At 40.9% G+C, this 63504-nt stretch overlaps 1 long non-coding RNA gene across 1 annotated transcript; it reads right to left on the bottom strand.

Moving 5' to 3' along the window:
* Positions 1-40676: 40676 nt before the first annotated feature.
* Positions 40677-60239, bottom strand: LOC108448291. Its single transcript, XR_001864141.1, has 5 exons — positions 58408-60239; positions 50902-50994; positions 47948-48073; positions 44773-44822; positions 40677-41490 (listed from the first exon to the last, which is right to left on the bottom strand). It is a non-coding gene; the product is annotated as an uncharacterized LOC108448291 (long non-coding RNA).
* Between the last annotated feature and the right edge of the window lie 3265 nt (positions 60240-63504).

The raw sequence follows: 63504 nt of genomic DNA, 5'->3' as shown, positions 1-63504 counted from the left end.
AGGAGGGCAGGGAAGGCGGCTTTTGGGACCCCGGCGTTGTTTCCAGCAAAAAGAAAAACGGCCGAAAAAAGGAACCAGCAGCTCCTTTCTCTCCAGCTTCTCTCTCCGGACGCTCCGAGCGAACTGCACCCACACCCAGGTGAAACAAAAGAGTGGCCAGGCCCTTTTGTCTTCTCTTAAGCACCCAGCGATTTATCGTCTTAGTAACAGAATGGGGGAAAATTCCTTTAACAGAAAAAAACCTAGATCTCTTAAAACCCCAACAAGTATATGTTTATAATGGAAAAGACAACATATAAAAGATAGTTCAGAAAATTCATTTGATTCTGTATTAATAATGTCATTCCTCAATTCTGTGGGAGTTCTATTTTTATAAAGGGGCATGCCTGCAAGGGACAACACCAGTTTTTCACAAAAGATTTCCATATTTGGGTACAATTATCTCCTGAAGGCCATACAAATAAGGTTCCAAACATTAAGTAGTATTACTAATATACCTGGAACTTTTCACTTTAAATTGACATCCTAAACTAATATCTGTACCTGTGTGACCAGCCTGGGAAACCAGCAACTCACACGGGATAATGGCAGATCATGTGAGATGTGATTCATGCTGCGATTTTGATTGCAGCCCTGCAGCAGCAGTAACATCCAGAAAACACACAAGGATAAACTCTTAGCAGCCTTGCCATTTTGGGACAGTGTTTGGAGTAATTCAGTGAGGTTGTTGTCGTTGTGGTACTGGAAGTGATATTTCCATCTGGGGTGAGGGGAGATAGGGCCATGAGAAGCAATGGCTCCTAAATTACAGTGACATTTCTCTATCCCCAAAATCAGGTGATTATTACCATTTAAAAGCCAATTTACAGGTCAGCATTCCATAGCAATGCTTCAGGTACATGAAGAAGTGAGACATGGGTGTGTTTTCCTTTGTTCTATTAATAAACACTGAATAGCTTTGAATTATACATTTCCTCATACTGTGAAGAAGCTCTGCTGCTGGCCAACCCTATACATCAAAGTGAAGGTGTCTTACCTTAATTAGCAGGTAAAACAGACAGCAGGTGACGAGATGCTGCCTGCTTTGAAGATAATGATTGAAAATCATAGCTCTTTGTGTCAAGCCAACACCCTTCACTTTACCTCCTCATGAATCTGGTTGAGATGACAAAAGGGAAGGGTAGGAGCATTCTGCTCTGACATCTAATGCAAAGAACATCCCATCCTTCTGCCTCAGGAAGATGAGGAGGATGCTCTGTGGTTAGAATAGAAACTACATTGAGGCAAGTTCACCTGTCCTGCCCTGGGCTTTGGATTGCTCTAAAGGCATAAAATGTTTGTTTACCCAAGGAGGAAAAACACTGAATACTTTTATGTTTCATGACAGGAGGTTATTCTGTACTTTCTTATGAATACAGAGCTTAACTGAGAGGCAGCTTTGATCAATTATACCCACAGGGAGAGATTTTAAAAATAGCTGAACAAAGTAGACCCTCTATATGCAATTTTCAAAAAAAATTAGCTATGATAATGAGTCATGAACATCGTTGTCAGAATTAGCCATTGATTGCAAAAGAAATAATTATTGATACAAAGTGAGTTAACCCTGGAAATCCCATGCCCCTATTTATTCTGGATTTAATTTATTTCACAGCCAAAAAATGCAATAAAAATTCTTCCTACTCTTTGCAGCTTTCTGTAAGACTCTTATGACCAGCAGGTAGAAAATGCACCTTTGGGGTAAGCTCACACACAGCTGAACTATCATAATTCCTAAGGTGAACACAGTTTGATGATTAGTAGAAGTTATCTTCAAAGGGTAAACAAGGAAAAGGATTGTCTTGAGGCACTGAACAGCATTTTCATTGGAGCTGGGCTTGACTGTCCAAAATTTCTTTGAAAAACAACCCTTTATAATTTTTTAGATTCTAGCTATACTTTGCAGAATAAATAAAAACAAAGGTCTTAAGATTTGTGTTTTCAGGTGTAGTTTGTTCCATACGATGCAGTGTTATTAGAACAAGTTATTGTGCAGAAAATTTGTCTGGGTATGGTAACCCCTTCCAGTTGCACACAAGGCCTGTTAAGGATCTGATTCTGTTGTGAGGACAGGACAAACCCTTGCATTAACACCAGTTCAAGTGAACTGTCTTACACTTTGTTCATATATTGTCAATGTAAGAACTAGGTAAACATGTGAGAAAGTATTGTTTTTATAGAGCGTTTAACACAGGAGAGGTACCTATGTCTGTTTTAAAAACAGGTCCTACAGACAACATATGGTGAACTCCTGAATATATTTTCTGATCTTCACCTGCACAGACCCTCAGATCACACGTGCAGGCTTCTCATGGTAATGTTTCCATGAGTGCTGGTGTTGAGGTCAGGTTTCGAATGCATATTGTTAATTTACTTCCACAGTCTCTGCAGTACAGCTAAAGCTGCATCAGGGCCTGAAATGGCAGATGTAAGTGATCACAGTGTATCAAATTCTGTTGGGAAATCTAAACAAACATTTTCTAAGATGACAAATGTATATTTATTTTGCTTTTTACTTTCCATTACAAATTTGTAATGATTTGTTAATGCTGTTTATTTTAACTGCTGACTGAGTCTGTGAGACTGAAATATTCTTTGCAAGCCTGGAATAGTGAGAGCAGCAGTACAAACCTAAATCCTGACAACGTGCAATAGTTTATTTGATTTATACAAGCTCTGTGAAATTTACAGCATAGGTGCAAAGACAAAGCTTGCCCGGTGGTAACCTAAAGATGCTTTTGACTTATAGTGGATCTATATGATCAGGCTAGAGGTGGTTGCATAAAAGGTTATTGTGTAACTCCTAACAAAGCAAACCAGAGATTAATGTTTCTAATGCATGAGGAAAAGTTAGAGATGATTAAGAAATTTAATGTCCATGTAATTACAGTTCTTACCATACTAAGATATCCTAAAAGACAATCTTCACTGGTACTTTGCTACTCACTTGATGGATTATTATAACTAAAAAGAAAAAAAAAAAAAGGAGAATAATAATAAAGCAGACTTAGCGGTTCTTTCAATAAATCAGGTCTACACAAGAACTTGCTCTGTCTGCTACCACCAACCTACCTGAAAGTGAGAATGTCTGCCTGTCACCTTCATACAGGAGGTTTGGTTTCAGTTTCTGTGAAATATTTCTTAAGGTTTCTTCTACAAAGCTAGCCCAGGAGAGTTACATATGGGTGCTGTACCTGATGGCAGTCCTCCAGGGACCCTTTTACTATTAGATAGATTTTCAAATTAACCCAAACAAAGAAATAAGGCAATTCGCTGCTACTCTGCGAGGCCTTTTTGAAATAAATGGAACAGATGCCACCTTAGGGTCTGAGTTTTATTAATTGCTTTATAAAACATGCTCTTCTTTTAAAAATACACTCTGATTTGGCCTGCTAACCCTGGGAATTCAAACCTTATTACTCCAGTTTAAACACTTGCCAGTGTATAGACAGTTAACAAAGCTAAAGCTTCTCCCAGCTGAACACCAGGATCCCCGGGGAATTCAATCAGGCTACTTTATTCTGGTTTTTTTAAAAGTCAGGTCAAATAGCTATTTGAAGTGTAATGATCTCCACATGAATTCTGGTTTTGATAGCAAATGCTGGTACCTCTTCACTTCCAGACAGGTTTATTAATTGCATATCTTCTGCCATATGCAGTGTGATGCTGCTGCTGCTGTGCTGATGGGTTTTACTCACATCCAAACTTTTAATTGTGTAAATAGGATAATAAGACAGCCATGAGCCCTGCTATCTTGAGATACCAATTGATATCCAGTCTTCTGCTACACTTAATAGATATATTAAGAGTTGTGGCAGGATAAGTTGTTAAAAGGTACTATATATGTCTATATCCACATCCTGATTCTGGAACAGGTCAGTGGGAGTGGGAAGGACCAAGACATTGTGTTATTCGATACCATCTTACATCATTGCCAGGAGCAGGGAAAGGGACTCTTTCTCTCGCTTCCAAGAAGAAAGGGTGCTCCTTTATGGTCAGGGGGAAAGGAGGCAGAGCATCTGTCCACTATTGCTTCATTGTCCTGGGCTTGGTGACCATTTTGCATGTAAATCACCCTCTCTTTGTACCCTTTTGTTATTTAGTATTGTTGCTGTTACTGTTTCTTATCTCATTGCTGCTTCTGGTAAATTGTCCTCAGCTCAACACATGATCTTTGCCTTTTGTGCTTCCATCTAGAGTGGTGTAGCGGGTTGGGGTTGTAACCGGGCGGAAGCACCAATTTAGTGTAGTGGTTTGGTCCAAGATACTCATTACTGTTTTTCTTCTGTGAGATAAGAATTAGGAGAAATGCAAAGCAGGCACCAAACTTGAAAGAATATAAAGAAGTTTATTAACAGACCTAAAAGAAGAAGAAGAAAAAAATCATAGCACACCTGAACTCTCCTCCTCCCCCCACCTTCCTCCCTTCTCCCACTGACAATGTTCAAAGACAACCCTTGAGATGTTCAGTCTGTTTACCACTTCCATAATAACCTTGTTCAGTCCATTTAGAAAGAGAAGTCTCTTCTTGCTCATGCTATGAAAACATTATCACAACGAGACAGCCGCCCACTTCCAAATATTGTTCAGTCCATTTAGGAAGAGGAGTCTCTCTGCCTGCGTGTGAGTCCTTTCCCCCGACTTGCAGCTTTTCCCGCAACTGCTTTCGAGGGTCCACTCTTGAAGTTTTTTGGGGTACAATTTTAAGGTTGAGCCGTTCAGAAACAAAAACAGAGGCCCTTCTCCTTCCCTGGGAGCAAAGGGTCTTCATCATCTTCATCGTTAGGACTATCTCTGGGAGCATCTCTAGGAACTGAGGTTTTCTCCTTTCCCATTTGGAGCAAAAGTCCTCATCTGGTTCATCTCTAGGGACTGAGGTTTTCTCCTTTCCCGTTTGGAGCAAAAGTCCTCATCTGGTTCATCTCTCGGGAAAAGGAAAATAATGCTAAATAATAAAATCTCTCGCTGTGGAGAAAAAAACCTGGGAAAAAGTGTTAGAGTCCTCCCTTTGGTCTCCTCGGAGCTGGGGCTTGGCCCAGGGTCAGGCCCTCTGTGCCCGATGGAAAGTCCTCCTGATGTGCTCTGAGGTTGAAGCAGTCCAGCAAAAAAGGGAGAAAATCCGAAATTCCAGGGAAAGAAAAGCAAAGTCCAACTCTCAGTCTCTCTCGAGAGAAAAAAGAAACTGAAACAACTGGCCAAAAGCTGACTGGAAAGCAGCAAGCCGGGTGCTTCCTCGCTTCCCTGCCGCAGATGAAAAAAAAATCCCAATCTCTATGTGACCTTGAACAAGCTGCAAACTGCTTTGAGAAAGTTTTGCTCAGTTTACCTTCCCCCTCTCAGTCTCAGTTTAAAGGCATAGAAAGGCACAAGAATTAATTTCTGGGCTTTGAGCAGCGATATGGGATACACATCACAAAGTCACCCCAAGACAAGGGGGAGGAGAAGTGAGTGCCAGCGCAGTTTCACTGGGAGCACTAAATTGGGGAATACCATTCCTAAACCACAACAATCCAGAAAACTGCAGTTTGGAAAGATTCAGAAGGACTTCTTGAATAATTTCATCTGCATTTCCCCTAGGCATGGTGTTAAGAATGATGTTGCAGAAGGATCCCAATATGGCTATAGAAATCCTTAAGAGTTTCTCAGCAGACCGAATGTGTGAGAAAGCATTTCATTTTTTTGTTTGTTTTAATTATTTGATTTTTTTATACCACTTTTATCCACCCAGCAAATGATAGAAGATAAACAGCAAGCAGACATTCAGAGGCTGACAGTTTTCACTCACTAGGTCAACCTTACAGCCTTGAAAACAGCAGTAATCTATTTAAATCACTATGGCTATTCCCATTCCCAGCAAGGTTAAATTTTGTTCACTTTTTAAAAATTATCTAGCTGTCTATCACAGTCTTTCCTTTAGCAGTTGTCACCATAGCAATGTTCTGCTAGATTGGAGTCTAATCTCCCTCATTCAAGGACAACATGCCTTTTTTATTCAAAAACTCTGGAAATTAACTACCTTTCAGACATATAATTATATAATTTCTTTTTGAATGGTAGAAATAGATATACTTTTCTCTTTTTGATTTTTCATTGAACTTTGTCTATTTTTTTCTGGAATAATTATTCTGATACTTCTTCAAAGAAGTACTTTCACTAGGTCTATTTTGCCTGAGTTTTACCCCAAATCTTTAAAAACAACAGCAGTACGTCCTTGTTTTAATTAAGTGGTTGCTTATATGTTTTGTTGAACCAGATTCTAAATGAGATTGATCATGGGTAAAATCCTACTGAAGGAAAAGACTGGGTCTGAACTGTAGGAACCCAGAGTGCAGAGAATTTTTCTCTGCCTCTTTTGAAGGGTTCTACCCCCCTGGGCAACACTGGTTCTGACCTTTGTCCTTGGAGAAAATTGCCTACCCTCTGGGAAGTATTAGAGTCTACACTGGTGGGAATTAGGTGATAGAATATTATGTAAGATTATCACAGGGTGAAAAATTTAGAGGATTTGGGTTTGTTAATGTAATAAATAGATAAAAACAAAAAATGTCAAAATGGAGGATTGTTGTTCTCCAGATCTTCTTCTGCTTCTTCTACTACTTCATATTCTGCAGTAGAAGTAGTTTGGGATGACTGGATAAAGAATTCTGCAGTTCCTGTCTACGTGACTAGATTATTTATTATACATTGGTGGAAAAGTAAAAATAATGTACACTTTTAGTGACCATTGGTTAATTTATCTTTAAAAAGGCTGTGTAATCTTGATAATTGGGCATTCTCCTGCATTCTCTGCTCTGTGCTATGTCTGGGTCACATTCAGTGGCTCTATTTCTCTGATAAGACTTAATAAACAACTACCTTAAAGTAGAGAAGGCTGATAGCCCCATTCGTCTCTCGGACTCCTGGAAAAGACTCTAAAATTCTCCCCCATCAGGGGAGGCATAATTATGGCACAGATAGGGTCATGAACTTTCCGTCAGGTGGATTCTGTAGTACAGCACACTAAGACAGCTGTGTATCCCAAAGGGACCAGTTCTCATCAGAAACTGGCACCTAAAGATTTAGGTATTGGTCCTCACTGTGCAGGAGACATTTATGCTAATGGAGTTTCTGCTGCATTTTCCTGCTTGTTAGGAAGGATCCAGAGCATTCAGTGGTTACCTAAGACAGCTGTCCCCAGTTGCATACCACAGCTAGAAAAGAACTAGCTTTACTCATAATGAAATGCCTCATTTGAGGAACAGTGTTACCATTTTCCTTGATGTTCCAGAGAAAACCTCTAGACAAGGACATAAAGACTTACACGGAGACCATTGAGAATGTTGATAATAAATTTATCTTGGAATGCATATGCTGTGTGTTTTCCTAACTCACTGTGCTGCTATACCTTACTTGGAGTGAATTCAGTGTAAATCAAGAAATGTGGAGACAGAGGGCAAAATATATTGTAATGCTCTGTTGTTTCATTTACAGTGATCTCATACATGTTTAATCTGCTGAAAGGCCATAAAAACAAAAGTCCCATACGGAAGCATATCTTGAAGGGCTTTCTAAGCCTGAGCCAGTGTCTGTTAAATGTTATTTCTGCCATTGGGTTACATCAACACTGGCACTGGAAGGACTCAAGTGCTAGAGTCCCACTTCCTGGGGCAGTGCACTCATACCCAACAGAGCCTGTGGTAGTCAGCAGGCACTGGTTGATGCCTGACCATTCCTTCAGCTGACACATATACACCTCCCCTTTCAGCCCTGGTACTGGCAGACCATTGTATTCAAAAAGCTCAGAGGTCCCTGATTCCCTGTAATAAGTGACCTAAGTATAGAGAGGTTCATAATCTCAGGTTTCCGGCTGTGTCCATTGCACACTCTGCACACCCCTGTTTCCACCTACCAAAGACCTGTAGCTCAGGATTCACTGTAGGGGGAGTGTGGTGTGTCCTGCCACCCATCTGTGACACAATCTGTGCTTTGTTTCTTCCAGGGTTTTACACAAATATTTTACTTGTGATACCGTGAAAAAGAAAAAGAGGAAGGAAGAGACAAAGGAAAAGAGAGAAAGAGGAAAGAGAAAGAGAAAGAGAAAAAGAGAAAGAAAGAGAAAGAGAAAGAGAAAGAGAGAAAGAGAAGGAGAAAGAGAAAGAGGGAAAGAAAAAAAGAAAAAGGAAAATGAAAAGAAAAAAGAAAAAAAAAAGAAAGAAAAAGAAAAAAGAAAAAACATCAGGGAGAATTAAATAGTCCTCTGTGTTATAACCAGTGTATAAATGAATTTTTGGCTTTCAAGTCCTCCAGTTTGGGAGCAGTAGGATAGTCTGAACAGTAATTTTAGCAGTCATGGATTTCTACTTGAAGATTTTGTTCAAATTAAAGTGACTCACTCCTCACCCAACTGTCTGTGCTAAATAATAGTGGCAGATGGGGAGAGGAAAATCTGGATTTTTTTGCTTTCAAGGAACCACAAAAGTTAATGAGGTAATGTTAATTGTTCTGCAGCTATAACAGAAGGAGGTCTCTGCACAGCACGTACGTTGCTTCCTCTTTCTCTTGTGAGTGAATAGAGCAGTGTATGAAAGAAATGTAGCCGAGTCATTATGTTAGGGTGTGATAAAGCAGATGTGAAAAATTATATAGTCGGGTAGGAGGTAAGGGAAAATTTTACTTTAGGAGTAGCATTGAAAGTGTTTCAGTGTAAGTGTTGAATTCCAAAAAATGGCTCTAGTTCCATGAAAAAAATGAGTTTTTAGATGTTTAGAGTACATTTTAGGTATTTTAAAAAGTATTTAAGACATCATCTCATCGTATCAGTGACATAAAATCCAGTTCTCTGCTCACTTATCACTCGGAGCAATTTATCTGTGCAGTACTCTAGCCAAACACAGCACTTTTCTTTTTTGACAGAAATCCTCACTTAAATAACTGCTTTGCTGTCACTGCTTTTCACCATGGGTCTGTGAGCTGCAGGTCTTAACATTCTCTAAAGATCCGACGAAGTTTCTGCTACGGTAAATAATTAAGACTGATGGTTATGGTCAAAGTAATATTTCCTTATACATTTCGTCATTTTCTCATCTCTCTGGAGGCATGGTGTTTTCAAACGGATGAAGCGTCCACCATTAATAAGCATTTTCTCTGTTGTTTCCTAAAGAGCCATTCAGCAGAGTAACAAAACAACAGTTAGGAGCCAATAAAGGTCCTTTCAGCTCGACTTGAGAGGAGGACGTGTTAATGCCCCCAGGCAAAATGCCAATGAAACCACAATGTCAGGACTGGTCACAAAGACTTTGACCTGTAATTGCGTCCAGAGAATTCAAAGGCGTGAGAGTTTCGAGGGGAGGAGAAGGGAGCAGTTTTGCCAGACCATTCACTGCCTGCAATTAGGGATGGACTTTTAACAGAGCGAGCAGGCCCCCACCAGTTCCTGACTGCTCTCCGTGGGAGCTTCTGGAAAGCCTCCCTCCAAACGCTTTGGTGAGGAAAGTCTGAAGGCAAATTTTGGACACCTGAGGCGAGAGTGCCATTCTCACCTGTGTCTGCAGTGCCCCCCTCCCAGCTCCCCGGGGGATACCGGCAAACCAAATTAAGGATGAGAATAGAGGACTTTCCCTTCTGTGCAACCGCAAAGAATAATGGCCCAATGTGTTTTGATTTCCTCAGTGCTAAAGGTTGTACAGCATTTCTTATCACCTGGGGATTTTAACCCTGAGGGTTAAGAGCAACGGTTCCCACGGAATAAGCATTAAGTGGGATTTGCATCCAGAATTCAAACCAAATTGAACATTAGTAACATTTTAGCACACATTAGGCTATTGATCCTGCAGTTATTTTCTAGATAAAATACTTTAATCATGAAAGTACAGCCAATTCCAGCATAAAATATGGCAGTACAGCAATATCACAGGTGATGTCAGAAACAACAGGAGGGTTGAGAGAGAAACTGGTGTTCAGTTACAGTTTAGTCTGAACACTTCTACTTGCACTGCAGGTACCCTTCAAAATGACTAAAAGTAAATAGAACCTTTTTGCTTCTTTTTGTGAAAGCTGACGTAGCCAAAAGCTGTCTTCACTAGCCCCATGCAGAGATAATGGTCCAATATAAACCTCAAGAAGAGACACCTATTAAAGGACCTCCTGCAATAGGAAACTTAATCCAACCAGGTCTGTATTTGCCACTGTTTCTTTCAAGAGCTAATTAATTTTCTAAGGCTCTGTGTCCTTTATCCCTCTTTAAAATTACAATTGGTACAGTCACATTAAACTTCATTTCTCCTAATTGTATTTTCTTTATCTTTCTACCTGGACTTGTGCTACTTTTGTTGAAGGAGAATTGAGTTGTTAAAACTCCAGATATTCTTCTTGTATATTTTGCAGCACTGAAAAAATATCTTGTGGATGGTGTCTCATTGTGCTGCTTGCTGTCATCAAGCTTGTCATGGTTTAATCTAGCCTCCCAGCAGCCACACCTGGTTGGGATACATTTTTGTCCCATTTCTGTGGGTTTTTTATGGTATGCAAGGCTGGAGCAATTGCAGTGCATCCCAACAGCCGTTTAGTAGAGGAAGAGACATCACAAATAGAAATCATCGTTTGTGGGATTCCCCATCTCATGTAATGGTGCCAAGACATGCTCTGGAGAACACCGTTGTCTCTTGGACTGACAGGTACGGCAGGCAAGCACAGGCAGCCACTTTCTCATTGGCTTTCAAGACTTTGGACAGTGTGCCTATTCTTCATTCACAGATTTGTTGATGAGAGTGAGTTGTCTCTCAGTAGCTACAGCTGGGTATTTAGAATTACAGTCTACATCTCCACAGTCTGCTAGAAAGAGTGATAGAAATGAACGATGTATGTATGAATACGAGAAAGTTAGACATTCCTGAGTGCAGGGTATTACAAAATTGCATCAGAGACAGTTCAAGGATTTGCATTTAACCAAACACGCCCTAGTTTGTAACAAAATTCATTATGTGGCTGTGAATTCTGGGGAAATAAAATGTTGAATCTTGGTGATGATATGCGCTGAAAAGTCATAAATAAGAAGTAGTCTTGTATTTTCCAGTTCTGGCTTGGGAAGTGGTAAACCTGGTTGTGCTCCAGCATGCTGCAGCACAGTCCATATGCAGAAGTCCCTACAATGAAAATGTTTGCATAAAGCTTCATATTCATAAATATTCCCAGAGCTAACCCAAACTTGGATGCAGGTTTCATTTTCCCTTTAGATTCCTTCCAATCTGAAATGCTTTGGAAATTTTTAACCCCATCTTAACCCCCACCAGTCCCTGCCTCTGACACACACAAACGACTTGCCTAGAATTTGCCAATAACTAAAACAGAGCATATTTTCTGCAGCATGCCAGATGGTGCTGGTGAAGACCAGACACGCAGGAGGTTCCTAATTAAAGCTTTAAACCTAGGGATGAGAAATGGCAGGTGCAGTCTGGTGGGTGCTCAGATAGTGGACACACAGGCGAGCTGCCTAACGACGTTTTAGAGAACACCCTCACACCCATCCTCAGGGAACTCATAATGACAAGAGGCAGTTAATTTAAAGCTAATTGAGAAATCTCTATCCAGTCTTCACACAATAAAACAAGGTGCCAGACCTCAGCTGGCATTTCCACCCTGACAGGAAGAAAATGGCCAGTGTCGGGCTGCAAAAGATGCCACCTCATTCTCACCCGGGGCACACAAAGCAACTGAACCCTTGAACCTTTATAGTTTCAGCAGCATTTCAGCCCATAAATAAGAACTGCTGAGAGGGAGCACATATGTCTAGGAATAGAAATGAATCCTGTAGCTTCATAAAGGCTGTTTCTTCAGCAGTAAGAGCTCACAGAGTTGAGGAGTAAATGCAGGGCCCTGCATGGGTGCCCACCAGGACAGGCTATTGCTAGCCCTGCCTTAAGCAGGAGGGACCTCTGGAGTCATTCTCTAGGGTACTACAATTCCTTCTTCTGCTGAAAGTCTTGGGTTTTATCCAGGCCCCACTGCCCTCTGACACCTCTCCTAGCTCTTCTATGACACAGAGTGATGCATCAAGTACTTCTGCTTCCACTGTTTTATGTTTGAAGGCAGTAGACAAGGAGGAGAACTTGCACTATCTTATAATACATAACTAGCATTTAATCCCACAAACCCAAAGTCAGTGTCTCTGATGCAAAGCCAGTTCCTACACTGGACATAACCACAAGTGGCTGTAGGACATGAGATGCCAGCAGAAAGCACAGTGTCTGTATAGCCATAAGCACTTGGCTGGTTTCAGCTGCCCAGACATTCTTCACATCTGCTGATTTGCCCAGATGCAGAGCAGGTAGACAGCTGTTGACAGCAGGTCTTGACCTGCGTCACTGACACATGAGGCAACTCTTAGGACAATGAATAAGCTGGTCTTTTTCTTCTGCAGCACTGCATTCTCAAGGGCCAGAAGGACCTTCCACCCTCAATCTCCCACTAGGGTCCAGTTTACCTCTTCAGTTTGTACCAGTTGAGCCACTGGAAGTCCAAGTTCTCCATGGAAGCTCAGCTGGGACAAAATCAAAGGGCAAACAGCTCAGAGACTGGTGCCAAACCCTCACCAAAATAGAGTGTGACATTGTGCTCCAGAGTAACTCATTGAGAAGGTTGTTTAGAGGCATCACAGTGCTGGTATCACAGTGTAGCTGAGGATCCCAAATAAACACAGTATGTCCTTTCCATGTCTCTGGTCTGCCAGAGAGTTTCTTTCCTTGTTGGCCTCACCTCAGTTCTGCCAAAAGTCACATTCCTTGCCACTGTTTTGAACAACCTCTCAGATTTGTCTGAATAAAGTGTTCTTAACAGATAGTAAGCATACTGAAAGAATTTCTGTATTGCAATAAATCACTAGTTTCTCAGTCACATACCCAAATACCAATTTGCCTAAATACCTCAACTTTCAAAAAGGTGCGTCCCATTGATTCCCAAACACATGGGTAAAATGTGAGGGGATTTTTCTCACACTTTTGGAAGGGATGGCAAAATCTGAGCTATTATCTGAGCCTCATGTTGTGGACCAGTCACAGCTGCTGGACCATGAATGTGGTTGAGCTAAATCATCAGCACTTACTGTAACAGAGAAATGGCTTTCTATAAGGGTTTCAAGAGATTCCCACCTTTTCCTGCCTCTGGCAGCTCATTCTAATCCCAAATAACATTTAATCTTATGCCCTGCTGGGCCAATCATACAGTGATATGTGGGACTACAATCAATGCCAGCTCATGGATTCAGGCTGAACCCCACAGCCTTCTTTTTGTTTGTTTGTTTTGGAAAACACAATACAGAGCAACACTTTTTCTCTTTTTGACTCATAATCTAGTCCCAGCTACTGCACACAGATAAAAGAACTGGAATTGGCTAGAGCTCCATCTGCTTTTATTGGCTACAAAACCGACCCTCTGCTCCCACTAAGTTATGGTCTGTACACCAAGTGTTTTATGAACTGTAAGGAGTATCCAAGAAGTGGGTGAATCCCATCTCATTTTCCCCACACTGATTCTTTGGCTAATGCTTGTAGAATTATGGGTGTCCTATAAATACTTATTACTGCGCATAAGCTCACCATAAACTATGCTATAGCAAATGGTAATATTTATGAAATTGAGTGAGAGAAAGAATCTTCATTCCTTTCTAAGAGTTTCATTTCTTAGAAGTTTGGAAATCCTTAAGAACATGATGGAGAGGATTTGCAATGTGAGTAGATTCATAAAGTTCCTATTCTAACAGAGTAAATTAGCCATGAAAGCAATATCAAAGAACTGAAAAAGCCTTTCTCATCAGAGAGCTGGAGAAGTGAACAGCAAACTAATCTGCAGGGTGCACAAAGTGTGAGATTAGTTTGGCAGAACAGGAAGATTTAATTAAAGACATATACAAACCAAATTGTCAAGCATGTATTATTCTGCTTTTGAAGCGCTTGGGAAAGACAGCCATGAGCAAATGGTGGGAAAGAATGCATGAGAGCTGGAGAATAGCAAGGATTGTCAGTCACTGGCAATGCTGAAGGCTGATTGCTCCTTCAGGGAACACTGAGACAGGGTAGAGTCAGTTTAGGGTAGAAAAGGGCAACTGAGGTAAAGGAGCCTGAAAGAAGCTTGTCAAATTCTTACCTGAATTTGACACTTATCACTGTCCCTATAGGGCCAGAGAAAAGAACCCACAGGGGCAAGTCGCAGAAGGAAGCAGAATAGCACTTGGCTCCAAGCAGAAAAAAGGTCAAGGGTCGTATTTCTTAGTTATAGAAATGCAAGCTCATTGGTTTCAACCCAGTTAAGAGCAGTATTTTCACTCAACAATCAAAGGAACTGATATGTGCATTTTGATAACACAAAAATTAGCTGCTAAATTATCCTGGTCTATAGGATCTCATTGTACAGTGGTTTGCAATCATGATTTTCTGGACACTAATATTATGACTGCTGTGATAGCATTTCAATACCATCCATATATGGAATATGCAGAAGGATCAGTGCTTCATTTTGTGTAGTTTTACTAGTATTAATTTAAATGCTAAATTCAGCAGACCTCCTTCAGTATTACAAGCTCAGGTGTTTCCTGAAAGTAAACAACCATTCAAGCTATAGGACCCTGCCATTGAATGTTCCTTCAAATTTCCAATGGCTAGAGGTGCAAGCATGTGCCAGCTGAGCCTCATTTCTGTGTGCAGCCTCTCTTGACCCTGACAGCTTCACTGCTTGCTTAGGAGAAGCAATGGCCCATAGGTTACCACAATTGTGTCCCTTCCAGAGAGCCGATGGGACCTTGGTGAAGAACACTGCTTTAAGTTCTTGCATAGTAAGCAGCATGAGGATGAGCATGTGGGGAGCTTGCTTGTGCAAACTTTTCCTCACTTTGCATTAAGTCACTAGCTAAGATTACTAATTCAGCTCAAGTAGTCCTCCTGATGTCATTCTCTGTCAGGAAGAAAAGAACTATGCAGTTTCTTTATTAGACAAGAAGGAAAACCTTGGTGTTTGCCAAGAAATCTTTATGAAGTGGAAAGAGATTTGTCATTCTAGAAACAAAATCTTACAGCTATTTGAGCTGTAAAGAACAACCCACCCAGAACAGAAAGCAGAGCATGTAAACGCAGTATCAAGAAAACAATGGCTACAGAAAATCAAATAGAAAATACCTGAGTCAAATTCCTCAGTGTGAGCAAAGGACTGAAGATCATACTGATGGGGAAGTTAGCTGTTTGTGTGGTGTGTTGGTGGTTCGTTTTCGGGTTTGTTTTTTTTTTCTCCCCTTCTGCTCAGGAAGGCAAATTGGATTTCTGCACCTTTTAATTTTCCAAGTATGTTGATCCCAAGTAATCTTAGCTTGTCCAAAGTGTAAAAGATTTTGTTTCCATACTGTTGTGTTACCCTGCAGTTACTGATTTCAGTTGAATAGATCTTACTAACTTAAACCTGGCAGATCATCATGGGCTATATTTTGTCTGTCCGACAGAGTTCACTTTAAGCTGATGTTAATAGTGGTTGTAAAACTGATGAGTCTGTGTGTACGTGCATGAATGCAAATGAGATCAGGAATAATAAATATACAACTAGGTAAAAAAGATGCAGGCTTTTTTTAAAACATCTCAGAGAATTTGTACAGTTGATTTACAGTTTGAGGAGATAGTGCACCATGTGTCAAGCAGAGGAAACGTGGAAAGGGAATAAAATGACAGTGTCAGTCTCTGTAAAAAGCTGGCACATATTGGAAAGGGAATCCAAGCCAGCCTTATGAGCATGGTCTGCCCCGAAGGGCATGAGGAAATGCTGATTTCCTGCGGGGCAAGTCCCAGCTACTCTATTTAGGATTGGCATCCTGCCCAAGGGCAAACGGCTTCTGCAAGGTTGCAAGCGGAGTAGTGAGTCTTCAGGCTGGGCATGGACATACCCACCATACACACACAGAAAAACACGTGTTTTGGTGCTCTATTCATCCTCACCCCCCTCCTCCTGCTCCTGCTCTTTCATTCATTTGACACAGTCACTTCCAGCCTCAGGCTCATCTCACACACATCAAAACAAAGTCCTGCCCTGACTGAGTTCAGTTTCAGCAGCTTGTTGGCTTATGTGCTTGAAGATATTTGAATTTCCTGTCAGTGTGGGTGCTGCCAGAAATTTTCTTAGGCTTTTTTCTAGACTTGTAATTACAAGACAGCACAGTGGTTCTTTGTAAAAAGTCTGCTTTCAAGATTCTCATCAGGCGAACAATAGAAATGGTACAGATGGTGCCCTGCAGATTTCTCTTCTTGCAGTATCTAGGAATTCAAGACTATGTGCTGTCTATATTTGGATAATTTCTATTTCTTTTTAAAAGTTACATACAAGCAACAAGTTATAATCCTTAAAAGTCCAGATATAGCCTTTTTTAAAAAAATTTTCTAACAGTGTGAAATGCTTTTTCAATTCTGTTGTTTCCTTTTTTTCCCCATATACATTGGAGGTCAGAACTGAGTCCTTTCTGACAAGAAGACCTCAACTGAGATATCATACCTTGTGCTACTTCTTTTTCTACCATCAGGTAAGGAGGTTATTAAGAAGGCCAGCATGACACAAAAATGTCATTAAAAAATCAGTGACTTTTCATCATCAATAAGAAAAAAGAAAAAAAATACATGGTGCTACTATTACAATGAGAAAAGAAAACCTGTCTGAGGTTTCACAGCAAAACAGGTTCAGACAGTATTCTGAAATGGCTGAAATAGATGGTTAAAGAGAAAAATAAGAGCACTGATGAGTATCACAGTAGTATCCAATCTATGAGATTGGATGGAGTAATGTGCTAAAATAGGACTGAAAAGATCAGACTGTGTAGAGCTGATGTAGTTTAGAGTTCACATCTGAACTGAGACTAGGGCCTAATCCTGTAAAAATTTCAGAATCTGTATGGTTAGATTTCATCCCAAAATAAAAGCATCATGGAAATTGTCAGGTTTGTGAGACTCCTGCCATCTTGAGAAGCAGAAAATCCCTTACACCTCTTTCTGTTTTGGTCTATATCTGAAAGAAAGGCATGCAAAAAGATTAAACTGAAGCCGTAAGTTCAGGAATTTCTGACCCTGACCCAGGCATATTGTTGTGTATGTAAAGAGCATTAAAAACCTGCTATTTTGTGTTTGCTTGCTGAAGGAAACAGTGACAGCTGTGAAGTCCAGAACTACATCTGGATTTTATCCAAATAAAACTTTTCTGGCTGGTGTAGATCAAAACATTCTTTGAGGTTAAAAGAGCTGTTTATTTCACAAAATACTATATGGGTACAAAAATGTGTATGTTTATTCCTAATTAGGCATATAAAGAAATAATAACAGACATGCAGACATCAACGACATTTTGTACAGAATATTAATTTCAGCTATAATTATTAGAAAAATCAAGCCTATTTTTTACACTTATAAAATATCACACTTCCTTATGAAGCAGTTTAAAAAAATGTTAACTCCTAGCTCAGGGATAGACTTGTAACAGTGAACCAGTCACGAGTCACTAGAGAAGAAGGTCTCAAAAAATTGAAACCAAGCTTCACATGGCCACACAAGTACAAGCATTGAGCTGTGATACACACAGCCTGTATTGCTGCTTATAAAGAAACTCTGTTGTTTTTACATTTTATTTCTCTCAACTTTTGATGTAGGCAGAACAATAACCTCCACACAGCTAGATAATTGCTTTCTCCAAAATCTCTGAGCACGTCATCCCTTAATGACACTCCACCACAAGTTCATAGATGTTATCATAAAATTAATTGTTTCCTGTGAGAGCCATTAATGGTGATTTTGATGTCTGTCTTATTGATTGGCTATTGAACTCCTCATTGTGCTGTTTTGACAAGGCCCTGGCCTGACTGCACACCAAGCTTTTACCCTGGGCTAGCTGTCAATCTCCACAAGGCAGCTTGAAAAGGTCAGTGCTACCAAAGGCTGGGCGAAGGTGTACTGCATTTAACTCAACTGAAAGAGGATTTAATTAGGAGAGAAATAATACATTTGTTGAATTTCTTTTCATGAGGCAGCTATCTAGCTGATGATGAGTAAATTCAGGAGATAGGCTGTCTGTTCTTATCCCTCGTAGGGATTAACACTGAAATGTCATGGCTTGACAAGAAAAACCCCACAACTCACACTGGCAAGCCAGGGAAGGAGAGGAGTGCTGGCAGAGGTGGTGAAGGCCGAAAGTGGGTTTCCAGTCACTGGGCCCTGTAATAAGACCTCCCCAAGGAGCAACTCCCTTTTTCTTCAATAGCAAGTGGCTCTGAAATAGAAAGGAAACCACAGGAACGTGATTTTCAGCATCAGGCACAGAGTTCAACTGCACTGTGAAATGGAGAATGGTAGGACTGGTGCTGGGAAAACAGAGGCATCAGGGAAAGCATAGAGTGAGCACAGGGTAGCATGGCATGCTGCACGCTTGGCTGTGCTGAGCTGGTGCTCACTTGCTCTATTAGTCCAGAGTTCAGAAGATAAGCCCTAATTTTTGCAAGGCTTTATCCGTTTGGGACACGGCCTAACAGCCTCCTCACCTGAGCTGCTGTTGAAGCAAGAGCTCCACCTTTTCTGATGCAGGCATCCACCCATGCTCCCAGGTATGAAAGGACGGCTTCGGTGGATTGATGCCGCGTTTATTCCACAGGGTCCCTTGTGGAGACGCTTAGGCAGCTCTCTGCCAGCACCCATGGGTGCACAGGATCTCACCTTCGCAGGCAGTCGTGAGCAGCCACTCACACACACAGTCTAAGCACGAACTGGAGACGAACAGGTGAGAGAGGTTCTCTGCCTGCGATTCCAAGGCATTTAACGAAACCAACACACTCAAAGGAAGGAGGGACAAAGAACCACGAACGAAATGCATGTGTTGTTTTATCCCAAAGAGTCCTGGGATGGGCAAAGCATCAGAAGCCAATGGTCTGAGGGCTAGGGGGCAGAGGCAAGGGTGAGTGACATAACAGGAGCCAGTGGGAGAAGGGATGGGAGGGGGAGAGGGTCAGTAACCAGTGGAATCTTGGTAAAGGGAGAACTTTCTAGCACAGAGGTTTATGGAGAGACCACTTGCAAAGCAGCGTGGAGGGTGTAAAGTGGACTTTGCCACTGCAACACCCAGGCACAGCCTGGCCTCAGTCTCCCAGTGCCTGGCCTCTGCCTCCATGCTAGAAAGCACTGGCTTTCAGTGCCTCAGCAGGCAGTGCCATGGTGTCACCTCTTGGGAATACTTTTACCTCAACCACACTGAATATCGATAGTCGAGGACAGATAGCAGAGCATAATGACCAAATGTTTTTGGCTTCAGGACATCACACTACACAAGACTAAGTTGTCAGTTAAAAGCTATTCTATGCTTTATATCTCAGCATTGTATAGTACCTGGGATGTTTTCCACATTCTAATTTCAACTGTTGGCACAAAATTCACATTCTAGACATATCCTATCATGAGTTTGTTTCACAGAAAACTCCTTACGACCTTTTTACTGTTAAAGCAGGGAAAATGTCTGTTACTTTGTACCTAGGCCCTCAACACTCTTATTTTCCATTAGCCCTGTGTGTTGGCTTTCACAGCCTACTGGAAGTTCTTCAACAAGCAGAAGACCACAATCAACCTGAAAGCCAAGCAGAAGCAGAAACCTACTTGATTATACATGCTAATGACTGTCAGTAGCCACTTTTCCATGGATTTAGCTATTTAGCTAAGGTGAATTGCTGGGCTGTTTGGGCCAGAAGAGTAGATGCAGAAGGCGCCTGAGTAGAGGCTGCAGGAGAGGTGATGGGGCCTGCCCTAGCAGGGGAGGGTGAATCACTCCAGGCAGAGGGGATGTGGCAGAAGAAGATTTGCTCTGTGCCAGGAAGGAAACAGGGAGTGGGGTGTGTGTGTGTGTGTGTGTGTGTGTGTGTGTGTGTGTGTGGGTGGGTGCAGGGGTGGAAGGGAGCATGTCACACATATCCCGTGCCAGGAAGTAATTTCATCCCTTTCCTGGAGCAGCAAAATTCAATTTTTGTGCATGGTACAGAGACACTTGAGCCCTCTCTGCTAGAGTAATATAATTGAGTGACAGCGGGCTGAGAGTGAGGTCTAGCTATGAGAGCAGGACAGCCAGCCAAGTGTCAACTTTGTTGGTGCTACCAGCATGTTGAAGAAATCCATGATAGCCTTTCGTCTCATTTGTAGGAAGGTGAGATGAGAGACAGTTAGAAAGTTATTTTTGTAGCAATCTAAGCACAAGGGAAGGAAAAGGATATCTCCTGCTTGGTTGCTCTTCCCTCATATGCAGTGGTCATAATGAGCAGCATGGGGTTTTTATTCATCCCTGCATTTCTGAACATTGACCTTCATCTCATTCTGTATGGAGAGATTTGTAGCTCATTTCTCTCTTCGCTGTTGTGCCCTTTTTCCCCCCACTGAAATTATAATATTAATTGAAATCTGAAATTAATATCTGATTGCAATCTAAATTGAATAGAGAGCCACAATTTTCCAGTTTTCTGCAATCATAAAATGACATGGCTGAGAGAGCTAAATCTAATTGTGTGGGGATTTTTTAAAAAAAATCTCTTCCTGCTTCTGCACTTGCTTTTGTATTCTAATAAGCCCAAACATAGAAGGCATTTCTAATCAAATAGCTAGAATTTCATGTCTGATTATGGATGCATATTTGTAAGAAGAAATAACCTGGGAAACAAGTGGGATTGGAGAAGCATTTCTAAATGATATATATCTGGTTTCTTCCAGCTGATAACATTTTCAGCATTTCTTGGGTCTATTAGTTTTTAATTCAGTGCAAAGCTTAAAACTAGTGGCACAAGAGAATGTGTTGCTAATCTTGCAGCAGAGCAGTGAAAATGTCAGCAGCAGATTTGATATTCAGTACTACAAACAGTGCTCCATGTAGAAGCTCCAGTGAACTGGGACTGGGTTTGTTCCAGACAGCGATTCGGTAAATCCTGCCTGTTTTTAAACACACATGTATTCCTATTAGTTTTATGGAAAAAGTGTGCTGGAGAAAATCCATAGGAAGGCTCTCGGTAGTGCAGGCAGGAGGACTCCTTTTTAAGCAGCTGCTGCATTTTTAAGGTGTGAAAGAAAGTCATTTTACAATGACTCCCTTATGTGTGTTCTCAGTTTTGTAGCCGGAACTGGACAGTATGGTGTTGGTGACAAAGCTCCTCTTGATTTCATTGGTAGTAGATGAGTGTAGGTTCCTTGTCTTGTAGGTCTGTATTGTGCTTGAGTGTAGGTCTCGGAAGAAGCATTTGTTGGCTTCAGTGGGTAGAATAAGACTGATGCCTCTTTGCTTCAGTCATTTAACTGAGGGGCCTATTTTGGGAGTCTGGTGACTTGATCCTTTCTTTGAGCAACATCAGTTGTGATATGGGCACCTCTGGAGGCTGCCTGAACATGCAGCTGAGATAAATCATCTTCCAGCAATGCCTGCTTCTTTTGTTTGGGATGGCTGGGCCATATGTGTGCCTCATTCAGGAGTCTTGGTTTATGGGTAGGGCTTGAGGCTGACTGTGGTCTTGTGACAAGTACTTCCTTTAGTTGGTATGGGGTCAGTGAGAGCCCAGAGACTCTGGCACTTCCTAAGGGATGTACAGAGTCCTCCTGGAAGAAGCGATGCTTGATTTCTGAAGGGGGTATAATGAGGATTACTAAAACAGGTTCTTCCTTAATTTTTCAGCTGTAAGGTTGGGAAAAAAAAATCATTGATTAGTGGCACACACACACACTTTGATATCCTAGTATCAAAGAAAATTGTTAGTTTCTTGTCATCTGTATGCAGAACTGCTGTACTCTTATTTTGCAACATTATAAACTAATTATTAAATTTGATCTGAATAAATATTCTTGGGATGCTGTCTGTATCAGATCAGAGCCTCATTTCATGCCGATTAGAAAGACACAGAACTACATGCCACTGGAGGTGTAAAGAAAGTACTGTCAGAGTAATTTCTTTGCTGAGCAAATGCGCTGGTGGTCACAGACTCTGTCCTGCCCTAGTTGTGGGTTCCATAGAACTCTAAATTGGCTTTTTTAGGCAAAGGTCACATTGTGGTATCAATTACTGGCTACTACCTGGAAAATTTAATTTCATGCCCTGCAGTTGGTCTGCTTTCTTCTCTTCTATGATTGGCAACTGTTTCCCTGCTGGTAACCAGAATAGTCATTTATTTTAAGTAATTAAAATCCAGAAGCTAACTGATTTGGAAGGGCAGCTTTGGGATGCTAGCATAACCCAGAGAGCTCTTGCACAAATGCATTTGGATGAATAGAACAAAAGCTACTTCTTGCCCTTTACAAGGCCTCTGAAGAAATTGTACTGTTTGTGATTTGTGTCATGTCAATCTGTTCCTTCTCCAGTTGATATTTAGTAGATGCACTTACAAAAACCAGAGGAAATTAGTGAGCTAAGAAGTGCCTGATTCTAGGTAGTAAGATACCGTTAATATTACTTATTGTCTTGTTTATCTTACTTATTTTTTAACCTAAAAACTTTTGCTTGGAAATCAATTGTCAAATCTTTTCTGTCTTTTAGAAGCTTCTGAGGAGCTTCTAAAATGCCTAGTTTGCATTTTAATAGCTCTTAGTGCTATTTCTACGATCCAGAAAGCTGGGTCTTCATTTACATTATATCATTTACTTTGAGGTGGAACTAGTAATCAAAATAAAGGGAGATTTCTGCTTTGAAATTTCTTATGTAGTATAGGAAGTGACAGGTTGAGTGGGGCCCTGGGCAACCTGGTCTAGTAGAATGTGTCCCCACCCATGGCAGAGGGTTTGAAATGAGATGGTCTTTATGGTCCCTTCCAACACAAACTGTTCCATGATTTTATGAATCTGATCCTTCTCATGTGTCTTGAAGAATGCAGTTCATCTTTTTACTTACGTGTTTACTCAGGATAAGAGGACCGCTTCAGCTTCATGAAGAACAAGGATTTGAAAGAAAATATCTGTGAGGAATACAAGGAATTCTTAACTGTTATTTAGGTGAAGAAAGGCTTATTGTTTTTGTTACTGTGACAATAGAGTTTGGACAGACCAAGTACTCCAGGGCTTTCAGATTTAAAACAGTTCAAACAATTATTGCTTGGTGACTGGAATGACGTCTGTCAGCCTGCAAATACATTGCAGAGGCCTTTCTCAATGGACATTTTGGCATAATATGAAACAACTCAACATTATTTGAAAATTATTTATACCAGGTTCAAACATACATGTGGTGGAGCAGGATCAGAAGATTTGAGAAGGCAGCAAGTTGGAATTTGGCTAGCTAAAGGACACAGGGCACCGAGTTCTAGGACCCAGTGTTTCTTTACTAGCAGCCAAGAGATTCTTCTTTTCTTTGAATTCAGATCGAATTGTCTAATCACTTCCCATGTATTTTTTAGCCCTTTTTTTGCCTACAGTACAGTTGGAATTGTCAATTTTTCACTACAGGTAAAGTTTACTAAGTAAGGGATATATCCCTAGCCCAGGAACTGGACAATACAGAGGTCTGCTCATCACTAAAACTCTTTGAGAAGGCTTACAAGACACAAATTAAAATTTATTTTATAATAATTTTCAATACAAAGTACTACAAACATAGCAATATCTCTATACATTATTTCTTTTCTTAGGAGTGTGTTGCTCCCAAGGGTAATCCAGTTGCTAGCCCCAGATCCTAAAGTTATCCACTGGCATGTTGGAGGCCAGTGATGATCACCTTCCTTTTCATAAGACTTGACCACAGTCAGTTTCCAGAGGAAGCAGTGACACCTAGGTCTGCACAGTCCTTTGGATATTTGTTTTGATGCCTATCCATACAGGGCTTAGCTTGGGACTTCAAGTTTTGTAAGCCTGGCCCAGAATCACCACACTCAGGAGGAGCCATGAAGCAGCTCCAAGGCAAGGAATGAACTGAACTGATCAAGTTTTCTATTTCCTTCTCTGCCCAGGTGCACTGACCAGGTAGACTCCACACTGGCCATTTCCCAGCAAAGCTAGGCTCTGCCTGTGTCCCTTTCCAGCCTTGTTCCCAGAGGCAGGGGATCCACGCATTCATGCAGTCAGTCTTCACACAGCAAAAGTTACGGAGTTTACTGTTCAGGATCTCTGCAAGGCAGAAGATTCTAGGGCAGATGGTCAAGCATTTTTACAACAGTTGAGACAAAACCCAACAACTGTAAGTCAAGTGGTACTCTAAATGCTAATACGAAGAACATATGTTTTTCCTTTGAAAATTTTTTCCTTTGAAAGTGATGAGATTTTCTCGTTTGAAAGGATGTATGCATGTATGTACTTTGTCAGAAGACAGACAAAATCCACTTTTTGCCTTATTTTGCTTTTTAACTTCTTAATGAAATTCCAAATATGTCAGGCACACGCCTGTTATAAATAATTTTACTTGGGAGAATAAGTTAATATTGGCTACTAAAGCACCGAATTGCCAGACCCAGGCTCTGCTGGTAGAAATGTAATGAGTTGCTAGTGGTTTGGCATTGCAGTATCATAGACAGACTGGAAGAAATTTGCAGGTCAGAGAGAAATACCATAGCTCCGGCCTCTAGAAGGTGAGGCAATTAACTCTCCTCATTCCTTTTAGAGAGGCCCTCCGTTCTTTGACTTCCAGGAGTTATTCAGTAATGCTTGCCATTTATTGTTACTTTCCAGTCAGCATACAGATAGAAAGTATCTGCTCTGGCAAAACCAGAGCACTACCACTCACCAATAATTTGACAATTTCACTACTGATGATGGCTCTCTTCCAAACTGCACAGCACACCTAGAACTACCTAAACTTCACACTGCCAGTGTGCAGTGACCGAGATACACTCACTGCCTCAAAAAATAACAGAGTGAATATTGGTATCATTTAAGTACAATGCATTAAACTGCAATTATTTGGTGTAGATGGTAAAAAAGCAGAAATATAAAGCTGATCTCAAAGTGCATTCAGCTTTTAAATCCTTGGTGCAGCATGTGCCACATCTCATTACAGATGTAAAGAAACAGACACTTTTTGTTTCGTCTGTAGGATGAAATGACGTTGACTTCTTGCAATGTGTGAACAGATACTTTAGGAATACTCAGTTTCTCTAGCATTTTATATGTATCACCAAATCAAATGCCAGCACTTGGCATGGGCAAACACATGGGCACCTGCCAATCAATCCTTGATTTTTATCCTGTTTTAACTTTTGTGCTGATTGATAAAGAAACCTCCAACCAAGTCCTAGCAAGTGAGGTTTTTTGAAAGAATCCGAATTTAAACTATAAATTCAATACTTTGCCTTTGTTGAGAATTTCTAGTATCATAAATTCAACTTCACATTCTTCAGAGTTCTTTGGTTATTTATCTAAGGAGGGATCTCCATTGGCACAGAGGGGATTTAAGCACTGGGTAGGAAGTAAGTACCTAATTCCCTTTTGTGTTTTTGTAAAGGTTTCACACTGATGCCTATGATGAAAAGAACTGAAATAGCAGGCCTTACTGCATGCAGTCTGTAAGGATATTCTAGGCACTCCCCATATTTTTTAACATCCATAAAAGCATTTAAGTTTTTCATGTGGAAAAGGAATTCCTGAATCATGAATCCTAAATATTAAGAGGAGATCAAGGATTGTATTAATTTCCAGGGGGAGGCAATACAATATTTAAAAATTTTCTTTCAATTCTAGTATCTTATTTTTCCCAGTTCTACTTTCACCCTGTCTTTTTGCCCCTTCTTTCCAGCTGAAAGTCAAGGCCCACAGCTGGAGGAAATAAAATGGCTATATTGCAGTGCTTTAAAATTAGCATGGTTCAATTTCAGCTCAGAACTAATAGACCTCTCTGCAGAAGGCATTGAACCTCTTGCTTTTTGCATCTGTGTCTTGTATAATGAAAAGAACATAAGCAGCTGCCCTATTGAAAAAAAAAATCAGAAAAATCCACCACTTGCCTTTTCCCTGCACTCTGGAGCTAGTGGTCATTCTAACATGGTAACGAAAGGCAATTCCATCCCCTCAGCATACATTATCAAGTAGCTTCAGTTTGTCTTTAATCACCTTACTACTTTTCTCTTTCAAAGTTTAGGCTAAATGATTTAACAATGCCCATGTGATTTCCCCATAAAGACTGTGGAATTGGTAGCCATGTGCTGTAGGTTAGGACACACCAGAACAGGAAAGGTGAACATACTCGTTCCACTGCAGCAATAACAGCAACCTTCCTTCCCTCCCTGCTTTCCCCTGCCCTTCGCCAAACCCTCTTCTCCCAGACCACATAACCATATGGTCAAGGTTATAAAACATCAAGGCCTCTGTCACTATAGCAATCCCAATAAAAAAGCCAAGGTAGAAGCCTTCACAAGGCTTAACCTTCATTTACGTCTGATCCCTGGAGAGTTTAGCTCTGCAGTTTTTAAACACTGCTAATATCCCCCATAAAAAATGTTTCCTATTTAAATAGTAAAAGATTTACTACATGAACATCCTTCTTTCACTCTGCTGGATTACACCTCTCCAGGGACAAAACACCAACCGGGCAGGGTAAAACACCTGCCTTATTAATACCGTTAATCAAGACACAATGATGAGGAGCCTGACATGCAAAAACCTGGCCCCTCTTTGAAGTCGCAAGAGTCTCTGCTGGGCCAAACAGACTTCAGCTAGGAGTAACAGGTGCCTCTCCCCATAAATGGTGCTGTTCTGCCTTAGGATAGCACAAGAATCCAGAGACCTGCACTGCTCAAAGAGCCGGTGTCCCTTCTCTGCTATCACCAGCTCTGAGGAGGTCCCAAGAGCTCTTTCTGATGGAGCAATATGGGCTCATCCTCCCAGCCCAGGCAGCCTGAATTAAGGAGACTCCTTAGCATCCCCCAATCCCCCGTCCTCTACTCAGGCAAGGCAGCAGCCTTCCTTGGGCAGGCCAGAGTGGCACTGCTGGCTTCCTCTGTTAAGGCCAGACCATATGTCTGGTCTGCACTAAACCCATCTAATCATGTGCTGTGTCTGCAGTCGGGAGTATTTGGGGCCAGCTAGCATTTTCCTCTGCCGCAGGCTCTCCCTGTTTCTGGTACATGACGGCGTTAAATATTACAGTGCCTGGGATGCCCAGATGGCTTATATGGCACAAAACTTTGCCCCAGGATGTCTGCAGAGAAAAGCAGATAATTGTATTTCCAAGGTGGGCTGACTTGGGCGAGAATATCCTTAGCACTACTGGAAGTGAAAATTAGACCCTTGTGTATCTGAAGGAGCTAAGGTGCTGTGGAGAGCATTTGCAGCACCTTTACTTTAATCCAGGTCTAAGCACAAAGAGGAACTTCCAAAACTATCAGGGGGACTGGAGAAAATCTATGGTTTCAGAGGGTGGCATGAAATTTTGTCCCTACTGAGGCTTACTTACTACTGCTTTAAAAGACTAGTTTTCCACTAAAAATAGATTTTAATGATCCAGTACATTTTTACTTTGTATCAATAATCATATTGTTGAGTCTTTAAAATCCTCTGGGTGTCTGACATGATTCAGTAAAACTCTAGCTGTATTTGCAGACCTGTTTTGGAAACTCAGCATTGAAGCTCACCAGTACATCTATAATCTTCCCCCTCATTCTCATTCCCCCTCTTCCTGTAGTCAGCTTCTGCTATTTCTGTACTGCAGTAGCATTTGCTGACATTTCCATGGGGATGTCATATATTAGGTAGCACTCCAGGCTTTGGTTAGCAATACATGGTACATCTTGAAGCAGTTAAATTCCTCATGCCATTTTGAAGTTAAAACCCTGTTTCATTTAAAAGCTGGACTCCTGGCTGGTAACTCGTCTGGAATAGTGGGTGGCAGGTCAGTGCAATTTGAAATGGCTAGGACAGAGAAGGAAACCATGAAAAATGGAGCAATTACACTGCAGGTCAAGGTTTGTTATTGGGTGGCATGGTTTCAATTTGGCACTGAAGCATGGCAACAAGTCTACTAGGCATGTTCATGCGTTTTTGTTATCTGCCATTTGTAAGCAATATTTGAGGAGGGGGAAGGGGGAGCATTTAGGAGTCCAATGCAGCTATCTTGAAGGCTTTGCCTCTTTGCCTCCAACAGAGGCCTTTTTTTGTCTTTTTTTTTTTTTTTTTTTTTTTTGGAAACTACTGTTAACCTAAAGTTTGGAATAAAAGCATCCACATGAAACTTTGAAAACTGTGAGCTGTTTGCCAAGTTCTAGATCAAAGGTGCTTGAAAAGATTGATACAATTTTTTTTAATAAAACATGCACATCTGGCCTGAGAATTGGTCTGCCAAGTTTCAGCCTAACGAGCTTTGAAATCGGTCTCCTACTAGCAATTCTCTAGACCCAGGTTTCTAGTAGAGTAGCTGGACAGTTTTTATAGCCAGAAGGTACTCATATAATGACTATGTTCTCTGCTGGCAGCTAATTGACAGACTCCTGATACAGTGTTGTTTCGAGCAAACAGAATTGGTTTCAATTTGTCCCCCATCATTTATCAGCTAGCACATGAAGCCTGGATGTTAAACTTTTGTTGCGTCAGAACAAGTTAAAATAGCCTTAAGTCCAGCAGTGGAATGCACATCAACAACAAACTGTTTACACAGCACAGCTCTTCACATCTTGTACCATTCCTTTTGCTTTATTATGCAGACTGAAAGTTGGTTGGAAACTTAAAAGCTTTTGCTGAAGCTGGTGTTTGTTGGAAACACCCTTTTGTTCTCCACTATCCTGATTGCCAGATGGGAGGAACTCTTGACAGTTTAAAAGTAACAAAAGATCCTTGCTTATGCTCAGCCCAGAGTCATAGCCCACAGAGCCAGAAGCTCATGCAGAAAGAAGTGTTTCCTGCCATAACTACAGTGAAAAGCATATTTTTCCCAAATAAACCCATTTTAAAAATTCTTAACCATTTGAATCTCCTCTTGAAACTAGATTTCATTATAATGACAAAAGGTTTAAAAACTGAAAGCGCTAGCTTTGCAAGCTGACCCTTGCAAAAGCCAAATCAGAAAGGGAGCATTTAAGTGCACAAAACTTCTTTGCTCCCAGGCAGGTGAATATGTATATCTAAAATAATCCTTACAGCAAATGCCCCTTATGTGGACCAGCAAAGCTCTTTCGTAAATGCTTTTATCTCAAATCCACTTATCTGAACTCCGGCAAATTTCAAGTGAGAAGGTAATTAAGCCTCAGCACAATTTATTTGGGCTCAGAAGAGTGATAGCATACAGAGAAACTCTATTATTATTTTTCTTATTGCTTCTCCACCATTATTAAGGCTAGAAATGTCTTCCTCGTGGCTCATTTGATACTAAAATTCCATATACTCCTAGCAAGTCATATTTCTGAATTTAGAGAAGTTGAAATTATCCTGATTCAGTTTAGAGACACTGCTCAAGACAAGATGACAAGCACTTATGACTCCACTGATTGTACTTTCCAGATTTCTACTGATTCTAAAGACAAGCACCCCTCAGTCAGACCCCCCAGTGGATCCCAGCTGCAGATCTCTGTTCCTGGAGACATCAGTACAAAGTGGACCAAGAGATTCCCACCTAATGTCACTGGTTCCTTCCCACAGTACATGGTCCTTGTGTTGATGGGTAGGATCCACCTTGGACTGATTCCTTGAGTATATCCACCCTTCTCAGAGTTACAACACTGTAGTAGCTCTCTGAGCTCTCTGAGTAGCCCTCTGAGATTTCCACCTTATGCACTGTTGGTAGACCTTATGTCTTAGACGGAACAATTGGGGAATGAGATAATCCTGTGTTCTCTTAGAAGCATGGTGCATTGAGTTCACGCACTTTGTTTCTGCAAACTATTAAGAGCTTTTTGATGCTGAGTATATGCAAGAAAGAAGCTGGGAAGAAGTAGTGTACAGGAAAATAAAGTATTGCATCTTGGTATGTGAAAGGCAAGCACATCATCCACATTTTACAGCCACAGGCTTTGCAGAAAGCTGAGTATCGAAATGGGTAATAGACTCTTACCCTGGCACTGCAGAACATTCTGGCTAGAGGCATCCCTCTTTTGCAGTGTAGACACTGAAAAAAATGACTCAGTGATACTGTTCCTGCCCTTTTCTTTTTTTTTTTTTTAACGCCAAAGGAGAAAGGAAGATAAAAGGAGGGCTTGGAAAGGTTTCCAAAACATGTTATGGCTATACTGTCCTGACTACAGTAAAGAATCTATGATAGTGATTTCCACACTTCAAAAGGTTTCAACAGAACTGGTTCAATTAAACAGATACTGTAACTTAACATTCTTGTACAAATCACTTTTGTTAATAGATTTTTTCTTCTCTGAAATTCTGTTGTTGCCCTGATTGAGGATTTGAACACCCCAGTGCTAACATCCACATTTTAAAATTTTGTTCTTGCACAACAATGCAACAGCAGGCTATGGTCAGAGTAATTCAAGTCCTTTACTTCCCTCTCCAGACAGTTATTAAAAATAAAAACCTTTTCTCAAAGTTATAAAGTTGTGTGGGCACCAGATGAGCAGACACATGTGATAAGGAAAAAAAATTAAAAGTTCTTTGAAAGAGAGAAAAAATATAGTATTGCTGCAGGCCTGTCCAACTGAAAAGAGCTAACCTATTAGTGTCAGACAGTAGCATCTCCTCCTTTATATATTGGTGCTCGCTGTGCTTAATGGTGAACTGTACTTTGCTGTCACTTTGAGTATTGCTAACTGCAAGACATTCCTGGGCTCACATCAGGTATAAAATCTTCCTTGTTCTAACAGACATATGAGAATGTCCTTTCAGCATCACTCACTCAATAGATTTTACATTTAGATTACAGAGATATACCTATAGATATTGCAGTAAAAATCACAGGAATCTGAAGGACCATATCTTTCTGTGTATTGAAGAGTATAACCTTTAGTGTCAGTTGAGTCTGCATGTCTGCATCCCATTGTGCTCCCAGGTGTACCAAGTATCTGTGGAATTTCCTCAAAGAACTTACTGTTGACAACAGTTAAGAGAGGCACATCCTCTGTGGGTGCAGACTACAGAGAAATAGAGCAATGATAATCTGAAAATCTGCCTACATGATTTTTCTCAGCATTATGGAAGAGAATGATAGCAAAATGAGGGCTGGCAAGAGTGGTTATCATTTTGGAAACACTTATGAACAGCTGTAGCAAGCAGCAATAACATAGTCATCAAGGGAAAACTGATCCTATCTTTCAATGAATGTTATATCTGAATGCACTGAAATCCAGCATCTGCAACAACTGTGACAATCATTTTCCAGCTAGAGCTGGACTAGTTCATGTCCACAGAGCACTGTCCTGCTTAAAATCTCTTCATTTAAACAGCTAGTCAAAATGACTCCTGAGAATGGAAACAACCAGTGTATGCAAAAAAGGCCTCGAGTGATCTCTCACTCTTCTAGTGCTCACCTTCCCAGCCCTCACTTACAACTGGGTTATTACCGTCTCTTGCTGTGTTATGTCCAATCCAGACTGGAAGGCACAGGCCTGACCTTTTAAAAAAATTATTTGTAAAGCAACACGCACGCTTCTGGCTTTTATTAAGAACAATTAGATAATTACATAAACTGACCATTTAGCCTTTTAAAGAATAGCAAAAGATTTACAGTTCCAAGTAGACCATTTGCATGTAGGCAGTCTCTTACCTGCACTGGCTGCCAATATAAACCTTAGTATTTACACTGACACTGTCTGACAGCAGAAGACAACTATCAATGCTTTCCAGGTCTTTATAAGGAATTGTACCAGCCGACCTTGGAGACACAAACCTGCCTTATCCAAAGCATTGAGGCTCTGGACTTCCCAGCCTCAGAGTTGACTCTACACAGGTATTGTCCACCCCCTGCTAGCAAGAAACACTGTTTCCTGGTGTGGAGAGGAAGGAAATAGACTTTCACTACCTTCCTGGGACAAATAGCACATCTCAGCTTTCTCTTCTCTAACCCACAGAGTTGAATGTCACTCTTCCATGTTTCAGATGTCTTTGAAAAAGCTGGTGGGACAGAAGTGTTTTGCTACTCTGCAAGGATACACATAGCACTGACCATACCTGCTTCAGAAAATTCCACCTTTGTCTATAAAATGAGCATCTCCCAAGATGAACTCCCAATAAATATCTGGAAAATGTCACCATCAACATATAGTTAAGTCAAGACATAAACTTTGGCTGACCTAGTTGTGTAGTTCTCTCTAATTCCTCACTTCCTCACAAAACTGGGTGAATGGTCTGAGAAACCCACGGACCTCTTGATAAATCATAAATCTACAGGGTTTTTAGTTTGGAGGATTTGAGGAACGGATTTCAGGAAGTAGTGAGGAATAATGATGCTCCGGGGTGTTTTATCATTTTCCATTCCAAGAGTTTATACATGTTGTCTGTGACTTCCCCAGTGGATTTGAAGGAAGGAACTGAACTATCTCAGTATTTAATTTTTGAGTGATATTAATCAAATATGTATTTTAAATGATAGTGCTCCATAATGTAAGAATTGCCATATATCCAGTGAAGAAATAAGCTATTCATACAAATAAAGTCAGACCTGATTTAGGTATAGTCCAGTAGAAATGTATTCTTGACTGCAGCATTATTATACTATTTCATTTTGTCTTCTGGTGTAGAATTTTCTATACTTTCAAGATGCAAATGACTGGCCTGATTCAGAGTGTGTGGGAAATTCAGAAGGATGTACAAGGGTGGACATGCTGTGACATTGTCAGAAATGTTCATACATTTAGCTCATGGTTTTCTGCTCTTTGCTACTGTCCCAGGGCTCCAGGGACTCTGGCTGTTAAAGTACTCAACTAAAGAGCTTTGAAGGCTTGTTAATGTGCTGTGGCACTTTTGGGCATGTATTTGATGAGAACAGATCAAACAAAGAGAGTGTGAGACCATGTCTTTTGAAAAGTTATTTAGACAAGAAGAGAGGGACAGTGCAGTGAGTCCGAGGTACCTTCAGATTAGCTGGTTTGAAGCTGATAATAACCTTGTCAAGGCAGCTCAGAGCTCGGTGCACATTCATGTACTCCGCTAAACAGAGATGCAAATTAGTAATCTGAAATTGTATTCACTTTCCAAAAGTATCTCTGAATTATTTGCATCTGATTCAGTATGATTTTTTCATCTGACACCTTCCAGATAGCAGGGTCCTTCAGTGCAATGGCAACACCATGGAAGGACTTCTTCCTTCAGAATTCACAGCTAATCAGAAAGGATCTGCTGCAGTGTTTCATCCCAGTGTCAGGGCAGGATTATTTCTGAGGAACAGCAACTGAGATGTCCTGCCAAAATTGCACATCTGTGGATCTAAAATTGTCTGGGATTTCCTCGAGAGCTCAAGAGAGGGTTACACATACGACAAATGATGTGGAGAATAACAGATAGATGACAACTGACTAGAGAAACACAAAGGGATGTGCTAAAGGACTATCTGTCATGCTTGTCATTTTATAAGGTTATAACAAGAAGTGATAGATTTAAGATTCAGTTGGGAAAATCTGTCATTATTATTGGCCAGCATCTACAAATCTCAATGGCTAGTGCTAAGCTCCTAAATCTACTTTCAGGTATTTAAAGAAAAATTGTTCAGGTTTTCAGAGGTGGTGAAAAGTTGCCTTCCCAGTCCTCCTTTCCTACTGCAAAAAGCTTGAATCCCCCTAATGAGAAAACTTTCAAACCCATGAAAATATTAATCTCCTACAGACATTTCTCCCCTTTACGCTGGTAATGTGCTTCTTGTTCTGTCAACGCTGTCTCATTAAAGGAATTGGAGTCCTTTTTAAACACACTGGCCAAATCATTTCTTGGATGCCTCTCACTTTTTGTTTCTGCAGTGCTCTCTGAAGCAGGAGCATCGGCACACAGTGACATGACCATCTCTGCTCTGCTGTTAAATTGCAGTGTGAGACACACTAAAACTGAGGGCTGTTAAATTCCCTGCTTTATAAAGTCATATCCTACAACCATGTGTATACGATTAGTGTGTGCTGCCAGATTGTTAGGAACACTAAGTAAATGCAGAAGAAAGTTGGATTCTGGACCCAGCTAGGAGGTGAGTAAGATCTACGGGTGTATGAATTAAAAGGAAATTATGAGGTTAAAAAAACCCCACAAAAGTATATCTGGTGTTTTTGTCTGATGTAAACACTACTGGATAGCCTTGGCCCAGATTATATTGAGCTGAGAGGCCTGTGAATAAAGAGATGCTCTTTTTTTGCAAAAAGTGAATAAATCTTCTCCTCAGGCTGCATCCTGCCGACGCAGATGACACAGCAACCTGTTGGGTATGTCCTTGGACATGAGGTAAAACCACTTCTTTATTGAAAGACCCCTCTTGTTCCATCAATACACAGACTGAATCTAGATGATGTCTGAAGAATTTTGTACCACCATCTGGTAAAAGTGATGAGGTTTATTTGTAGCAGAGGCTATAATGGAGAGTTACTCACAGAGCTGGTAAGCGAGAGGGCACAGCTTTCTTCTGCTGGGGTGGACAGTCCCACTCCAACAAGTAACACTTCTGCCCTTTCAGCCTCTGCTACCTGTCAGAAAGGCACCACTTCTGTCTGACGGCCTTTGGGTGCAGTGCCAAGGATTCTTGTGCTGCTCCCTTTCCTTTGCTTGCATTTTTCTGCCTGTACCTGAGAGGTCACAACCCTCGTTCAAGTCCCTGGTGATACTTAGGAAATGGCAAAGACAATTTGCTGTTGCCACCCTGAGACTGAACTCCACACCCTGTGGCTCACCTCTGCCTGGGATGCAGGCTGCCCTGGGGTGTGGGGGAACAGCTCTTGGGAAGGCTTTGTGGCATGGGGGATGGCCACTGTTGGGGTCTCAGGCAAAAACTCAAGACGGGACCTAGCTTGCACAGTCACGGTGCTCACTGGAAAACCAGCCTAAAGAAAACCCTGACAAACACCTCTCTTCTCCAGTGTAAATCCAGCTGCTTTCAACTTTTCCAGATGCCTGCACTTGGTTCCTGTCCTTCCTTCATGCTATTTTAAATATTGTTCTCCACAGCCACTGGGCTGCTGAGATCAGAGATGAAGCACCGCTGCCCAAATGCAGTAGGAGCTGGGGGTCCTGGGGAGGTGACATTTACTCTCCTCCCTGGATCTCTCATTTGCACTTCTTCTCAACAGTGTGTGCATCACCTTGCTGCCTCTGCTCTTCCTTTTGGAGAGGACCTGCAAGAGAGTGCACCCTGTGCCCTGAGCCGCACCTTGCTGGCAGTGTTTGTATGTGCAGAAAATGCTGGATTTGGGAACTCATGAAATTGGGGTTAAAATCCTTGTTCTGCTTCCCACAGGATTCTGGATAGTAACAGTCTGAAGGCTTTTATGAGCTTGAAGATACTCATCTATGGTGAGAAAAACGCCTGGCTAAAGACTTCTGGATCACCAGGAAACTATCAGCCACTGCAGGGACTGCAATGCCTTTTTAAATGCCAGTCTTCAAGTCTGTGCTTCACCTCCTCTTACCAGCACAATTGCAGCAATGGCTGTAAAATGCTCAGATGCTCTGTAATGACAGCTACATAAATGGAGAAGCCCAGCCTTTTTCAGGAAGCTTTCTTAAAAAAATTTCAACAAGCTGAGTTTCCTTGCTTTTAAAGGGCCAGTTTGCATGAAGAGTTACACCAAACAGAGCTTGAGGGAGGCCCCAGATCCCAAACTTGCCATGCTTCTGCAGATCCCTTGCCCAAAACAAGTGAACCAAACAATGGACAAGATGTGTTGTCCCCAGCCATCCGACCATCCATTACCTCTCCCAGAACCAGACACAGAAGTGAGGCACTACTGTCCCAAGGGATTTCCTACCTCACCTGTTGGGATTTACTCCATAATCTGCTGGCAAAACCCCCTCTGTCCATGAAGAGTGCAATAGTCTGTGTCTGTTGGCAGCTGCTGCCAGAAGCCAAGGATGATGATCAAAGCAATCAGTGTGACCTCAAACACTACATACCTGTCCATGAAAAAGCTGCACGTACTGGCTGGGTACCTTGAGTGATTCCTGACTTTTAGGGAATTTTCTCTGTGGACCTGATGTTTACCACTTAGTAGATGGGTACAAGGAAAATCTTTTTGATAAATGTGGAGTGTTGCAATGACTTTATGTAACAAAACAACTGTAGAAGCAATTTTGCTCATAGAATCAAACCATACTTTTTAATTTATAATCACATTTTTATTATAGGAACAATTAGCTAGTTTAAGAATTCTGTTCAGTTTAGCTGTTCTCTTTAATAGTAACTGATTTTAATAAGGCTGGTATAAGAAAAAATTTCTGATTAGAGAGATGAATATAGACACAGGAAAAAAAGTTAGGAAAACTACTTTGGTCTCCAAGTATGAAATGTACTATCTTAAGCAACATATTTACTACAAGCAGAAGGACAAGAAAATGTTTATTGCTTCTATCAGCCCTAATGCAGAGTCCCTTTGGTTATTTCTTTAATCCAAACAGCTTCCTGGTAGATCCAAGATGTGAGGCCTTTCTGTAATGACTTGGCAAGAGAAAGGGTCCAGAACTTCTCTGCAAACACAATTAAGTTGTCAAAGGCAAGTCCTGTATTTGAATTAAAACCATAAATCTTTCATCTGCACCTACTCCACATCAAATAGCAGGAAAAGAGGCCCTCCCATCTAACAGTCTTAATTACCAGAGCACTGCAGCCTTTGAGCATGACAGAGCCAATGATAGCTGACCTTGTGCACCAGCCCCAGAGCGGGATCAGCGTGATGAATGGGAAATCCTGCCTGAAATATCACAGCAAAGGGAATAGCCTCAGATGGCAAATTAAGTGCCTAGCACACTGTTGGGGCTACACAAATATATAATAATACCCTTTACTTTGATCTGTTTATACTGGAATGAGCAGTATGTTGAGGGCTTCAATGTAAACACATCAAACTTTGTCTAGTAGTGACCAGCCCTTGACACCTCTTTTCCCACACGAATCGTGGTGGGATGGTGGCTTTCCCTCTCTCAAATGCTGCTTTAGAACTGTTGTGCTTGGAGTTGGAGAAATAGGCACTGTGGGTTTGTTATGGTTGTCTCTAACACTCCTGCATAACTCCCCACGGCCCATAGTAGGCAAAAATAACTGTGGGTCTCCAGGGAAAACAGGACTTCTGAGGCTTCATTTTCCTTTTCAAAGTATTCAGGTTGCAGGTGAATCAAATACTGTGGCAGCTGGGTGTTTGGTTGCCTTAGAGCAGCAGTTCTCACACTGTGTAGTGTGGGCGTTGAGCAGCTCTCAAGATCCTCAGTAGTGTTTTCTCTTCAATTCCGCGTGTTTTTTAGCTCAAGTGTTGTAACGAAGAGGCACGGTGGTCCATGAACAATACTTACAGTATGTTATTGGCCCAAAACTTGGCAAATAAATGCCTGAAGTCAGGGCCACATTTTCTGGTGTCATCTCTGAAACAACTACTTCTTAGGACACCACAACTTCTGGTGTTCTGGTGTTTCTGTGACATTTCTCAAGCTCGCTCTTTCTAATTGCTATATTGACTGCTAAACATTTCTTTTCTGATCTTAATTTTATTTCATATCTTAAGGTTCCACAGCATATGCCTTCCACTAAGGGGTCTTGACAGCTCAGATATCAATTCTGTCATGAAAAAGATACCTTGCTGTTTGACTAACAAAATCAGTTAGATAGAAGGAGAAGAACCCATATCAGATATAGTATTTAGAATAGAGAGTATAAAATGTTTTAATTGAAAAGATGTAGCATACCCCTTCCATTTTCCTTTTGTTTTCTGGGAAAAAAACCCTTAAAAAGAAGGTCTCATTAATTTTCATGCTTAACATCATAAAGCTACAAAAATCTGCTTGTGAAAAAGCTTTGAAGCAGATGTTTTACCCTGGTAGGGAATTCTTCAAACAATATTTTCCAGAGGAAAGGCCAGGGTGTGAAAGCAAAAGTTTCTTAGCACACAGTATGTTTATGTGTGTAAATAATCTAGACTTACAATCTTATTGTATTAAGTTTCAATGATAAATAGAATATGCTATCTTGTACCATATAAATATGTGTCTGTGTATATATGCATACATGTGCTTTTCTTTCTACATTTGTATTTGTTACATTTCACAAAGAAATCAGTCTGCATTTAGTCTTATGCATGGTATTTACTGTGCTTGCTACAAAAGCACTTGAAATTCGCAACAAAAGCACATTAAAACAATCAGGAAAACAAAGAGTATGAACCTCCTAGAAAACTTATTGGAGGCATATTTTGAATCTGCAAGCCTGTCGGATTATACCCACAGGCATTACCCCCATGTCAAAAGGGAACTATCCAGCATAAGAGCAGACAGGAACAACATAAAGAAAGGTGACAGTGAAGTTTGTGCTGTCAGACCTGCATCCTTCACATATTCCACAGGAGGTATTCTCTTCACCTGCTATGAGTTTAGGCAGTGGTTGGTAGGGGGTTGCTGGCTGCTCCAGGGATGTCCTGGAGGATGCATCTCCTGATGGATGCTGCAGGATTACAGCCAGAGGTTAAAAGTGCAGGAGAAACTGTGAGATTCAAAGGATGTAGCCAGGCCTATTTGCTTTGAGGAAAAACGATGTGACTGTTTTAGGATTTCCCTTCCAGTGCAATTAGTGGAGCTGCTTCATTAGTAGAAGGGTGTGGTGGGAATTCAACAACCCTGGTGGGAACACAGCCTTCCTGAATGCCTGGGAGGCATGCCACTAGCTTTATCACAGGCTGAATTTCACCTCATGAGCTTGTAGTCTCTTGATACAGAACATGAATAATAAGGATGGGAATGGAGTATACATAACCACATATTGCCAAAAAGGGACAGAATCCTATTAAGAGCAATCCACTTTTGGCAGGAGAAGAGTTTCCATGGAATTTAAAACAGGAAGTTGTGTAATTAACTGCACATTTCAGGGCAATATTATGCTTAATACAACAAAATACAGCATGAAATAAGTGGCCCAGATTTTCAGGATATAAATGAGTAGAAACCCAATTTGCTCTACAGTTCCAATGGAAAAAAGGTACCTTTATATTGTCTCAAATGACTGCTGTATGTGTCCATGCAGCATTTGCAGAACATAAAACTTGTCCAGCTAGGCACAGCTTCATTTTCATCTGTATTGTGAAGGACATATTTTATTTTGTCTTTTTATAGGCGTTACCAAGTATTTTAGATTTAAGGACTGAAACAGAAGAGTAACTCTAAAAACAGTAGGCAAAGACATCCTTAGAGAGAATGACCATGACTCTGACTCTGTATAAAAATGATCTAGAATCCCTTGAACTCTGTGGATGGACATGTTTTTGCTTGCATTTCCTGTCACCACTGCTTCTCTACAGAGTTAGCAGGGTCTACATGAACACGATCAACATTCAGTTTGTATAAAATAACATCTCTTGTGTACACAAAGAATTACTATGTTGAAATTGAGCTGTCTGGGGAGAACATCCCCAAAACTGTGTGCACTCAGTTATGAAGAGAGTTGAGATACCACAGTCAGCCCCCGCGGAACTTTTGTGCATTATATTTACCCAGGACTGCTTTGATGGCAGGTGCACTAGGAATATTTCTAGGGATATGAATATGCATGTGTCTGTCTGTGCAAATATTTGGATCTACCACAGATATAAATCATCTTGCATTATGTACATTTTGTGAGGATGAAAGTGTTCTCCAACATAAAGGAAATTTCTCTCCCAGCTGTAACACTGCACTTACTAATGTGTTTTGCACAGTATACAGAATTCTTTCACACAGATTGCTGGTGAACTGCCATCCTTGCTTTCTGTTTGCCTTAGGGAAAAATTACTCCCATAGCTGCAATTATTACAGGTTATAATTGCTCTGTAGGGTATGAAAAATTGCAGTGGTGAGGCTGGGCACTGAAAAGTTACAGAGAGGATGTAGACAAGGAAATCTGAGAGGACTGCTCAGGGAGGGATTTTCACTCATAAAAGGGCAGGCTTTGCTGCTCTTTGACTACAGTCTGCAGACCTCTTTAGTTTCCATGTGAAAGGATATTAGTAGAAATGAAACTGGAGAAGGCATAATTTGTTCGTTATTTAGCCCTCCCCTACACAAGTCCACATATGCTAGGTGTTTGAACAGAGGCTAATATTTGAAGCCAGACACCCCTCCCCAGACAGCATGGGAAGAGCCGGAGGCTGTGCTCAAGGGGGGCAGCAGACCCTCGATCCCCCCTTCTCCTCCCATTCTCAGAGCAGCTGGCCAGGCTGCAGGATCAGCTCTGCCCACAGTAACACCAATGTGCATGGCACTTGGCACAAGGCTTGTGCTAATCCAGCTTGCATGGCCTGAAATGTTGAGGTTATTTAATGGTATCAGCTTGTTGGATCGGAACGAAAAGAGGGGCCGGTAACTTCCAGTTGCTGCAGGAAGTGGCAACCAGCAGGCAGAAGCGGGAACAGGGGTCAGGATGTAAAAAGAAGATGTGTGACTACAGATGGGATGTACAGCCCCGAGGAATTTAAAGCCCTTGAAAAACATTTGCTAAAATAACATATCATAAGGCTCAGATGTCACAAGGCTAATGTTCATGGTGCCTGAAAAGCCTTCAAAAGGCAGGAAGAGAGTACTCTGACTTCTGTGAAGAGCCAATGTACAGCATGTAGACCCAGTCATTGGCAGTTACGGCAGAGAGCATGAATAAGGCTCAGATGTCACAAGGCTAATGTTCATGGTGCCTGAAAAGCCTTCAAAAGGCAGGAAGAGAGTACTCTGACTTCTGTGAAGAGCCAATGTACAGCATGTAGACCCAGTCATTGGCAGTTACGGCAGACAGAGCATGAACTCTAGCAAAATTGGGGTCTGGCCTATGATGAAGTATTCTATTCCCTAGGCATGAATGACTAGAACAAACGTAAAAGCATAATGATTTTCACAAAGCTCCAAGCAAATTCTTTTAGGGGAAGGTAGTGGGAGAGAGAGGAGTTAAAAAATAAATCGATTGTACTTATCTTTTTCTTAAAAGTAGCTATGACTGAAATTGGAAACCCAGACACACAAGGATATTACTGTGATGATTCCATTTGCAACAGAAAGTAGAAGCCTTATAGAGGTAGGATTGTATGCATGCAATTTCCAGCCTATTCTCTATGCTCAAGAGATACTTACAATTTGGCCGCACAATAGAAAAGCAGTCAGGCTGCACAAGAAAACCTTTGAAGTTTCACTCAGCATTGGATACTGTTGCTTTCAGTGTCCTGGTAGAGTTTTTATTTGAGCTACATACTTAGTGAAGCAAAGCTTGTTTCATCTCTTGTCTTTCACTCTGGTTGTAGTGGAAAATGTAGTGGACGGTCAGCAGCTTTGCCCTCCTGCTGTCACGCTCTTCTCCGGCTCCTGAAATCACAGCTGGTAAGGACCGAGACTGAGTACGAAACCGTGAATTTGTGAAAGCTCTTCCACTGAAAACATTTCTTGGGCTTCTCTTTGACTCCTGCTGGAGTTCATGTGTTCAAAAGGATATTGTCTGTAAATTAGAATACGGATAAGGCTCACTCAGTTACTCCCAGTCACTCCACTGTCTACAGACACACCAAGCAACTGCAGAAACCATGCTGGCTGACAGAAAACTTGGTGAGTGAAGGGAAAATGAAAAGTCACCTGGATTGGTATTAAAAAAAGATGACTTACACCAGCAGCCTGCTTTGGCTCTGTTCTTAGTGAGACCCATCTGTTCTGAGGAAGCTGAGAACATTTCAAATAAAAGCATTTGTAATTTCAAAAACTCCTTTACACTTCTAGGGCAAAATGTCAGATCTTACTTCAACAGATCCCTTTCCCAGAGTCAGAACTTGAGTCTACCTAAAGGGCATTAGTCATCTCATACCAAATGCCCATAACTCAGCAATTTCCACCCAAAACAACTGATTAGATACAATTGGATCCAGGTGGAATGGGCAGATCACTTGTGATTTCCCTTTTCCATTACTTTTTGCTTATTGAATCTCTTCTAAAGGATAAAATATTGTTTGGTACCTAAGCAAACTTTCAGCAACAGCTGGTAGTTAGATTTGGAAATAGATGGTATGTGATATGGTCCATATTTCAGGTGACAGTGCCTGAAAACTAATCAAGGAGACATGGGTTTGTGTTCTGATGCTGTGTTAACATCATTTCCAGTGTTATATTTCTAACAGCAACTGTATCTTGGATGCCATTTAAGCAGTTAATGCTGTCTAATCATAGTATGGTAGTTTCAACACTCATGTCAGTATGCCAGGAAATAGTTCAGTTCAGTTTGCAAGAGTAAAGTTCATTAGAAGGTTGCTCCAAGGTTTTCCATCAGGACATAAAGTGCAAGGATTGTTCATTTTCTTCCTTAAGAAAAGAAGGAAGGAATCAGTAGGAGAAAGTTGTAAAAAAGGTAAAGAGAGTATTTTATAAAAAGGGAAAGGTGAGAGAATTAAAAATTACTAAATACACTTACAGGCCATTCCCCCAGGGTCTCAGAATGGCATCACTGGAGCCGACTCCACTCTGACACTGCTGAGGGCTACAACAGTGAAACTCTACAGCAGCTGAACCTTTAATATGGGAAACAGCCTTTAACACTAGCAGAACTGGAACAGATGAGCTAAAGAAAGCTGAAGGGCTTTTGCTAAAAACACTTGGTGTAGGCACATGAATGAGTCATTCAGTGTGAATTAGAAGGTGAACTTTCAACACATCTACCGACCATCTGTAATTGCTTGTGTTACTAGCTCTTACTCTTCATACACTAGGGAGGCATGCTGCTCTTCTACTGAAAGATAAGCAACCTGCAATTATCTGTCTTTCACTGTGGATGAAAACCCACACACTGGCAGTTAGTGGGGGTTGTTCTGATGCTCTCTTCATGCAGTTTGTCTTTACTGCGCAACTCAGTCAAATGTCTGTACCCACAAACTAGCCATATCCCATGTGCTGATATTCTAGATATTTTAGTCTTGTATACTGCAAAGTTACAGTTCACAGCCTCTTCTGCCTGCTTAAGTTGTTCTGAATAGACTAATCCATTAACTGTTTATTAACAGAAGAGCAGATTCCTGGGTCTGCTCATTAAAGCAGACACTTCATAAATAGTGTCCCACTAGGCACCACAAGGCACTGACCATTGCCCACAAATCTATTTCAGCTTCCCCAGAGGGCAGAAGCTAGAGTCCCTTGAACAGGAAAACATTCTTTCTCAACAGATCAAGAGCTTCCATGGCCTGTGAGAGAGGATGAGGTGGGAGCCTCTCAGGCTTCATCCTTTAGCTTTCTGCTAAGTGATGCTGGCTGGCAGGGAAGCAGCATGACAGCAAGCTCCTACCACAGGACGGTATGCAGCTTCCATACGTCCCCATGTTCTCTCATTTTTTTTAGCCCCCCCCCTCCCCAGTTTTCTCTCAGAAACATGTTTGTAGTATGCTATCAAATGCAGGACACAAGGTGTTACATCAGCATAGAAGACTTGAAATGGACTGATGTGAAACCCAAAACTGGTAGTGAGGAACTTTGATCCAGAAATATGTCATGTACTAGTCTCCCTCTTCAATGTGCACTAAAAAAGCTCAGCAGGTCCTAGAAACAACATCAGTCATGAGACAGCAAATTTATTTTTCTTTAAATAGAGAACAATGATTAAAGTGACCAAGCAGCTAGCTAAAAGATGAAACATTGTTCTTGCCAAACAACTTTTTCCTCTATGCACTGTGAGCCTAATCATGAGATCTTTACCTGGAGCCCTGCCCAAGTCACTCCTGAAAACCCATCCATCTCAGGACTGTACAATTATTTGCACATTAATACCATGAAATACCAAAGAAAATTACTATGAACTTTCCAAAATGGAGCCACTCTGCTTTTCAGAGAATGACAGGATCTCTGTTCTATTCAAAAGACTCTCTTTTCCAAGAAGTCAGGATCTGGCAATTTTGGAGAGTACAGGGTGTGAACTGCTCACTGTGGTCCTGAACTTAAACACTGTTGTAGGTCGATAAATCTGTCTGAAGCATCAAATTTGTCTGAGTTTCTTTGTGGCCTGACCCCTTCGTAACCCAGCTACTTCAATCGAGATAGATAGTGTATCTACACGGACTCCTTGTCAGCTTAGAAAACGTTTCCTTTTCCTTCTGAACAAAAGTCAATTCTCATTTTACAATGTTGCATTGCTGAAAAAATGAACTTTCTGGGAAGCGTTTTCTATTTTGAGTGAAGATTTCAGGCTTATTTTCAAGAAATTTCCTCCCCTGCCCCCCACCCTCTCTCTCCTTTCAACTCTTCCAATTCTTTGAATCTGTCTGGTTTAGTCATATCTCTTCGCAGGAAGACCTCTGAGGAGCTGAGCCTCTGGCTCAAGAGATCCAACCTCCCCAGCTTGTTCTTGCACCAAATCTCTGTGAAGATTGTGCTGCACCCTGTTTTTAACTACAGGAGGACAGAGCTTTTTGCTTAACTAGTGCTTTCAGGGAAGTCTTTCAACACTGCCTAATTACCTGAGTGCATCTGTGACAAAGTTCCTGCAATCATAGAATATGCAGTATGGACAAAAGGATATTAAAAAACTAGTACTAAATTCCCACCTGAAATGTAAAGTGACTTCAGTATCATACTGAGATTTATGGCTGCTACAAAAAGCTGGAAAATGGAAACCGTAGTTCCTGTCTTTCCTGCTGTGATGTTTTTGTGTCAGGGCTGCTTGGCAAAATAAAATACAGAACTTAAAACTCACATTTCATACAAAACCATTCCATTACTTATCATTCTGAATTTCCACATATTGTCTTACCTGAGTGTGAAGGAACAGGTGTGTAGTTCAGGAAAGTGTATCCTCTAGGCCTGTGAAAAGATAGGATTATCCAGATACACAGACATGGATAAACTATTTGCCAAGAAGCAAAATCTTTTAAAATGATGGATATAGTGGGATTCAAAAAAGGCACACATATGGATAAAAACTGCTAGATTTTTTTCCACATGAACTGTAAGGAAACATTGTTTGTTCTTCATATTTTGAAAGAAATGGACTTTCTACTGGAGTGTGAACCGGAGGTTTAGGAACTTGTGATCATTATGGGTCTCACAGTGATCTATCACATGCAGAGACTGACTGAGACAAAACCCTGCTATCAACTTGAGTAATTAACTGTAGACTAACTAAAATTCCCACTGCAAATTCAAATGGAGGTCCTGGATAACCTCCTTTCATATCAGTATGAATGTATATCATATTCAGCAAGACTGAAGAGAATTTAAAAAAAATCTATGTATTACTCACTACATGAGGAGAAGAGACCTGATTTTCGTTGGTTTTTTTTTTTTTTTGTTTGGTTAGGGTGGGTTTTTTTTTCTTCTTTGGTTTTTTTGTTTGGTTGGTTTTTGTTGATTTTTTTGTTTGATTGGTTTTGTTTTGGGTTTTTTTGTTGTTTGGGGGTTTTTTTTTGTAAAATCAGACCTCAAAGCAGGAACATGTGAGAGCTGGATTTCACTATGGACAGTGAATAAAATTTCAAAGTGGCTCAGATCCCAGTTTTCAGCTTTATAACACAGCACCCAAACCAGTCTGGTAGTTTTCAAAAAATGTAATACCTTAATAGTCTTGGAATTTGAAATAATTTGGATCTTTTTAACCAAAATCATCAAAGCTTGATTCAACAAATGGGAGATGTTAAAGAACAGCAAAGGCTTTGAACACAGTAAACCTGTAAATGATGTGATTAAAGACAGGTCAGATTACAACACAGGGAAGAAAAAGTTACCTGAATTCAGGAAATGTTTCTTTGGATTCAGAAGCAGTGCCATAAACCTTAAAATATATAGCCCATTTCATACCACAGCTACTCCTGTTTATGACCAGCAAATGCCAAGACATAAAACAATGAAATGAAGTGGTAAAATTTTCAAAGATCTGTTTAATCTCTTCAGGAAGTTTCAGTCTCATTTTGAGGTAGTGACTAAAAAGTGGAAAACTCTTGCTTGAATTTCATCTCAACTTTCTGGCGTCACTGACAGAACATTCTACTGTGAAATGGTCACCCATTACAATTAAATGTTTGAACTCAAACAGAAAATCTGAAACATTGAAATACTGAGTAGGACCTGAGATGGCTGACTCTCTAATGAGTGTAAAACAGGCAGGAATCATAGTGTGATAGTCTCTTTGGTCAAACACAAAAGCTTGCAATATTTCCACAGGTGTTTCTAGATGCCCAGCTCCTTCATGTCAAGGTCATGTGCTGCTGACCACAGTCTATTTCAAAGCAAGTTGTAACCAACATCTTTGAGGGATATCTTGTATCTGAAGAAATGGAGAACAGTTTGCCATGCATAAGTATGAAATTCAAAATAATCAGAAATCTGACGCTAACTGTCAAGTATTTATGTTACTGTGGTCATCTGAGCATTTTTTTCCCAATTTAAGAGAATGTAACATTAAAACTATGAAATAATGGGGAACTAAGAATCTTTGTTGATGATGTAGAAACTCAGATTTTGGAAGGTCAGTGTTGTTTTTTGTTTAAAGAAGGCCAGGAGGGGTTTTTTTTCACCTAAAGCATTTCATGTCAAAGGCACTACACTTTCCAAGCCCTTACAGAGTAAATTCTATCTTGTCTTATAGGATTTGACTACTTAAAACTGTATGTTTTGGAACTGAATACAGCAGTAACACAATACTGTGACATTATGTTGATTTTTATATCCATAAGGTTATTTTATCTAATCTGTGATTTTTAATATGAAAGTCAAGAAGTCTGAATATATGTACCAGGATTTAATTAGATTTAACCTAAATTGTGCTGTATGTTATACATTGAAGTAAAATTAATGAGAATATTGTGAGAGTAGAAAAGCCATTTTGTTTAACTGTTCTTTGAATGTCTGTTCTGAAAGAAGCTCCCACTATCAGTGATGCAGCAGTTAGGGCACTCAACCAAAGTAAGTCTACTTATACATGAGCAAATAGCTCTTGATACAGAGCAGAACAATTGCAACAGAAAAGGTGAGGTCCCCAGTGGCCCAAGGCATGGACTCCTGACTGACAGGAGACTTGGACCCTGGTCCTGAGCAGATTCTTTGACTCAGAGATCTCTTACACTCCAGCTGGAAAGCAGAATCTGAAGCTTGAAGCTGGTGTGTGAAAAAAAGGGGTCAAATTTAATCATAGAGGTACTTTGTCTGTCTTAGGGTTTTCTCTGTTTTCTCAGTAATACAGTGGCTAATTCATGTGTATACCAATTATACTGATTTTCTACTTCCTTCCATTTTTTTAACCAATTTGTTTGATAAACTAATCCAACACAGATTTTATATACAGGAAATTCTTTTAATTTACATTAGATTAGTTAGCATGAAAGGCAACATAAAACATGACACAATGTTTTTTGTAGTACTTCTTACAGGTCTCCTTGAGTTTTCATGAAATTCTAGTAGGCCATGCATTTTCATATGTAGATGGCATGGAGGTATCAAGGGAGTCTATTAGTCACACTGACTGACCCAAAGAGGAGTGAAAACAGGATAAAACCAGGAAAGCAGGAATTGGCACACAGAGTTGATGGCTAACTTGGCCAAGGTCCTTGCCTTTCCAAGTTCACTTTCCTTTTTTTTTAAACCTCTGAAATCTCATTGTTGTGGCGGCAAAGTCCACTTTACACCCTCCACGCTGCTTTGCAAGTGGTCTCTCCATAAACCTCTGTGCTAGAAAGTTCTCCCTTTACCAAGATTCCACTGGTTACTGACCCTCTCCCCCTCCCATCCCTTCTCCCACTGGCTCCTGTTATGTCACTCACCCTTGCCTCTGCCCCCTAGCCCTCAGACCATTGGCTTCTGATGCTTTGCCCGTCCCAGGACCCTTCAGGATAAAACCACACATGCATCTTGTTCTTGGTTCTTTGTCCCTCCCTCCTTCGAGTGTGTTGGTTTCGTTAAATGCCTTGGAATCGCAGGCAGAGAACCTCTCTCACCTGTTCGTCTCCAGTTCGTGCTTAGACTGTGTGTGTGAGTGGCTGCTCACGACTGCCTGCGAAGGTGAGATCCTGTGCACCCGTGGGTGCTGGCAGAGAGCTGCCTAAGCGTCTCCACAAGGGACCCTGTGGAATAAACGCGGCATCAATCCACCGAAGCCGTCCTTTCATATCTTACCAGTTACAAGCACTACTTCTAATTTTGTACACTGAAAAACTTGCAAGAAATTGAATATAAATTAAGATATGTACAGGTGTAAGAGCTTTGTTTGTTGCTTCCATTTGAATACTTCAGTTCACAGAAACTCCAAAATGCATGTGCCTGGTTTATCTGCATATTATTTATAACACAGTAATGTCAGGATCTGGAGTCAGAAGTTTTTGTCAAGCTATCATTTCTTCAACAAGTGTTAAGTGTAAACAAGTAGCACAGTGCATTTTTCACATTTTGATATCTTTTATTTCTTTTGCAGTAAACTGTTCATACAAAGTTTGTAGAAAACCAGAACAATTTCCCAGAAGTAGTGTAAGCAATTTTGAATAAATGGCTCAATTTGATATGGCTTACAAATAGTTTGCGAACAGAGAGTAAGGTGAAGTACACTTTCACGGAGTCCTTCTTACTTTCAGCTTCTCTTTATGCAGACTTGCATGGCTGCTGTCAGACATTCAGCACCAAGTGTTAATTTCTCACTACCATAAATTACTTTGAAGGTGTTGTTTTCAAAGATTGTATGCTATCACACTTACTGTATTTGCTATTTCTCAGTAGATGGACTAAATTTTACTTGCAGTGAGCTTCAAGCTGTGATTTATGTTACCGTCAGACTTAGGAAACCAATTGCCTCAAAGTGAATTATCTAAACCCAAAGTGTTGTAAATTCCAAGTGAACATTTGCAATTGTTTTCTTTTTCTCAGCTGCACAAACCTATTATTCCCCTGGCACACAAATAATTTGTAATGGGCTGCTAGACGTATTTGTTAATGCATTCACTCTCAACTTAAGCAATGTTCTTCAGCAAATCCAATAGATGAAGGACTGAAAATAAACAGAAAAGGTCTTCCACAGTATTGACTTGGGTCTCATATAAAAACAATTTGGATACTTCAGGCTGGAAACAAGTGTTTTGTTACAGAAGCTGATTGTTCCCTGCTGTACTGCATGCTAGCAATTTCTTTCAGACGTGTTCTCACTTGAACATTCTCCTCAATCACATTGCAGCTCCATGGAGCCCATATTTCTTCCTGAAAGGCATGTCTCTTTGACTCCCTGTCATGCATTAGTGTAGTGGAAAGTAGCTAAAATCATGTGGTTTACTCATGCTCGTAATGATGTGCCCAAAGTGTGTCAACTGGTACCATCTGCAGTGCCTGGAGCAGTGGCTGGGAGACTGTGACAACTCAATTGCAGGCTGGAGGTGTTTAAAAACAGGCAATAATTACTATTCCTGTTAGGCAAGAGGTCTTCTTTGTGCAGCACTGGGGAGGCCACATCTGTTACAATGATTACTAAGTCTCTGCTGATCATCAATACTACAATCAAAATAGTCATCAATCTGGATAAAAATCACCATTTCTTTTCAGTTCCAGCTCACTGATCTGATCCAGTTGTAACTAATAAATTGATGCTCTGCCACCCTTTCCCTTTGTGTGCTTTTCTTCTCACTCTGATTGTTTTTGTGAGCCATGCAGGATCCTGCCACAAACAAGTGCTTGGCAGTAAAGTAAGAAGGCGAGAAAGAGAGCTGTAGTTACTCTCAAAGAGAGGAATTGGATATTTTAGAAGAACATTGAACTCTGAAGTCCTAGTTCAAGAATTTTCTATAAAGCCACTGCCTTCAACTAAGCCTGGTTTATAGTTATCTTGGGTACGATCTTGACTGTCAATTATCTGACAATTGCTAGTTTGCATTTTTAGAAAAAGTATAGTTTATTGTCCAACATAAAATTGAGAAAAGTATTGTAGGATATTTTCTCAGATAAATTGTGTGTCATTTGACTGTGAAAATTCATGGCTCATTTTAGTCAGCTTCCTTCTAGCCTAACCTAAGACTTAACTGGCCATTCATAACTCTTCTGGAGTCCTTCTTAGCACTTAGAATGTGGTTTGACAAACCATGACATTCTTCATGCTTTTTGTCCAGCACTGATATGTGGAAACTCGATACTGTATTACTATAAGGCAACCCCCAAATACTCTTCCTGTGAAAATTTGAATATTAGATATGATATGGATTTCTACTCAGCTGGTTCAGCTAGTCCTTCATTTAATGTTAAACCTGCCAGAAATAACATGACAAAGCTGGGTTTTCAATCAGCAGAAATGAAATTTGAGCTCTTGAGACCATGAAAGAAGATGCATTTTGAAATGGCCAGTGATGGAAAACATGCAAAAGAGCTTCTTACATTGTATAATTCTGCATTGCCATGAAACTGGTAATCCCTGAAGGGAAGTCTTCAGTGCCATATCAGATATCTTGAAACAATGGTTGCTGCAATGTTCCAAGTTTTGTTTTCTTCGTACAGACTAACAACAGACATAACAACAGATAAATATCAAGACAAATTTGTTAATATTGCATTATTGGCAGACAAAAAAAAGATCACTTTACATTGGAATGCTGAGCTCCTGCCAATCGCCAACAAGTAGATAGCTAGCTCTGTTTTAGAACTTGCTGCTAATGGGGGCAAAAAAAGTGTGTTGCACAAAAATAGAAATAATCTGAAGGTATTTGAAAAGGTTTAGGTTCTGTTCTGATAGTCCCTCAAAAATTAGCTCTGATAACAGAGTTTGAACAATACAGCTTGTATAAAGGCAGTGGCATTTAATTTTTACATAGCCCTTTGCATGTCTTCCATGCTTTGAGAAAAAGAAACACAGTGAATCTGGTAAATAATATTTGTCTAACGTAGAGTTGCAGAAGCAAATTGATACAAAGAAAGAGCAGCTTACCTAAGACCACCCAGAAGATGATCAGGTACCAAAAAAGGTGGCTTGGGAAGAGACAACATAGAGTAGCAGGGCTGGTTTGAAAAGCCTGAGGGTCTGAAATGGAAAATTAGTTTCAGTATATGTAATTAAAGGATGAGAAGTATTTAAGTATGTATTCACATATGAAAAGGGCTATAGCAATATGTTTTTTATGTTGCTGCAAATATTTTGGGGAATATTTTTATTTCACGCCTTAAATGTGAGAACTCGTAATAATGTGTGGGTCAGGTAAGGGCTCAGATTCATGGTCATGATGCTTCCAAGGAACCTGGCCCTGTGACAGTGGTCAGGTTTGTGGATGTCTATTTAGATAAGGATCTAGGAGGTTTCCTGAATTAATATAAGACTGATGTTGGAAAGGGAAGAAGTGTTCTGGAAAGGCTGTGTTATTGCCACCTCCTCAGGGGGGTCTGTTCTCCTGTTTAGGGAGAGAGACTGTCCATGTTCCAGCACACAACGCCCTTTTTACAGCATGTCCACTGAGCTTCAGTCCTTGTGTGATGATGGCCTTCTTGGAATGCGTGCTGTGACTGTAACACAGGATTCCATGCCCTTCTTGCTCTGGAGTTCTCCTAATCTCCTTAGGTTCTTTGCCGGTATCGAGTTTTAGACAGGCCTGTGGATTAGGCACACTAACCTTAAAGAAGGTGAGATAGATCACACACTTACTACAGGTACAAACACACACAAAGAGAGCATTGCTGAAATGGATGCATTTTACAGTGATGAATGAATGAACTGAATTATAAAGGGCCTGAGCCCACCTGTCCCTCAGGATCTTCAGCCAGGAGACTGGAACAGGTCTCTCAGAGTGATCTCATCATGTGGAGTGAATAAAAATTCATCTTATAAATTGTTAGATTTTGGCTGCTTTTTTGTTTTGTTTTCTTCACGCCACTGAAGGGGAAAAAAGGAAACAAAAGGGAGATTTTGATTGATCTGGTAAATATGGATGTGGCTGGACCCAGGAAGAATACATTAGAGAAGTGACTGATGGCCTTGATTATGGTCAGCATATTGAGAACATGGGCTTCCACTGTGGCTGCAAAGAGCAGCTCACTGTTCCCTCACTTTCTGTCTGGCACAGCTTGTGCTTTTTTTCCAAAAAGGGCTGCAGTCAAATACTGATAGAATTGTGAACATACTGGTTTCACAACGGTCAGTTGGCATTTTCACTGTCAAATTCTTCTGTCAAAGACCCATCTTTACTGGAGTTCCACATAATTACGTAGTGGATCCAGATGGCAATACTTATTTGCCCATATTTGCTTTTTAAAATTGCTCCAGAAAAAAAGTCTAGATTTATTTTTATGGATAGAAAGGAAGATATTTTCTGATCCACCACTATAACAGTGGATTTTCTTTGTATTTGCCTTTTTTACAATTCTCTTTGGCTTTTCAGCCAACATGATTTTAATATAATAGTTTAAAAGAACCTCCTGCATGTATCTTTTTGTGTCCCACCATAAACAAAATGCTTGCCAAATGCTGGAGCTCATAGGAGAATATTGTAGGAATTCTCCTGTAGGAGTCTTTGGTCAGTGAATGCAGCAGACTGGAGAATATTTTCTGTGTTCTCAGGTAAATGAATATGTCTAGCATATATACAGCAAGTGAAGGCCACAGACATGCAGACTAGATGGGAAAGAGAAATCACGAAGGTGACAATAACAAGAATAGCAATGGCAAGGCATTTGGATGGTTCTTTTGTTTTATTCACAGCCTTGACTGCCAAAAGTGCCAGAAGGAGGTGCTTGTAGGAGCAGCTTTGGTGAGGACAGAGAAAGAGGGGATGGATGCTTTTGTGAAACAAGGGAGGTAGCCAGCATGACTGAGTGGAACTAAAGGGGTAGAGAAAAAAGTTAGATTCAGCAAGAAGAGCTGCACAGCACCTCTTCAAGAGTAGGATATCAGACCTCTTTAGAGATCACTAGCAAAAAAGGCCAACATCCAGAGAAGCAGTTCCCACAGCCAGAATAAGAAAGATGGCTTTGGCAGAAACATCCCACTGGCCCAGCAAAGGGAGAAAGAGGTCCTGTGAGGAAGACTGCAGTTGCTGAAAAGGAAAGTGATAAGGTGTGTATAAGTGGTTTGGCTGCAAGGCTGGAAAGGAAAGGCTTGATAGATAAAATGCTGTAGCGGGTGTGGCTCACTCACTCCATCTTGTCACAGGACTGTGCTGGGAATCCACAGAAAAAGACTGAAGATCAGTGAGGTGGAGACAGTCAAACACACTGCAGGAGGTTTACATTGGGTACTCTGTTATGCTGTTTCTTTTGCTGCTTGTGAAAGTCACCCAGGGGAAGGAGTCATTTGGGATGTTTATCAGAATGGGAGCACTCTGACAAAGACTTTGTAGAGTGTCAGCTCATTTTCTAGGCTTGTCCACCTCCTTCATCCCATTGATGCAATGCCACATCTATTACATTGTTGTGCAGAATGAGCTGTTCATTATTTGTGCAGAACACACACGTTACGACTGCAGTGGCATAAGAGGTATCTGACATTTGCACGTAATTGCTGTGACCTGATACTTGTGTAACTGAAGGATGAAAATGCTTTGCTTTATCTGAAGTGGATTTTCCATGTAATGACCATATAACTAAATTAGAGATGGATAAACTTGCTGAGATTTCATATGAGCTCATAGCAAAAAAATTTGTTTAAATAAACTTTATGTTCAGATGGGTTTTGACAACCGGCAAAAATGCTATTTCTCATTCTTTACTAAGATATGATCTCATTACACATGAACAATCCCTGCAACACATGCAGAAAATGGCATAAGAAAACCCCCTTTCTGATATCATCTCTGGTTGTCAAGCATTAGATGCAAGGCTAATGAGCTTTGATCCAAGTGCCAACCAGTTTAATTCTCTCCATTATTTTGGCTGAATGGGGATATTTATTAAGTTTCCCCACACGTGCTCGCTGTGGTACAAAGGCAATGAATCATTCTTATGCCACAATAATATGTGCCTTGACTCTCTCCACCAAGAACCAAAGGTGTGACTCCTGCTCTGCTGGAAAAACTCAGAGCACAGCACCCAAAATCAGGTGTTCACATAGGGCCACACACAAAGGGATCTTATTCTAGTCATGATCTGGTTCCTGGAGAGAAAGAAGCTTGACTTTCTGAGGCTGCTAGTGCTGCTGCCACAAATCTGATTCTGTTCCGGTAGGGAGGAATTTGCAGCAAAACCCAACCTTATCTTTGGATCACAATTTTATTCTTTGGTGTGGAACTATCACCTTATGCAAGGCTGCCCTGTGATCAACGCTGCAGACTCACTAGCTGCAGCAGCAGTTTCTACTGCACTGTGTTGATGAAGTACACAGACCTATCACCTATGGGAAATCAAAGCAGGTAGTGTAATCCAATTACAAAGGGAAGGTGAAAGGAGAGAGCACTGTTACCCATGGCCACCCAGAAAGAAGAGCAAGAAATGGCTTATGTGGCCCAAGACCTTCCTCTGAGAGACTAGAGAGAACCTCAGCTCAGGAGGTTATGAGCTGTCCTAATAGAGATCATCAAGCTCAGCTGATCTGTCACAGGCCTCACAAAGTACTTGGGCCTGCTGAAAGTTAGTATATGTCACCCATCAGCTCATGGGGACACATGAGCAGGTTCACTGCTGAAATAAGAATTTCAAAATACAGTCCTCAGTAACTGGCACAGTTAGTAACTTTTACTTGGCTGGCTTGTACTTTAGGTTTTATAAAAGTGAGCACGCTGAGAGTGGAAGTCTAGGACACAAAAAGTAAGCAGAGATTCCCTTACTCAAGCCTCTCATATTTGTTATATTTTGCAGAGCAATGTGATGTCTTGCGGATGGGACACCTATGCCAACCTTGAATCTGTCTTCTTTTCTCAGCTTCTGTCAGCTGTGTTCCCTTAACATTATTTCAAGATCCTTCTATTCTAGCAGGGCATTTCCCAAGTTGTTAGACATGCCTGTGTTTAAGTTCACACCCATTTGATGTGCCAGCTACAGTTCACGACAATAAAAGTTTATTGGAGGCTTTTCAAATATATTCCATTAATCAGATTCAAGGCAAAACCTTTCTCAGCCTTGAAAGCTCTTGAACAGACTTCACAAAGAGCCTGTACTATGCAGCATTGCTTACCCCCAGGTAGGAAACATCTGATATAAAAAATGCTCATCAGCAAACCGAGCTGGCAGAAATGTTTCTTGACTGCACTGAAGAGATAAAAAGAAAACTGTCCATCCCAGGTTATAATCTCTAACCTTCATATTTTCACAGTATTTCATGAAGATTTATCAATACATAATGACTTAATCAATCTGACCTTTAGTAAGAGTCATTAAGCTAAAAGCCTGTGTAATTCAACAATTAATCAGAGAGAATCAAAGGAAAAGACTTTTCAAAAAGAAAGACAGAGAATAACAAATTGTAACAGGCCAAATATAAAAAAATCAGAGAATTTTTCACCTGGGAAATTTGCCTGAAGGGGTCAGGTTAAAGAATTACCCAGCCATTGAGGGAAGGGTACCATATCTATCCACATACCTAAGACCTTTCTAAGACCACAGAGCAGGCCCCCTTTTAATAACCTAAGCTTGATAACATGTCTAATGTCTTCAACATTGACATGTTGTTTTAAAAAAAACTAAACACAAAAAACAGCAACAAGAAACAAAAGCATATCATTCTACATCTTACTCATTTTGTGAGACTTGTTACTTTCCAGTTGCTTAGGGTTTTGCATAGAGATGGAGAGGAGTCTCAATCATCTCTAATCCACCATTATCAGACTGCAGGCAAACCAGCCAAATTCTGGTCACTGAAAGAAGTCAGATTGGAAAAATGCAATCTCTGAGTGATGGTTCAAATTTTGTCATTTAAATGTACCGTGAATCTTCAGAATTTTGTATGAGACTGCTTCAAACTGAAGGAAACTCAAGCCAAAAATGGGGAGACACACTGAAACAGAGTGAGATTTGGCAGTGCATTGACTCTGCTGGGGCAGGAACAAAGGCTTGGCTAACAGCATATGCTATCTATTAAACTTTGTTCTTTGTGTGTGTAGACCGAGAAAGGGAGAGAGCAAGAGAGGTAAGAACTCCAGCTCTCTTCTTGATTTCAAACAAAGCTTTTGCCCAGATTATCTGATAGCTAATGGAGCCTGGAGAGAGCTAGACATTTTTGAGGATTATTTCACACAGTAAAGTTTTAATTTGGTGCTCTCTCTGCTTTGTCAGAGAGTTACTCTATCCACTACAATCTAATCAAATTCATTAAAGAATCTGGTAAGGTGGGCACTATTGCAGCAATTGTCTGCTTTGTTTTGGATGAAGAAAACTTTTTTCAAGCCAGGAAAACTTCCATTGTTAGGAGACAGGAGGTGTTTTCAATTAAGTGGTTCACCTGCATACTAGAAATGTGTGGGAAACCCAAATGGGAATGACAATAATTCTTCAGATCCTCCATGAAAATGATAAAGGTTAAGCAAAGTCCTGGGAGAAAGCCATTGAGCTCAACAGTACTAAAGCCAAGGGTGCCTAATAATGAAAAGGATTTACCCAGTGTCTTTTTCTTGTAGATTGAAGTCCTCTCTCCAACTGCAAACAAAAGCAGTTTAAGATACAGGAGGCAAAAGCAAAAATCGAGCATCCGTTTGAAAAGAAAACCTAAAATTCTGGCCTAGTAGGAGGAAAAGGTAAAACCACCTCAGTTTTCATTATCACCAGGATTTCTCCTGCAATTTCAAATGTTAACTCTTAGACAGTGGGGTACTGAGGCCTTTCTTGGCCTTCCAGATCAGTCCCTCAAAACCCTTCTTTCCTCACCTTTGTCCCCTGGACTTGTGAAAAGCACTAGACATCAGGACAGCTGTAATAATACTGGAAGGAGTGGCTGATATACCAGAGGGCTGTGCTACCATCCAGAGGAACCTTGATGGACAAACAGGAACCTCATGAAGTTCATCGGGGGAAGTCTCAAGTCCTGCACCTAAAGAAGAATAGTTGCAAGTACTGGTACACACTGGGGGCTGGCCAGCTGGAAGGCAGCTGTGCAGAAAAGACCCTGGGAATTCTTGGGGACCAGATGTTGCCCACGGGCCACCAATGCATCCTTCTAGCATAAAAAGACCAGCAGCATTCTGGCCTACATTAGGAGAATAATTGTTAGCAGGTTGAGGGATGCGATCCTTCCCTGCTACTCAACACTGCTGAGATGTACCTAGAGAACTGTGTTGGGTTCTGGGCTCCCTAGGATCAGAGATACACAGAGCTGCTGAAGCAAGTTCAGCAAAGGGTCACTCAGGTGGTTAAGGGATTGGAGTACCTGATATACAAAGAAAGCCTGGGAGAACTAGGATTGTTCAACCTGGAGAATAAAAAGCTTAGGAGAAGCCTTATCACCGTCAGTCTGATGAGGGGAGTAAAGGAGATGGAACCAGACTCTTATCAGTGGTGGCCAGTGAGAAGTCAAGAGGCAGAAGATTCTAATACAAGAGAAGAAAAAACTATTGCTCTAAGGTTATCAAACACTGGAACAGTTTTCTGTCCTTGAAGGTGTTCAAAACTTCTCTTAGAATCATAGAATGGGTTGAGTTGAAATGCACATTTAAAGCTCAACTAGTCCAAGCCCCTGCTATGAGCTGCGACATTCTCAACTACATCAGGTTGCTCATCCATCCTGGCCTTGAATGTTTCCAAGGATAATCAACAATGGGAAGCCTTTCCTGTGTTTAACCATCCTCATTACAAGAGTTTTCTTCCTTCTGTCTTATCTAATCCTGCCCTCTTAAAGAATTACCCCTTGTCCTATCACAACAGGCTCTGTTAAAAATTCTTGTCATGGTCCTGGGCAACCTATTCTCAAAGGCCCTGTTTTAGTACTGGGGCTGTACTGCATGATCTCCAAGGGTCCTTTCTAATCTCAACTGTTTTATGAATGCTCACAAATTCAGCAGCTGCATCACCACTACAGATGCAGGCATCTCTGGGCTTGCTTGTCTGTCGTGGTCTGGCTTGGTGGTGCTGGATGGTGAGGTGCCGCGACCTTCCTAAAAGTGTCTCTAAGGTGATGCCACTCTGGCAGGTCCACCACACCCTCACACACGTGTGTACACGCAGAGACACAGACAGCTCCCTAGAATGGGTTGACAGCAAAGAGGCAGGAAGGATCTTCGTATAGAGTTCCATGGGAGGGGTTTATTGCAGCCACGCTCATGAAGGAGTCCAGGGACGAAGAGAAAGAACGATGGAGGGTCCAGGTTTATATACAGGAGCGGATCAAGCATCAGGGACCAATGATCTGAAGTGGCGATGGGCCAAGGCCCAATGGGGGAACAAGGAGTGGAGAAGCTTCTTGGGCAGGGACATAAAAGGTAACGAGGGGCGGGGAGGCCAACGGGCCAACCGAGAAAGCAGAACTGGGGTGCTTTAACATACCAAAGCAGAGCATTCTGGGGGAAATTTCTTTCATCACCCTGACCTGGGAGGATCTCTGTTCTTAGGGACTGTCCCACCAGTGGGCTCTCCTTGTTCCGTAGGCTCACTGGCCTCCACACTTGTCCACAAGGCTGAGCAACTGACTCATGAGTTTCTGTTATGAAAGGCTGACGTTTGAGAAAACATTTCTGCAAGACGGCAATTTGAATAGATCAGACAAGACAAAGTGCAATATTGTTATTAAGCCATGCAATAAATTGTGACAGATAGCAGTCCATAGTGCCCATAGAAATACTGTTTCATTTCTTTGGCAAAAATTATTATTTTTGAAATATGATTTCCATGCTGAAGTGACAATGAAATGGCCTACTCTGAGAACAGGCATTATGTGGCACAGGTGGTTATTGGGAACATGGGAAATACTCACTGATTTGAGTTGGAATTAGAATGAAATGCTACATCTCAGTCACACCAAGGAGTTGGATTTATTCTCCTTTAGACAACAGCAATACCCTGGAGAACCAAGGTAGAAAGCATATAGTTTGGCATGTTTCACACAGAAATTTTATGGAAACATTTTCCAAAATATCATTTTGCTGAGGAAAAAAATTCCAAGTAGTTCCAGCTAACATACAGCTGTACTTAGAAAAGGAGATGATGAGAGTGACAAGCAACTGTTTAACTTCCTGTCTGGAGCAAGAAAAAAGATAGCCATCATCTCTAATTATTGAATAAAATTATTCCACCAGCACATCATCAAGAAATACTTCTATGTTTTTAATATAAACAAATGTGTGTAGTTTATATTAGGATGTCAGACATGGTAAAGTGATCCTGAACAATTACTTGCTGCCCTACATCTGCTAGAAATTTTTGTCCTTACTCACTTAGAAAACTCTGTGGATGCATCTCCACAGATGTCTGCTCTCAGTAGAGTACTTCACCCGCACAACTCTCCATGCAGCCAAGTCTAGATAAGGCTACCATGCATCCAGCTTTTCCATATGTGGCTCCTCTTCTCCAAGTTTTTGGATGCCTTGTTGAATCATGGGCCACCGCAGAGCTGAAAATCTTGGAGACTAAAGCTATTGCTTATGCTGTGTGGATCTCCTATCAAGAAATATGCTGAACAGGACAGGCCCACTGAGACCAAAGACTCTACACAGCACTGGTCTCATTATCACATCCACAAGTGTTTGTGCCACGGGAACCTCAGATATGGCACCTTGGCACCTCAGCTCCTTCCACTGCCTTACTTATGTTGCTTATATATGGTGCAGGTCTTGCTAGTCCCCACCACAGCACAAAGCCAGAACACAGATGCTTTCGGTGTGAGATCAGATGTGAGTTATTGATCACAGTACCCTGCTTCAAAGTTTGCCCAAATTCTTCCCAGAAAAATGGTTCATAAAGGATAGTAATAGTATTTACCTGCCCATAGGGGTACATTGCTCCTTAACACTATAATTTTGTATTGACTCAGATCACACAGATGTAGGTCCTTTCCTATTTCTTTTCTTTTCCAACTAAGTCTTTCTGTTCCCATTGCTCATGTAGATTTCTAACTCATCAATTAAACATTATATAAACGGGATTGTTTTATTGCTTGTAAATGTCTTGTTACTCAGTTTCATGTCCCGATGCTTTTGTTTTGTGGTGAAGGCAATCTTCCTTACAGAAATAATTATTTTGTACACTTATGTCATGCTGTCACTTCTTTTTCCTCTCTAATCTAACCATCTCTACACTTCCCACACTTTCCTTACATAAAAAGCTCGCACCACACTTCCATTCCTCTAATCATTTTTTTCATGTATTTCCCTGGACTCTTAGTATTTCTGCAGTATTCAAGGTGGTTGACCTGGAAGGAACAGAGAGAAGATGTCACTGGCTTATATAATTATATTATTTTTAATATTGTTTTCTATCTTTTTCCTCCTACATTCTATCAGTTTGCCAACAATTTTGCTGCTTTCAGAGCATATGGTTTGGCTAAGATGTCTGTTGTGACACTTTTTTTGTTGCATGGCTGTGATTAATTTAGAGCCAAGCAATATGTCATTCTGATTTTTCCTTCCAACTTGCATTAGTTTGCCTTTGTCTCCAAGGAATTTAATCTACCACAAAGCCACCTATCTTGCTTTACTCCCGCAAAAGTTCCTCACAGACTTGTCTCACTGGGACTATCTTATTTATGTCCGAGTCATTTACAAACCTCATCTCCTTGTTGTGTCACTTGTTTTCTAAAATAATTCCTAGTGAGGCTTTTTTTTTTTCCTTGAAAAAGAGAATTTTTATCCCTATTTCACAGTTCCTTTGAAATTGCCTGAATTAGAAGAAGCACCCCATAGAGTGCTGCAGACAAAGTAACATAGTGTGACAGCCTTTTTCCTGAAGGAATACTGTAAGAGAAAAAACAGTCAACACAAATTAAGCAATTCTGATACATTGACAAACCCTATCTTGCTTCCCCCCATGGAGTTTTAGACTCTGGTGCTAGTTTTCTCATGAGAATGAGAAATTTCCTGCTCAGTTCCTCAAAACAGGAGGGAAGGTCTTAGTCCCCCAGCAAGAGAAAGACTGTGGGGCCTATAAACAACGTCACACAGGATTGATGGGAAGGATGTCATTTTCACACCTACAAAGTCACAGGATTGTTGTGCATGTGGCAGTATTTAGTACAAAGAGACTGAGGTTTTATATTGCAAAGAGGAACTGTGTGTGCGCAGAAACTGAGAGACCGAGGTCAGAGATGCAGAAACAAGAGACAAGGCCACATGTGGAGATACGCAAGGATATGAGTGGTGAGAGAGGAATGGAAGCAACCAATAACTTGCATGTTATGGGTCCAGCTGGGCTTCCTCCCCTCTGACACATACAACTGGAGTTTCTATGAATTTCTTTGATTTTGATTCACCTAAATGTGAAGTGATAAAATGGCTTTGTCCCTCCCAGTGTAATCCGTCCATTCCGCATCTCACTCACCTAACCTAAAAAGTTAAGTGGGGAGGCAATCCCAAAGCAAGCTCCATTTCCCAGCACTGCTCCACAATCCTGAGCTCCTCTCCAGGCTTTCTGGTTGCTTTCACTCACCTTTGCCTCTGTCTCTAAAGAGTTCAGGCACTATTCCAAGTGAGTATTCCTCAGGCCATATGGCAACGGGGGTATGTAAGGAGAAAGTCTCTGCATGGGCGTGGTTAAAAGCAACATAGACCTGATCTTTTCATTCCGTGTGACAAATAAAATATGCATTGCCATTCAGGTCCATAGGATAATCACTGATTTCAGTGAAGTCTTGGTGAGGATTTTTCAAATTACCTGTCATAAGCTATTTCTGCCATTGGAGGAAATACTAAAAAGATTTTGACTTCCGCAGAGCTAAGTTGCTTATCACTGAGTATTATGATAATCTAGCCATTGAAAACATTACTGCTAGAAGTTCAGTTACATTATTTATTCTTTAATTCCTTTAAATCTCTGGATGTCTTCAGTCCCACTCTGGAAACTTCATCTCTATTTCACATTTCTTCTGTTTCACGTTTTGACCATTCACTCTGGCATACACTCTTAACTTTTTAACCTGGAAAACAGTAGATATTTCCCTGGTATATCAGTGATTGACATTAGCACCTGTTTTATCAGAGTTAGCATGAGAACAGAAAAATTGCAGTATCCAAATACTGTGATCAGTTGCCTCTGCTCAAACCTCTTTAGCATCTGAGAGTAAAATATGTCTCTGGGTGATCTGTTTCCTGTTGCAGTTTTAAAGGTCTGCAACATTTTTATAGGCACAAGGACCAAAGTGACTTAAGACTGAATTGTGTTGGCTCACCCTGGGGTAACCCCTATAAATGACAAACAAATCAGCATTTCACAGTTAAAAACCAACACCAAGTGTTCTACAAAATCCCCCAGAAGTTTACTGCAGTGATGCTAACAATGCTAGATATTAAGGAAAGGAATGTCCTTTTTGCATTTCAAGAGAAAAAACACCACAGCTGTTTCTCAGTGGATTCCCAGCCAAGTTGAAAAGGTCACTGACCCAACCATAATGTAACACCAAATACTGCGAATGGTGACTCCCTCAAACAATTTTTCTCCAGAGCACTATCTAAAAATTTTCACCCTACAAAGAAGGTATTTCTAATGTGCCTCTTGCACTAAAGCCTTGCTTAAAAAGGGTGTCGAGACTCTTTGCTCTTCTACTGGTTGAACAATCTGCAGCAAATATTTGTTAACAACTGGTAGGAATAGAGAAAATCTGTTCCTGAAAGTGACATGCATTACCTTTAAATACCGCAGAGTTTCAGTGTTAGCCTCAACACTCATTGTGTAATCGATGGTGGGCCTGTTAGAAACTGCAAGGGTAGTAATTCCATTTTCTCAGCAAAACACCTAAGTTTACTGCATAGCCTAAACAGGAAAGGCAGAAGCCATGGGCTGGAGGAGCTCTGATGATGACTCTCATGATGGAACAGTAGTGGAGGCCCTGTGACTGAAAACATGTGGAAACACCTGTGTACAGTTCACCCTCTCCCCTCTTGAGGGGCAAGAGATGGTGGGGAAAACTTGTGGGGAGAGATGGTAGGGGAGGCCTGGGAGGGTTGGAGCAACATTTAGGTTACTGGTACAGCTGATAGCATTTGCACAGGCATCTGCCATCTGCACTGGACTGGCACCACCAGAAAACCACAGAGAAGTGGCTTACTAGGGGGGGACGCATATGGGAAGAAGCCCCAGGAGCTGATGGCAGAGGATAACCAGGCTAATGCCTCCTTTAACAGAATGGTGAAGAAAAGCTGTAATTTGCAATTAATTCTCCTTGTTTACTAGGAAGTGAGAAAACATGACTCTTTGTTCACGGGCTGAATGTTTCTGAGTAGATTTTCTAATTTTAGCACGTATTTTCTTCATACAGTCTATATTTTGAAGGGTTAAAGGATTGCATCCTTGAGTGGCTTCTACAGCCATGCATAAGATTACTGTAGACCTGCTTTTAGCTGTAAGGGTTGATTCAAGACATGTGAACCACTTGACCTTACCTCATGCCTTATCCTTGACTGATGCTTCTAACAATTACTAATTCTGTAGAACTGGTCCTTTGTATACTTAGGGACAGGGATTTTTGGGGTGCAGTGGC

This window comes from Corvus brachyrhynchos, unplaced genomic scaffold, assembly GCF_000691975.1.
Source record: "Corvus brachyrhynchos isolate BGI_N302 unplaced genomic scaffold, ASM69197v1 scaffold467, whole genome shotgun sequence".
In the NCBI taxonomy this organism is placed as follows: domain Eukaryota; kingdom Metazoa; phylum Chordata; class Aves; order Passeriformes; family Corvidae; genus Corvus; species Corvus brachyrhynchos.
Note: the sequence above shows the minus strand (reverse complement) of the source record. Positions and strands in the feature narration are given on the sequence as shown.